The sequence below is a fragment of the Gossypium hirsutum genome, chromosome D10 (assembly GCF_007990345.1).
Source record: "Gossypium hirsutum isolate 1008001.06 chromosome D10, Gossypium_hirsutum_v2.1, whole genome shotgun sequence".
Lineage (NCBI taxonomy): Eukaryota > Viridiplantae > Streptophyta > Magnoliopsida > Malvales > Malvaceae > Gossypium > Gossypium hirsutum.
The window spans coordinates 55,117,892-55,189,980 of record NC_053446.1 but is presented as its reverse complement, the minus strand read 5'-3'; the positions used below and the strand labels follow the sequence as shown (position 1 = coordinate 55,189,980).

Genomic DNA, 72,089 nt, shown 5'->3' with positions numbered 1-72,089 from the left:
AATACACGTGTGTGGGAAACATTTAATGCTCGTTCAAGCTAGTCGGGTACAGAAATACATGTCGCAGGTTACTCGTTCGGGCTAAACCATTGACAACACAGAAAAATAGCCTGGCCAAAGCCATATATAGATGTAAAGTTACCAATCTAGGCTAAACCTTTAAAACGAAAATAAATTACCAGTCCATGCTAAATCTATGTCATGTATATTTGAGTCTGCAACAAATGCTGGAGCTCAGTCCAGAATGAGAATCATTCAAAAATCTCATGTATGAGACTTTTACTCAGTCCATCAAAATTATCTAAGAATTTGATTTATTACCACATAGTCTGATTTCCATTTCAACAATTTATAGACAAATAATTAACAACATTTAATAACAAATTGTAACCACGAAAGATAGTATGAACTTACTTGTCAAAGTATAGTTTAATTTAATTAATCAATTCTAACCACACAAACAATCAAATATATGCATTTAAGCTCTTTTAATCATATTTTATAAAATTTCCCTTAAACTTTATCTCTAATGCAATTTAATCCTTAAACCCCGAAACTTTCAAATTGAACATATTCAAGCTTAAACTAAGCTAGCCGAATTTCTTGTAGTCCTTGAACAGCCCATATATTTCACAATTTCACCATATTTTAATGAGATTTTACTACTTTAACAATTAAATCCTTAAACATCAAAAGCACTAAAAATTACTTTACAAAATAGTTATATTTAACAACCAAGCGTAATAATCTATTATCAAACTTCAAAAATACTTCAAGCTCATCAATGGCATAATCTAAAATATTTAACAGTTTTACAAGTTAACCCCTGGGTTAACTAGATTAAGCTAAAATGAACTCAAAAATATAAAAGTCACTAAAAACTGACTAAATCTCATACCATGCAATTGAAAGTGCCTTGGCCGAAAGGTTGCTCTCCCTTAGCTATAGTGTTTCGGTCTTTCACAAGAAAAGATGAAGAAGATTTTGGTTCATCTTTTGTTTGTTTTAATTTTCTTTATTTATCAAATTACAACTATACCCATTAAAAACTAATTAAATTTCATGTTAACAGCCACCAAAATTGTCCACTAATAATGAAATAGATAGATTTACCACCTAAGGCCTCAAGTCAAATTTCTAAAGCCATTTAACACCTTTAATTAATAGAAATTAACTTTTGTAGCATTTACAATTTAATCTTTTTTACTTAATTAATTAACTAAACGTTAAAATTTTTTAATCAAATTTTTATATGACACTAATAAATACTTGTAAATATTAAATAAATAATATTTACTAACCCACTGGTCAGAATTGTGGTCCCGATGCAAAAGAAGAAGAAGAATATATATAAAAGTCCATGTAAATTAAACAAAGTATGAAAGCAGTTATATATCCCTATTTTCTTTTACAGTCAGCATATAAATTAAACTTAAAGTTTAGAGATTTTACATGGAGTTATCCCTTTTCCTCAACACCCAGCTTCTCAAGTAGTCCAGCTGCAGGAGATGCCTCTTTATTTTATTAGGTCGATTTTTGTGATTAAGCAACTTCTCGAAATATGTCCATGAAGCTTTTACAATTTTCCACTCATGCAAAACGAATGGAGGAGCTGGTACTGTGAAGCTTTTTGGAATCAATTGATTCTCGTCTTTATCAAATCGGTATAACAATATTTTGTTGAAATTGCAAAAAGAAAAAAGAAATACCGTCGATATTTCTTGTATTACATGCATGTTATATAGATAGTTAAGAATAATATTTATTTATCACTTTTATTTAAATTTATTTCAATTTTTATCACTTTAAAGAAGTGTTATAAATACTGATTTATTAATAACTTGGTTAAAAAACCAAAAAAATCATAATGGAAATAGCTGCAACTAAAAGTACATTTATCATATATATATTTTTAATTTTATGGTTTATCTGATTTTTGAATTATTTATATATTTTTTTAAATTTACGGTTTATCTTAATTTGTTTAAAAAAGAAATATTTACCATACGGGAATATTTATATATATATTTTATGGTTTATTAAAATGTATTTTTTATACACTACGGGGATTGTTTATGATTGAATTTCAATTTTTAGATTTGTATACAGGGAAATTTCGGTTAAAAACAAAAATTATAATATGATTTATGAAAATCATAGTTGATTTAAAATCATATATATGATTTTTAAATTCATGCTTTTATCTTATTTTATATTAAAATATAAGAAAAATAACATGCGTCATCAAAGAAAATGTTACGTGCCATTAAAATAGGTCGTCCACACTAATAGGGACCTAAGGCCTTATAATACTATATATATATGTGTGAGATATATGGGAGTATAACATCAATATATGAGAACAAAATTTCAAGGAAAATCATTCATTAACGCATAAAAGAACTTATCATCTAACATTCACTTTTGAGTTCCTATTTATTTTGCTTAAAATTAATATTATTTGAATTGGATTGAATTGGTCAGTTAGATTGAGAATCGATCAAGATATTAGTTTGAAAAGTTGATTTGAACTGATTAAATTTAAAACTGGTACGAATTAATTGAATCTGACATTTTATTTTTATCTTTTATTAATTTTTTAATTAGATCACTTGAACCAATCAAATCAACAACAATAAACTGATTGATTCGACTACCGATCCGATTTAAAAAAATGAAATCCGAAAAAACCATATCTGTTGAGCAATGACGATAACATTTGAGCTATCAATTCTATGGTTTCCGAAATTCATGGATGCCTAATGGCTTCAGTGTGATTACAATTGACCTAATGCCTGTATTTTTCAATTCCATTCATGTTTACCAAGAAGATAAAGATTCCCAAGTTATCCATTTAGAATGTTGGTCTCCTTCTGTATCTATAGCTACATTAATTATTTGTAATTGACAGAACATTTGAATGTCGATCTCCTCTCTTTTTATTTTTCTTTCATGAGGAGAATATAAACACACAAACGTCGGAATCCAAAAGTCTAACCTATTACAGATCTTAAATCGTATACTCTAATTTTTTTGGGGATAATTCTAATTAATTGCCACCTTTCTTGCCACTTGCAATGTAGACAATTAAAGACAATTCAGTCTCAGCTAGAATGTAATAGTTCAATAGCAGTCTGTAGGCCAAAGGCGGTGAAGCATTATGAGCTAAGGAATCTTTATTATTTCAAATTTAAATGAGAGATAATATAATTTTTAGTTTTTAAATTTAATAATTAGGTTAATTTTAGTATTTATACCTTTTTTTAATCTATTTTGATCTTTAAATTTTGTAATTAGATCCATTTTGGTTCTAAAATTAGGATTTTGTCAAGATTTGATTATGTGACCGGTGTTACTGGAACAAGACCAGATCGCATGGACCGGGAACTAGTCGATATAACAGTTGAACAAAGAGATTGAAATGACTGACTTGACATTTCCTTAGAATTTGTAAAAATTGAAAATCGAGACAAAAATCAATAGTTCAACAAGTAGTTGAACCAATTTTTTTTTTATGAATTTTTAGTTACTTATTTAATTATTGTTGGTTTGATGGTCAAACGAATTGAACTGGTTACATCAAGAACCAGTGGTGTGACCTATTCAACCACCGGTCTAATTATTAAAACATTGAATGTGATATTATGCGATTGTACCATATCATCACCTGAAAACTTTTATATATATATATTTTAAAATTTATGTTATGATGTGGCACAATCTCAAAGTGCCACATCATCAAATTTATATATTTTTTCAAGTTCAAATATTAAAATGGACCTAATTGTCAAATTCAAATGTCAAAATAGATCAAAAAAAAGTACAAATACCAAAACGAATCTAATTGCCAAATTTAAGGGCCAAGAATTTATATTATCCCTTTAAATAAAAAAAACACAGTTGAAGGTCATAGAAGATGAATATAACATCTGCCTTCGATCATCATAGATCATGACAGCCTTTACAACTTGTTTGGCACAGGCCATTTACGAAGCTTTGAAATGATTCTTCTTTGGACTTTCACCATAGGAATTTCAGTGCTGTTGGATATACGAATGGCTGATATAAAATGGTGGACATTTTGCGGATATATTTTTCTCTCCAATCGAGTAATAAAGGCTATTGCTTTCAATCTTTGTCATTGTGAGAATGCGGGAGAGGGCATCCAATATATACATAGCCCTTTCATTTTGTTGCTTTTGAAATCATTTTGCCCTCAATTTTATGGTAGAAATTAGTTATTGTTCCACAAAAGAAAATCCCATATCTTGATGAAAAGGGTTCCCTTGTGAAACACATGAATGAGATGTTTCAAATATGACAATATTAGAAAATTAATTGAAAACGTCTATCACTATGCCTTCATAGATGATAATCGTCTTTCCATTCTTGTTTGTGAAGAGCTACGATCGAATAGTTTACTAACGATGTACAAAATCAATTTCTCCTTAATTAATGTTGGACCTGGTAAGAAAAATAGAGAATAAAACCAAAAATTTGTTCACGAAGTTCAGAAACTTTCTACATCTATGGAGCCTTACTCGAAGAGTTAATTCAATCTAATCAATGAGTATAGGTTGTACTATAAGTTTAAGGGCTAGTTTCTTATTGCTTATGAAAAGTTTGGTTTAAGATGTAACTATTTAGCATTGTCATTAAAAAGTGCTTTTGAGAAATAAAATATCCATTTTAGACAGGATGGTATGAAGTAAAAATATGCATCTAAATTATGTTCAATTCGATAATATTATATATTTCAATAAGAATATAAAAAAATTTTATTGTAACTAATTATTAGTATTTTGATATATGAAATATAAATTTTACATATTTGTAAGCAATTAATATTAATTATTTGTAAAATTTATTAAATATATAATCTATAATTCAAATATTCTTAAAATATAACCGTTACAAATTTAAAATATAATGTCATATATTTGAAATAAATTTCAATGGGAAAGTAATCGTGTACCCAATATAAATATTATATAAGATACATTGGAAGATAAATAATGGTTAAAATGTCATTTGGCTCAAAAAATGATTTTTCCAAAATTGAAACCTAAAAAAAAAGTGTTTTCGCTTTTGGGTTCAAACACACTTTTGTTTTCAAAAGTTGTTTGCTTAACATGGCTTATAACTCCAAAAGCACTTTTTAACCTAAAAGCACTTTTTATAAGCAATGAAAAACAAAGACTAATGGCCAATTTACCATTGAGGTCAAAAAGTATTGTAGAAAAGTGCTATGAAAAAGTGCTTTTAAAAAATTTAACAATGTTTCTCATTGTTGTCAAAAAGTGCTTTTGAAAAGATAAAATGAGTCATTGTTAATATTGTGATTGACTATATGATTGTTTACCATAAGAATTATACGCAAAAAATAAAATATATAATCATTCCCAGGCCTTATACGAACTTACAAAAGCCTTTAAGCTAACCCGAGATTGAATTAGGACTAAATTGTAAAAACTTCAAAATATAGGGTTGACTTTGTGACATCGTCATTCCCATGTCGTGACATTGCCAAACAGTTTGTCACATCACGACGTCAAACCACTCGACGTCATGACGCCACTTACTGTATTGGCCTTATTGAGACGACGAAGTTCCTCATCTCGCTATGACATTATAGGTCATTTCTTGTCATGACATCACCTACTGTTTTTGCAATTATAATTTTCTCAAACTTGAAATTTCAACCAAAACAATTCATATTCAAGCCTCTACTTCATTTTCACCAAATATACAGTACCTATAGGTGTAATATTGAATCATAGCACTTTCTATACTTAAAATATCATCATATTCCTTATTTACTTCTAATCATCTAATCATTTCATTAAACTAATCTAACATTCATGACATAAAAGATACGAATATGTAAATAATCATATCATGTTACCATTTCATATATCATACTTTAACCAAACTATGTTAGATTTAAATTGCATAAATACATACATAACAAACATATACATTTTTACATACCAAAGCCAACATGACTTCTGAGTTTGGGATCATTGATTGGATGCTAAAGTCAATGCTCAAGAATCACAAATTGAACCTAACTTGCGCACGAAAAGCAAATTGTACGTTGAGCAAATTGCTCAGTGGTAAATCTATTATTCAAAAGAAAATTAAAGTCAAATATAAACTAATGCATACTTTTAGTTAAACATATCTTAGAATTAATTCACAATTAATTCCATACCAATAACTTTTCAATGCAATATAGCATGTTTATGTTCATGTTAACAACTCAATTCACTAAACATATATAATAACTACTAATTAGCAACAACTTATTTTATAATAAAAGGTTGAGATTTAGGGTTAGCATCCACATTTTAGCTATGAGAATTTTATCTAAGTTGTCACTACTAGAGCCAAGTTCTTTTATCATAGATTGAACATATACAAGTTCTTTCAAGGAGGCCTCCAATATTGCATAGTTGACATCTAAAAGATAATCTTTTACCTCCATTTGTTTCACCAACTTTTGATCCTCCAACTTGAAAAAGGAGTTTTCATTAGATAACTATTAACCTTACAAACTTGCTCCCATTTTTCCAACCTAATCTTGTAGCTCTCCATAAAATCTCTAATTGACTCAAAGTCAGAGTCACTAGCAAGAATCAGTTGCATCTAATGTAGTTACTTGAGTGGTAAAGCAACATAGTTTCTAATTAAGATGCTCTTCATCCTCCTCTAAATTGATGGATGTGTCCTCATCACTCCAAGTAACACAAAGAGCTTCTTCTTCTTCAAAGTATTGGAACATTCAACTTGAATATTATCAAAATCATGACACTCATGGCATTGAATACCCTTATTTTTATCCTTGGAAGCCTCATCATTGATCATAACTCATTTCCTTTCGCTTTGATTAGAGTTTTACTTAAATCATACCTCTTATTTATCCTTGAAAACTTCTTGAAAGCCCTATTAAAATTTTGAGTTAATGGAGTCCTTTTCTTTCTTTTTATTTTTTTATTTTTTTTTGCGGTTCCCTTATGGTAGTGTCACCGTCAATTACAACTAGGACTATAGTTTGCAAGACAATGTTATTCTTTCCTTTGTTCTTATTTTTCCTTTACTTGTCAAGGTTCATATCGAAGGTTTGCAAGGAACCTATGAGTTTATTAATCATCATGCTATCAATTTCATTCACATCCTTGATATTAGTCACTTTGATAGTGAATTTTTTAGGCAGAAATGGAAGCACTTTCCTCACAAAGCTTCAATTTTGAATACTCTTCTCCCAATGCAAAAGCCTGATTTAAAATATCATAGGGTTCAATATAATAAATTACCAAAGTTTTGTTCTCTTGCATTCTTAGGATCTCAAATTTGGTGATCAACATATGAAGCTTTGATTGCCTCACAGTGTTGGCTCCCTCATATGTAGTCCTAAGAATCAACCAAGCTTCTTTGGCTATAGTTCACTTTGAAATCTTCTTGAACTTCTATGAATCAAGTCTACATAAAATAGAATTAAAAACCTTTAGATTGCCACTAGCAAGCTTCTCTTCTTCACTCGTCCAAGTAACCTCAAGTTTGGGAGTCTTCACTCTTAAACCATCAACAAAATGAGGTTCTTAACCTACCAAGGTTGAATGTCAAGCCTTCTCATCCATGGACATAATGAAAGCCCTCATCTTGGATTTCCAATAGGCATAATTAGATTTGTCCAACATAGGGATATGAATATTGAATATCCATTCATCTTGTACAAAAATTAACACCAAGATTACCACTTACTACGTCAAGTGTCTAGATCTAATACCAATTGAAAGCTTATTGATTTTCCCATTAGGTATTAGTCTAGATATTATTTAAATGACAATTGGACTAAGTGACTACTAGTAGGAGAAATAAAGATGAAAACTAGAAGTTTTTTCACCCAGTTTGGAAATTTCCTATGTTTACGGGATCATACCTAGAGAATTAATCCACTATAATCAATGAGTACAAGTTGTGGTATAAGTCCAACATACCTACCAAGTTGAAACCTCACTATTATACTCAATCTAAATAACTCTCCCTCAAGACTAAACTAATTGACTAATTTAGTTTACTTTCAAATTTTTATACTTAATAAAACAATTCCTAATAGAACATGTATAGTGTTTTCTCAATTCATAACCTAAACAATTCATTCAATATACAAGAGTAAAAAGGCTTGTTAATAAAAACCAATTATCATCACTCAGTTCTTCTAAAATAGCCACATAAAAAGGTTTTAAATATTCCACATAATGATGTAGATCTTTTTTACATCAAACTTCTTGAAGATCAAATATTCTATTTTAAGGAACTTGGATTGTATTGATAGTCTTCGTCTAATTCTTACTTGACTTGATTCATACACATATGGCTTTAATGATAGGCTACTAAAATCTTCAAGATTCATCAAATAAAATCTGAATTGATTTGGTAAAAAAAAAGTCAACCAAATAAGGCAAGTTTTAATACAATGCCTATGACAACTTATTTTTTAGTGGTGTTGAAACCTGTAGTTTCGAAACCCCATTTCTAATATTTGAGTCCTTAAATATTATAATTTACAATTTACAAGGTTATTATAAATTTTAATTAAAGTTGGTCCCTTAATTTTGTCAATCGGATAGTTAATTAAGGTACAAGGACTAAATTGTAAAAGTGGTAAAAATTAATCGCTATGAGTTTCTTAATTAATTGCAGGACCAATTGAGCAATTTGACCCTTTTTTAATAAAGTGAACAGTGGTCGTGGACAACTATTATCCAAAAAATTGGTTAATTAAGATTAGTGTTACTTAATTATTAGTTAATTAAGTTAATTATAATTAATTAAAACTTAATTTAAGTATAAAAGAAAAAAAATCAATAAAAAATATAAGGCATTTCTTATCATCTTCTTCTTCAACCAAAACCAAAAATAAATAAAGGGTTTCAAACTTTCAAAACTTTTGGCTAAGGATTGGTAAGTGATTTTAAGTCTGTTTCTTCTAATTTTTTATGTTTTAGAGGTCCCGGGAGCTTGATTTGGCTATCACGTGTACCAATTTATAAAATTTTTAAAGTTTTCAAAAGTTTCCGTTGTTGGTTTCTTGAAGTTTTTGGTACTAAATTGTTAAATTTTAAGCTTAGAAGTGAAAAGGGACAAGTTTGTAAAGTTTAGTTGCTAGTTTTTGAACATAGGGACTAAAGTTCATGAATTTTAAAATTGGTTTAATATTTCTATAATTTTTTATAATAAAGGGTTATAGAAGGATGAAATTGAGATCAGTTTCGAAACTGAAGCTCAAATTTGAAAGTTATGACAATTTCTATTTTATGGACTAAATTGAATAAACTTTAAAACTTTAGGGGCATTTGAATAATGAAATTGAGTTGACTTATGCATATTATGGAATATTATAAAAATATTGGAATTGGTAAATTAATTGAGTTATTATACAGACCGATTCAAATTGAAGATAATTGGGGAAAAACAAAATTACATATTAGTCCTTAAAGATTCAATTGCTTGTTGTTTGTTAGGTAAGTTCATATGGAAATTATTGTTTTATTTATGTTACAAATTAATTGTATTTGATTTACTTTTGGTATATTTAAATGTATATTGATTGATATTGTCATCAATTGGAATAAATTGCAAAGTATGGAAATTTTGGTTATTATGGATGAATTTAAAGAATTGAATTGGATATAGAATGTTTGTGAAATGTATAAAATGTGTATGTTGTTACAAAGTTTTTAAATGATATAGAAACGGTAACGGTGCCTGTGTGAACTTAATAAACGATTAGGATACCAGTGGTATGCTATTAGGGTCCCCTTAAAAAAGGAAAATTAGTGTTTGATCAGGGATTAATACAATGACTTGAGATCCACTATGTGTTGTGGATTCTCTAAAACTTGCCTGAGCAGCATCAAACTAAGCTTGTGTAAGAAACCCTAGTCTGAAGCTTGTGTGAACAGCCCGAATATGTCAGCTTGTGTGAGCAAATCAGTCCCATGTATCCAAGTTCAATTTACTATAATTCTCCAGGTGAAAATAGAAATGAAAACAGTATTATATGGTAACAAAATGATTGAAAAGAATGCTTATGAATGGAATTATACATGTTTGCAATTTGAATATGATTGAGATAGTATATGTTATATGATAGATTGGTATATATCTATATAATTGTGTTATAAGTTCATATCATGTAAATGAACTAACCTTTGAATGTATTTGTTGATGTGCATATAAGAGTAATAGGATGCCAAAGGATTTCCATGCTTATTTCCAATATGTTTTAATTACTTAATTAGTGAATTATCAAGGTAAGTTAAAGTAAATTTCATATAGACTTACTAAGTATTCAATATGCTTACCCGTTACCTCCCTTTTCCTTGTAGATTACTGACTTGTGGAACATGTTGATTAGATCATTTCGAAGCTTACACTATCGTACTGTAAACTTAGTAATCTTTTGATCATTTTTAGACTCAGTTATGTGGCATGTACATAAGTGTTGTTTTGTTAGACTAAAATGATAGTTTTAGTTGAACTAATGTTTGACCTTTGATAAAGTTAATACCTATATGAAATGTGATTGTTTTGGTATTATGTGGTGACATTTTGAATGGTTTTTGTAACACTCATTACTCGGTCCAGTCATCGAACCTGAGTAATAAAATGCTATAGACAAGCACGAAATATTTACATACAATTCATAGTTCAAAATTTCAACTCAATATCAATTAATCACATATGATCATGTATAATATGCAATACAACCAAATTCATGTTTAAATCGAGCCTATGAGAGCTTTAAATTAACCCGACATTAATCAGGGATTAATTTGAAACAATTACAAAAAGATGGGAAAATTTTGTAAATAAGGGTCATACAGCCGTGTTCCCTAACCGCGTGAAAGGCTGAGGCCATGTGAGGATGGGACACACGATCGTGTGGACAGATCGTGTAACAAATTGAGGCCATGTAAAGCTAGAGTCACACGACCCAGTGAATAAACCATATAACTGGTCGTGTCTATGTAACAAGCTATGGCCGTGTCGCTGGGACATGTAACAGGCTGGGGCTATGTAACAAGCTATGGTCGTGTCTTGGAATTGTGTGTGACACACGGCCGTGTGGCACCAAAAAGTGACCTATAAGTCCCAAAACTTACAAAAGCCAAGTTCCATACATAAGCATGTTTTAAAGCATAACAAAACCTACTTATAACCTACATATAATTCACTAATATCTCAACCAAAATGCCACATTCAAACCATTTCAATATGCCTTAAGTGACACCTCAACACAATCGACATAACATACAACATTTAACCTTTTATAACACCTTATAATGATTCAATATCAACCATACAAACATGCACCAAATTCTTTCAAACTTTGCATATGCATACCATTCATTTTACCAAGCCTATTTTAAGACATATTACCTAATCACCATGTAAGCAATTAAGCATACATACCTAAACAATTCAATAAGATCATCAACTACAAAGATCATTACCAACACTTATATATATACACACATATACACGTAACATTCAAAATGTCAAATTCATCCAAAGCATAACATATATAAATATATAACCCTCCTAGGTACATGCCATTAACAACAAGAAGCATCACCAACACTTCGAACTTGGGATAACTGTTGGATGTTAATGTTGACGGTCAAACCAAAAAGAACCTAACTTGCGTATGGAAAACAAAATCGTGTGCTGACTATAACATAATGGTATTTATATAATCCAAAAAAAAATCATATTTTAAATCATAATAAAACATAGATGAAATTCATAAGATGCATATGTCAATTAATAATAATTGATATTATCTACTACTTGTTCAAACACAATTCGATACATGATAATTATATCTCATAAATTTTATTTTAATGATTATTATCATTGTAATGACATGATAGTTAGGGGTGACAGAAAGTGAGATTCGAGACTCCAAATTCGCAAAACGAACCCGTAAATATTTTCATTAAATGTTTACGAACCTAGTTAAGTAGTTAATTAAATTTTTGACAAGTAATTTCCATAAAATTAGGAGTTGTTAAGGTATACGGACTAAATCATGAAAGGGCCAAAAGTTAAATTATAGATTAAAATTAATTATAGGACTAAAGTAGTAAATATACATTTATATATGTATAGTGGACGGCATTAATGGTGTGTATTATATATATGTGATAATCTAATATATATATATGTTATATGTTATAATAATAAATAAAATGAATTTAATATATATAGGTTATAAAATAATAATAGTTCTAAAAATAAAGGAAAGACATGATAACATGCAAATTAGAAAGAAAAGAACAGAAAGAAAGAAAAGAGAAAGAAGAACGAGCGGCCTAGGGGTTTTGGAGTTCAAATCTAAAATTGGTTAGTGTAATTTAGTCTTTTTCTTGTAAATTTTATGTTTTTGGAATCCCGGTACATAGAGCTACCCGACCCCTATTGGAATTTTTAATATTTTTCAAGTTTGAGAATGTTACAATTATTAGTTAGCAATAGCTTTAAGGATTAAATTGATAGATTTTTAAGTTAGAAGTGGAAAATGATTCAACTGTGTAGTTAATTGTTGATTTTGAGCAATAGGGACTAAATTTAGAAAAATTCAAAATTTAGGGATAGAATTGAAAAATAGAGAGCTAAATTTAGCTTAGAGTTAAATTAGTATAAAAAATAATATAAAGTTAAATGTGGAAGTTAAAATTAGTCTCGGTTTAGGGACTAAATTGAAGTTTAAGCAAATATAGTGTAAAAATTGAAATTTTATGTAGAGATTGAATTGTGTAATATTAATGTATTTTAATTGTTTTAATTCCGTAGCTAACATTGTACCAGAATCCTCGAGTAAAAAGGAGAAGGATAAAATCGATGTCGAATAGCTCGAAATTCACGGTTTGTGTTTCTATAATCCGAACTCTTGTAAATTGTTACATTTTGAACTATTATGCATGGTAAGGCATGAGGAATGTACATATTTGCATATATGGTGAATTGAATATATGTGTTTTGAGAATTGTGATTGTTAATGAATTGAATAAAATGCCTATATGTTACAAAGGTATATATATATATGGAAATGAGACATTGGTTATATTGAAATGTGAAATGAAACCTTACGAACTGTTCGGGCTAAGCCAGATATAGATGGCATGCCATAGGATAGGAAGATTTCGGGGATTCTTTGACCTCAAGTCGATGAGGCATTGGGTGCCAATTTGCTTCAATTTAACCGATGAGACATTAGGTGTCAACTTATATAGCACTGGGCACAATTATTACTTCAGATTTATCCGATGAGGCACTGGATGTCAAACTGTTGTGTTGGTTGGATCCATGTATCCTTCTGAGTCCGAGTAGTGTTAATAGGGAAAATAAACGATAAAATCGGTGTGCTTGATATTGAAATGTCAATGGATGAAAATGGAATCAAGATGGGAAATGGATTATAAAATGATGAAATTGGATGTGTATATTGAAACGAAATCGTGAATTGAATATAGATATGAATCATGCAATTGCATGAGTTGAATCATCAAATGTTATATGAAATGTCAATGTTATGTACTTGAACATGTGAACCATAGTGAATGTAAATAAAGAATGAGAAAATTTGCATTATTGATTTGATACAGGTGTTTATAGCATTACTTGTTACACTTCTTACATTTAATTACTTATATCAAGTTTAAATTGTTCAAATTATAAAAATACAATTGAGTTTTACTCAGCGTGCGGTTTTATTTTCCGTAAGTAGGTTAGGTACTTTTCAACTTATCATCGACTCAGCATTCAACCTTAATCCTGAGCTCAAGTGTGGTGATATTTCATTTTGTAATGGCACATACCTAGGAAGTTTTTGGTTGATAGTTGGTTTGTTAGTGTGATGTTATTTTGGTTTAAAGTGAGATGATGGTTACTTGTATATATTTGATTATGGTTGAGGCTATGTTGGTATGTTAGCCTAGTTGTAGTTTTGGTATGTGTTTAGCTTAAAATTTGGTATGAATGAAAGCTTTGAATGGTTGATGCTTTGTTAATTTGTTTGATAATATAAAATGTGGTACCAATGAGGGTACATTGGTTAGACACTTAAGATAGTTGTTTTGGTATGAATTGAGTATGTTTGATTGTGTTTTGAATAAGTTAAATGACTGGTGAAATGGTTGCTTAGTGCCCAAGTAATCACAATTTGGTAAACTTGAGTTTTAAGGTACATTTAGGTACACGCGGCTTGGGACACGATCTGTCATACGATCGTGTGTCACATACGGGTGTGTGCCCTGAGCGTGTAAAAAAATAGTATGGGTGTAGTTTCCAGACGGGCTGACATACAGCCCGCGACATGGTCGTATGACCCAAGTTAGTGAGTTACACGGGCTGAGAGACGGATAGAGACTCGGGCTGGGACACGGCTGTGTGTCCCAACTTCGAAAGTCAAACGGTCTGGGGCATTCCACGCGGCCGCGTGTCCCCTATTTCTAGGCATTTTGATATTTCACCCTAAACTTCAAGAATTATTTCAAATTAGCCCCTATTTGTTCTTAAATCATTTTTAGGGTCCTGTAAACTCGTATTTAGGGTTGTATGGGTAATTTTTAATGTGATTTGAATGTATTAGCTTGCATTTTAATTATGATTGATTAATTGATTAATTTGATAGTAATGCTCGTGACCCTAATTTGTTGACGAAGAGGGGTTAGAGCTATTACAATCATATTCCTCAAATGAATTCCAAACTTTCTATTTCAATCAACATAGTATATTTTCATATCAAATCTCTTCACAATTTCATTCATTTCACTTTATATTTTAATTCCTTATTAACCTAACTCAAACTCAGACAGATACATGAATCTAACCACCACACCAATTTGGCACCTAGTGCCTATTGGATAAATTCAAAAATAATAAGTTGCGCCCTGCGCTGGTCGGTAAAACTGACAAATAGATGTGCCTAGCACTGGTCGGTATAACCGACAAATGGGGTGCCCAACACTCTTCGACGCGTAGTCGTATAACCTAAACTCTTCCTATCCTATGACATGCCAATTATACTAGATCCTGCCGAATAGTTAATAGGGTAACGATTTCACATTTACATTTATAATTCAATCTCAAAGATTTACTTCACAAATATCATAGCACCATTCATCACTATATATGTCCAATTCATAATTATAACAAAATACATTATTTTCACATAAAAATTCAATTTAGTCCTCATCGAAGCCAATCAACTCAAACCAAATCAATTCAAATTATTTTTCCTAAAAACCAACTCACCTTATGATCTTACCATGCAAACAACTCATAATACAACAAAATTAATTAGTTCAGATTATAGAAACACAAACCATAAACTCCAAGCTATTCATTGACGACTTTTTCTTTTTCTTTCTTTTTTGAGGAATCCGAGTCGACGTTAGCTACGGATTAAGTCAAACATACAAAATTATCAATGCACAAACAATTTCACATTCAATTGCTAATTCAAGCAACTTTTGCAATTTATTTAATTTGTCTCTAAAATTGGGACTTACATAACTTTCAATTCTAACCTCAATTTTTCATGTTGGTTTCATTCGAGTCCTTATTGGACCTCCTATTTCTCATGTCTATCATAAATTTTGAAATTTGTGCATTTTAGTCTCTATTGAACAAAATCATAAATTAACTTCACAATTTAGTCATTTTTCACTCCTAAGCTTAAAATCTATCAATTTAGTATCTAAAACTTCAACTATTCATCAATGGTAACTTCCTAAACTTTTAGCAGTTTCGAAAATCAATACATGAGTGAGCTAACTTAAGCTCCCGAGATTCCAAAAACATAAAAATTACAAGAAAATGACTAAATTGAGCATACCAATTGAAACTTGAAACTTTAGAACCCTAAGGTAGTGCATTGGGTTCTTCCTCTTCCCCAAATTCGGTTGAAACCATGAAAATTTTCATGTTTTCTCTTTCTCCCCACTTTCATATTTTTATTACCTAATGTTTTCTTTATTTTCTTTATAATTTTATAACATTTTCAACAATTAAAACCTTTGTTCCCATCCACTATTATTAGAATAATGTTTTAATTGCCTCATGAATGTTTTAATTGCCTCATGAGTCCCTTAGCTAAGTTATACAGAATGATTCACTAACTATTTAACTTTTGACACTTTTACGATTTAGTCCCTTTACCCTAATTAAGCACTAATTCGACAAAATTACTTGACTGAAATTCAATTCACTTCTAAATTAACTTTGTAAATATTTAATAAAAATATTTACGAGTGTGATTTACGGGAATGGGGTCCCAAAACCATATTTTTCAACACCACTAACTTTCATTTTGTTATAGTTTTTAAATGGCATAATTGTACATGAAATGGAATGGAAAGATATTGGTTTTGAATGGCTAAAAAGCATAACTGTTTAGGTTGAGTTTGATTAAGTTGAATTAGTATATTGTGGCATATTGGTTTGATTGTTTTGAATTGTTTAAAATGAATGTTTTGCTATGTGTTTGAACAAGTTTTACATAGGTTTTAATGTGTACAAATGCACCAAAAGTGCAAATGGTTGAATTGGTTTGAAATAAGTACCAAAATGCCTAATTTGTGCCAAAAACAAAGTCCATGTCACGACAAGACTTGGATTTCAGACCACGGCGTGACGAGGAACCTCCTCACGTCACGACATCGAGCTAAATGGTCCTGGTTCGGTTCCGGGTTAATTTTAAAGCATACGTAGGCTCATATAAGACCCGTGAAAAGTTATGTAATCTGAACATGAATTGAAATGGTTATGTTTGTACGATTTATGTTTTAATTTGATTGTTATTCATCTGTAGTTGCTCTGTAAACAATTGTAGCATTCTGTAACTCAAACCTGACGATCGGGTTGGGCGAGGGGTGTTACAATGCCAACTTTTCCTTAAGCTACAAATGGCTTTGAAACTGATAGATAAAACTAGAACTAACAGATTATCAAAAGTAATGCCCTAAATCACGAGATATCTAAGAAAGATTTTATTCCCTTTATTGTGTGAACACAACATCAATGCCCTAAATCACAAGATATCTAAGAAAGATTCCATTCCCTTTATTGTGTGAACACAACATCAACTAATGAATTGAGCCTCTTGCTCAATTAATAGTATTCCTTGGTTTGATTCAAGGAAACCAAAAGTTTCCTTTATGTTATCCAAACTTGGGAGTGAGCATTCAATGAATCCATGCACATACAAATTAAACACAAACATTGAATATAAATATACAAAAATCAAATTTGGACAACGTAGAATTGATTGCATAAAAAAAATATAAAATTGAAGGATCGTAACATTTGAATCTTTAACTCATTCCTGGTGTTATCTGGGGTAGCTAAAGAAGAGATCTATGAAATATGTATACAAATGTTCCTAAACTTCTTGTTTGTTAATCATACTATACAAATATGTATACAATTTTTTGGATAAAATTTTTGACTTTGGCCTTGCTTTCATACATGTATATTTGTGGTTAATAATTATAAAGATATTTAAAAAGAATAATGAAGGAACACCCACAATGCATTTTGACTTAATTACCATTATGATCATGGAGATGACATTGAAATTGTTTTTATGAGATAATTGGTAAATGGGTTTATTTAAGAACCTATTTATGTGGTGAGTTTAGAATAAAAACAAAATCCCATTATCATAGCTATAAATAAAGCTTTTATATTAGCGACAAATTAGAGTATTCGTGACAAAAGATTTCAACAGCTAAAAGTTGGATAGAAGATTGATCCCTCCTGCCACTTCTTTTTTCAACGAAATTTCGTCAATTAGTGATAGAAGTTCTGATTCGATCCAAAAGGGTTTTCATTTTGTAAGTTTTAACTTTTTTATTATTTAAATTTTATTAGTTGTTAAAAAGTTGAATATATATATTAAAAAGTTTGAATGAAGTTACTTTAAATATGTATTTTAAGATTAATTAATTAAAATATTTAAGATATTAAAGTCATCATTTAAAAATTTAACTACATCAAAAACAACTGTGATATTTTAATTTTAGCAAAGAGAGTACTATATTTAAAGTTAAACCAGCATTGAGTCAATTAGGAAAATAACTAAAAAGAAATGCATTTTACAAAGTTATATTATTACTATGAATTTTCGTTTTCTTTTTTTATATTTTTTTATAAAATTAATAAAAATCCATACATGATGAGATATGATCTTACAACACTAATCCTTAAAGCTTCAATTTTGTCATTTAATAAATATTTTTAACATAATTGGATTTGGGTATCTAGTAAAAAAGACATATATATTATAATAATTAGTAAAGGGAAAGAAGATTAGAAGAAATTTAATATAATTGGCATCAATGCCTTTTCTTCCTATGATATTTAATGAAAGGCTTAGAAACGAGTAGGGTAATTGACCCACATTTTTGTGCAATGGTGGATTTACTTTGATTCAATGAATTTCGAATGAGATAAATCACCTTTTTCTTACCACTACATTTTAGATTTCTAAAAGCTTTATTTCTCTCTTTTTTTTCATTTTTTTTTACTTGCAAATGGTCTATGTACAAAGCTTTATTATCATTAGTCAACATCATGTGAATCAAGGAAAAATATAAAGATGAATGGAATAAGATTTGATAATGAATCTAAATTGTTGTTTTTAATGTGTAACCTATGGAAATCAACCATAAAAGCTGTTTTTGGAATATTGTATTCAAAAGGGGGCTTTAAGTATAAGACAATGATTGGGTAAAATGGGATCCAAGTTACAATAAATAACCGTAGTGCTGATGACTTCATATCTTTAATTTATAGCATGTTTTTGGTGTTGCAAAGAGCCATAACTAGGGCGACGCATGCACATTTTGCTCCTTTCTTTTTTTTTATCTATAAGTACGGATTTAAAAATTTTGAATTGAAAATAAAATATCTTTTATTATTCATTATATTATTAAATTTATATTAAAAAATTAACTATTTTTTCATACAATATTTTGAATTATTTATAACACCTCCCTAATCCTTAAATAGAAAGATTAACGTGTTTCTACACGTTCTAACTCATGTCCTCCTGCAGTAGCAACAATGTTAGTATCATCGAACTAAGGCACTATCGATCATTTTAATCAATTATCAGTTAATGTGAAATTAATTGACTTGATCATATCTTTTAAAATTCCTTCTAAAATAATCACATTATTTATATTATTAATTAATTAATTTTTTAAATCTATAAAATTCTTTAATATATAATTAGATAAATTAAAAAGGATAAAAATTCAAACTTTTTATATAAGTAAATATGATTTTATTTTTAAATATAAAAATAATTAAGTGGTGTTCAAATTGAAACTTTTTTTATAATTCTTAGATATTAAATGCATGGATTAACTTTCAAAAAGATAATATTAATAAATTGGTAATCTAATTGTATTTAAAATTTATATGTCAAAACTTAAAAAAAAATTATAATTTAATTATTTAATAATTTATTTTTTATTGATAAATACTAAATTAAATCGGTTTGATCCTATACACAAATCTTAACTAATAGCTTAACTCAGTTCTCTATTTGATAAATTAAGATAAATAAAATTGCTCAATTAATATTAGTATTTTGTATTACATATGTGTATATATATATATATTAAATTTATAAAGTTGGTGAATATAATCTAAAATAAAAAATAATTATATTTATTTTATTAATTTTCTTTTAGAAAAAAAACACTAAACCTATTTTTTTAGTGTTATGAAAAATAAGACATAAAATCAATTAATATATGGAGTTAAAAAATTTCACCATATACCAAATAATTATAATTTGTTATAAAAAATAAGTATGATTATTTTATAATAATATTTTTATTATCAAATTTTAATTATAAATTTTAAAATATAGGTTTTATAAAGTACAATAATAGTCACCTAACTATTCAGTTTGTTCTATTTTAGTCACCAAATTATTAATTTTTTAGTTATTCAATTTTTCGAAATTAAATATTGAGTCACTCTTCACATTAGTTGCCTAATGGAAGTCTAATGTGGGATTTGTTTTACTGGCCTAATAACAAATTTAGCCCTCCAGTGCTTATACATTCTATCAGTTTGATCCTAAATTTTTTTTAAAAATCAACAAATTTAGCTCTCAATGTTTACAATATTTTTCATTTTAGTCGTAATTATAAAAAATATTATAAAATCTTAAAAATTTAAACATTTAAATATAAATTATAAAAAATTAAAAAGTAAATATAAAATATTTTAAAGATTTTTGTACCCAAATTGACTTTCAAGAGTATCTTCCACTTCGTTATTTCTTTCATTCGATTGACTAAGTTGGAAATATCAAATGTCATGGACTTGACCTGCAATTTCTCTCCAACGCTTGAGCAAGAAATGACAAAGACTCGAGAGCACTAGAGCTTGAAACCGGTACTATCTATATAGCAAAGAGTAATGTCGTCAGAGTTGGTTTCGTCAACCCAACTATTTTCTGGGTTTATAATTTTATTAATTTTGAGCTTCTTTTTGGGCTTTAATAAGGCATTTGAGAGAAACAATGTAGCAAAGGAAAAAAGGAACTAAATCAAAATAGATTGAATAAATAATTAGCATTAATTTCTTGGTTTTTCACATGTTTGGTTGATGAGAAAATGAATATAGTTATTGAGAAAAAATAAATATAAAAATAGTTTTTGATTTAGGATTAAATTGATAGAATGTGCAAACATTGGAGGGATAAATTTGTTATTAGGTCAATGAAAAAAGCCCACGTTAGACTTCCTTTACTAAGTTAACCGCTAGAATAATTAAAATATTTAATTTCGAAAAGTTGAATGACTAAAATGAAAATTTAATAGTTAGATGATCTAAATAGAACAAACTAAATAGTTAGGTGACTATTCTTGTACTTTATTTTCCATAACAAATTATTAATATAAAATAATTATATTTATATTGATTTATTAATAATATTTTTTTATTAGTGTTACAGTTATATGTTAATTAAAATTAAGATTTTATCTATAAAGTCTCTTTAACTCGAGTAGCATCTAAATAATTACAAAAATTTAACTTTTAATATTATTTGATAGATTTTGCTTCCATAAAAAAAAAGTCTGATGTTGATTATTTTTTAATGTGCTCATTAGAGGTGATCATGGGCCGGGTTCGGGCTGGGCCCAGAAAAAAATTTCGGCCCGCGTCTTAGGCCCAGCCCGGGAAAAAGTTCCTAAGCCCAAGCCCGGCCCGGCCCATTTGTTTAATAAACACAAAAAATTTATTTTAAAAATAAAAAATAAAAAATATATTTATTATATATTCGGACCGGGCCTGGCCCGGGTAAAAAAGTGGTGCCCGAGGCTCGGCCCGTTTTCTAAACGGGCCTCATTTTTTTTGCCCAAACCCATATTTCGGGCCTAAATTTTCACCCGAACCCTCCCATATTTCGGGGGCCCGGCCCATGATCACCTCTAGTGCTCACTTTTTATTGTTATTTGATTATTTATACTTTTACTATTATTTGGCTTTTATAATATTTACTTACACAATGGTAAATATGCATTATTTAATAAGTTTTATTTTTATCACCAGAAATGGTATGCAAAATTATTTTCACTTTTTATTTTATATATTAAGTTTCTATTATTATTATTTGATATTTGATGTTTTCATTATTATTTGATTTTAATAATACTTTCTAACATAATTGTGAATGACTTTTTTAACATGGTGTTAGATCCCGAATCAGACGTTGCACTCTCGTGAAATAAATTTTCATGATGCAAGGCTATCTCTATTTAACTAAAATTTCAAGCAAACCAAAATATGTAATATAAAAATCATAGGTTCTATCTTAAGTAAACATAGTTTGTGTTTTGATCTTGAAAACTCTTTACCATACAGTTTAAAATAAAATATTCAAGATATAGATGACCGTTCCAACATAAAAAGCAAAATCAATAACAATCCAAGAAAAGTCCAATTTAAACAATCCTAACATTGTTGATTACCTGAAAAGAAACATACAAAATGTAAGCTTACGAGCTCAATATGTGAAATATCTCAAACAATAAATCAGATGCGTAAATATCATAGGGAGCACATAACAGATCATGCTCTGTTACAGATTTTAGATATTGTTCATGAACATATTAGTTGCAGAATCATTTTCAGAAACAAATACATAGTCAAATGCATATATAGGTCCTACCCCCATTCGTTACACACCATCTCCGTCTATCCCTACACACCACTTAAGGTATCAAGTACCCATCCAAGACCACACACCAATAAGTGAGCATAAGTGTAACACCCTAAACCCAACCTAGACGTCCAGACTAAGTCCAGAAAGTTACATAAATGATATTAAGAACACCACATTTATAACACAGTCAAAATAAACCAGTAACTACATAACATCCAACACAGCGATTACCTAAATATAAAATCCTTCCAAACTTTATAACATCTTAGAAAGCCAAAATTCCTAATAGTAGTATTTAGAAAACGATAAAAAAACTTGACCGAGCTCCCGTGACGCTGACCCGTTCATGTCTAAGAACCACCTAAAATCCAATCAATAACAGAGTGAGTTAAGAACTCAGTGCATAAAAGGGGTTCATTCAAATGAAATACAATTGAAAGATCATTCTCGAATTTTGAGATTCGACTAAGCAACAAAAGTCATTCCAATTCAGATATAGAACGGTTTTGTTACAGAAGCAGAAACAATTTTGGCTTTATTTATAGAACAGATCAGTTTTATATGCAAGTTTTCCTACCCCCAACCTCTACACACCATCTTCGGTCATCCCAACACACCATATAGGGCGTTCAGTGCCCGTCCAACCCAACACACCATATAGTGTTTGTCTGACACGTTTACAGAGTCGCAGCTTAGCTGCCAAATCGGAATGCATCAAAGTGCAAGATTCAGAGTTTTTCATATTGTGTCTTAGTCACTAGTTCGAAGTAGAGTACTTCCTTCTTCACAGTAACCCAACCCATACACATGCAGTGTCCAAATATCCATATTTACAGAGTGTAGTCCAATATTAGAAATAATGATCACAGTATACAAATAATTATGCTATACATATGTCAATCATAAGACAAACAGAGAGCTCTCATACAATCAGATTCAGATCATTCATACATTGAAGAGGTTAGAAGCAGCGTCGGCCAGACACATAGCCTCAGAAAAATGAGATTCAGACTCGATTTATATGCCACACGGCCTAGACACACGCCCGTGCCCTTGGCCGTGTGATTCACACGGCCTGGACACATGCCCGTGTCCTTGGCTGTGTGATTCACACGACCTAGACACATGCACGTGTCCTATGTCGGTGTGGTTCCAAAACACACACATAAGTTACATGGCCTAGACACACGCCCATGTCCATTGCTCGTGTGCCTCACACAGCCTGGGTACACGCCCATGTCCTTGGCCGTATGGTCCTAAATCACAAATAGAAAGTTACATGGCTTGGACACACGCTCGTGTCCTTACCCGTGTGGTTCTAAGATAATGAACAATGAGTTACACGACCTAAACACACGTCCGTGTCCGTTACCCATACGAACCCTGCACTAGTATGGTTACACAGCTTGGACACACGCCTATATGCCTAGCCTATGTAGCCCCAAGTCGATGAACAGTGAGTTACATGGTCGCCCACACGGTCGTGTGGCTCACACGGCTTAGACACACGCCCATGTACCTGGTCGTATGGTATCGACAGCCATGGTTTCCAGTAATCAAATTTCACAAAAGTTAGAGTTTTCGACGCAGACCTGAAGTAACTTTCAAAGTAGCAATAATGTAGGAATTCTCCAACGCCTAAAACGGATAGTTAATAGTCAATTAACGATAAATCATCATCAATTCTAAGTTTTAACACGACATCGACACACTTTGACAAAATCTTAATTCTATTTAACCATTACCTTCACGTCCAAATGAAATTCACGAGTTACGAACGTTAGAGGGATTGTCGTTTCTCGAGGCCTCCTCCTAAGGCTAACAATTAACGTGCAAGTGGAAAAATCCTGTCACTGATCGCGAAACCAACCTATTGCAAAAGAGCAACAACCAATTCATAGAGTTTTCCAAAACAACTTATCGACAACAGTAACAAGCAAAACACGAGTCTAAGCAGATGCTACGAAGTAACAAGGCATATGACCGACAATACGATGAATAAAAAGAATCAGAAGAAGAAAAGGAGAAATAAAGAGAGGAAGAGAAAAAGAAAGAAAAAGAGTGAGAAAAGAAAGAAGAAATGTAAACTTTAATTGATTTAACTTCCAACCAAAAATATAACAGTTAGCAAAAAATTTTCCTAACGTACACAATGGGATTCGAACTCGAGACTAGACATATGCTCGAGACTAGACATATGCTTATCTAGTGAACCAACAGGCTCATTCTTGACATAGGTTCACACGGAATTACACTTAACTATGTAATGCATGAATAGGGGTTATTCTAAAATGATAAAACTCTTAACGACGTCACTCAAACTCCATACCCTAATCACCAAAAGCAGAGCACACAACCACAGAGATAGATACTTAATTACTGCAGATTCTCACAATTAAATTCAAAAAATTTTGGGACGTTACAACTCTCTCCCCCTAAAAGAAATTTCGACCTTAAAATTTACCTGACTCTAACAGATACGAATACTGTCATCGGATTGATTCTTTAGGTTCCCACGTGGCCTCTTCAGAACCATGGTTATGCCACAGAACTTTCACTAGAGGAATAGTTTTCTTTCTCAGTACCTTAACATCATGTTCCAATATTTGAACAGGTTCCTCCTCGAATGTTAAATTCGATCGCAACTCGATCTCATCAACTGGAATAATGTGCGATGGATCAGATTGGTACCACCTCAACATCGAAACATGAAACATATCATAAATTCGTTCTAGCTCCGGTAATTTTTTTATGGCATTTAGAGAACTAGATTATGCAATTGGGTCATCGACTAATATTAGAATAATTGACTATATGAATACATTAATTTATGATTTAACTACTTATAATGAATGGTATAAGTCTGTGAATGATTCTATAGTTGCTAATACAATGTAACTGCTCATGATTGTTTACTTTAATTCGTGAATGATTATAACTATTCATTAATGCTATACATGTCGAATAAATGTCTCATATGTTTTCAATGATCGATTTATGATTTGCTTATTCTTGTAATAAAGATAGAATGTTGACAATGATATTGAATAATTGCATTAAGAATGATTGCATGGCATATGCATGGGATGGGACATTACAGTCGAAGAAAGTATGTGGCGGTATAACTACATTTAATCATGTGTTGTGTATCCACAACAAAAGTAGATTCCAACTACGTCTGTTTTACCGTGTAAGCACAACCATCTGACAGCTTTTATCTGCAAGTATGTTATGTTTCCATAGTCAGTGGCAATGAAAACTGCAAATTATTGGTGGCATTAAGTCCACAACCCGGTGTGACTAGAGGAGAGAGTTCTGGGGAACCCCTAATATGTTTTGTAGCAGTTGGGGGTAAGACTATTAACTGACAAACGAATTGATAGATGCACGACATATTGTGCAAACTCATGAAAAGTGCATAACGAATCGACTAAATTGTTATATGTTAATTGTGCAAACTACATTGATTCGATAATTGAATCCGTCTAACTAATTATGATTGATCGTTAATGGTTGCTTGTAGAAAGTAGCAAACCCACTTAACTGTATTGAATTGATTGATATGCGAGACTGTTTGTTATTATGTTAAATAAATTGATGTGCAAAATTGTTTGTCATTGTTCTAAATTGATTGACATGTGAAATTGTTTGTTATTACTTCACAAATTTGAATATTGAATTGGTTTATTGTAAAGGGACTCACACTGAGCTTCCATAGCTCACTTCCCTTATTTTCCATTTTTTTGGATAATCTCATGGAATAGGACGCAGACTCAACATGCGAAGGGTCTCGGCTTGTTCTCGCCCAGGAATTATTATTTATTAATTATTATTATCGTTTCATTTTGCTAAAAACCGTGATATGGGATAACTATTTTTAATTACATCTCTTAGGTTGAATGTTATTTATTAATATTATTTACTGTCGTTAATTATTTATTTGTTAAGTGAATTAAACATATTAATTATTATATAAGGATTATTGATTTATTTTCCCCTGCTAGAGTTTATGCTAGTCTTAAATTCATAAAATTGGGATAATCGCTTGTATGAAATAGGTTTAAAATTGAATTTTTTTTTGTAAAATGACCGAGCCACCTCAGTGGCAAATGTGACTTCTCCGGCCTAGGTCTACTGTCTAGGCCAGGTTGGGGAGGTTACATTAATGTTAATAGAGCACTTAGGAGAAAAAGGAGCGAAAAATGAGTGAAAACCAGAGTGTCGAAGCAAGTTGCAAGAACTACACGGGCTTAACCATTCCACACGACTGTGTGATCCACACAGGTGTGTGGTAGGCCGTGTCGATTTCACGGAATTACTCAATTGAACTGTGAAAAATCGCAATTTTTAAAATTTTCGGGCATTTTAAGACGTGTATATGACAAAAATAAGAAAATAAGAGTGAATCATCATAGAATATTCAAAAAAACAACTCGAAAAACACAATTGAAGCCAACTCTAAAGTAGATTTCCATTAAGATTGAAGATTCGCAGTTGATTTCTTAGAATATTATCATGAGTTTCTTTATTTCTTTCGATTATACTGTATCTTGGATGTTTCTATTTTCAAGCATGAACTAATTTTCTAAATACCTAGGGAGATGAACCCTATGATGGATTCTATCATTTGATTTTTATTTTTCACAATAAATATTTAGTTTCTTATTCTTAATCATGTGTGCTTAATTCTTGGTTTAATATTTCTAAATTATTGATCCATGTTTGATGTGCTTAGATCAATGGTTGAATAAACCTTGTTTAAGAGTAGATCTTGTAGAGTTGAGTGGAGTTGCATGCAATCCTAGAAATAGGATGACATAAATCTACCGGATTAGAGTCAAATATAATAGGGGAATCCATAGCACGAACTAATGCGATAATAGGGGTTTTAATTAAAAAGAAATTTGAATTAATCAACCTAGAGTCAATTGCTCTTATGCTTGGAAGAGATATTTGCATAATTTAGAAATTTCTACATATCAAGTTACTAAGTAAAGAAATTGTGTAATTTAGATTGATAGTGATAGATGAAATTTAAGTGAATTCTTTCCTGGGTATTGTTTCGCTTCTTGGTTGTTACTCAATTATTTTTGTGATTTGTTCTTTGTTGTGTTCGTTAGTTAATTAATTTAATTAATTTTAGTTAATTACTAGTACTTTTAGTCTTCATGGAAACGATATTTTTGCTCATCGTAGCTATACTATTAATTGATAAGTGCACTTGCCTTAATTAAATTTTTAGTTAATTCTATAGACATCAAAGATGACTGGATGCTCAAGAGAAAAATATGAGCTATAGAGATATTGTTGGATACTAAAGTCAGTGAAAGATTCACGATTCTCATAGTCCTAAACTTAATCTCAAACTTACTTATCATTGCTTGTTGGTATAGTGATCCCACCAAGTAAATTCAGTAATCCTTGATAATTAGTATGTTGACAATTTTTATAAATGGTATGTTATCCAAATTAAAGTCGATGAAGAAAAGATTTCACTATATTATATATAATTGATGTGAGATTATTTTTCTCTAATGCATCTTTTTATTACTTTTCTTCATGTGTAAGGAAAACAAAACTATCCTCTAACATGAATTTCACGAAATAATGTTGAAAGTGGTAAAACGACAATCATATCCGACAAAATGACAGGCCATGAACTGTCCAACATATTCGCCACTATTTCACTCTAAATAAAATGATTTTTTTGTCAAATTCTGTCACTAGTCCTTATACTATGTGTAAATTATAACTTTTGTTTTATTTTTTATTTTAATTGATTAATTTTAATTTAAATGGTAGCAGTTATTTGGCAAAAAATGGTAGCAAATTCATGAGGTTAAGTTATGTTAATAGTTTAATATTATACATAAATTGTGGATTTAATTTTTGTTTTCAATTTGATTATTTTTAGTCTCTATACTATTTGAATTTGAAAATTTCAATATTGATTCAAGCACTAGTCGTTAAATTCATTAACTAAAACAATATAATATTTTTTGTAAATATTGTTTGAAAATAACAAATTAACATAGTATTACATATGTGACAATATATTTACTGTTTAACACATTGCAAATAAAAAAAACTAAATAACTATTATTTGGGTGAAGAGTAAAATTTCATAATTCAGAAATTATAGCAATTAAATGACTAAATTAGCACATAACTAAATCCACAATTTATACATAATATACGGACTAATAACATAACTTTTTATTTTTATTTTTTTGAAAAGAAAAAGCGAAATGGAATGGACGATTTGAAAGATTTATCTCTCAAATTTTTTATATTTCTCACTTTTAATAAATGCTAATTTTTAATGTGGCATGTGTTATAAGTACTTTTATGCATTTTTTCATTTAATTAGTGTAATAATTCATATTATTGAGTAATTAAAATATATTGACTCTTTCTATAATTAAATTATTATAAGAATAAAAAACCTTAAATCATAATTAAAGAATATAAATAAAATTCATTTTTGTGACTTTTTTAGTTATTAATTGAATAAAAATATCTGTGTTAAATGTTAATACAACTATTTAAATATTAATTAAAATGAAATTTAACATAATTACAAAGTGTAATTTCAGATTTAAGAAAATATTTTTTAATATTCAAGATTTAAAAATAAAAATAGAATATTGTTGTAAACATTAACGTAGTAATATAATAATCAATAATTGATAAATTTGTCATTCCAAAAGGTCCTCCGACCTGGTGTTTTTTTTTTTTTGAAGCTTATACTAATGATGCAATCAAAGTATAAATACGAATTATGAAATAGTAGAATTGAACCATTACAGTAGAATCGAGTATAAAGATGTCCGAATAAGTAAAATCAAATTATTACAACACAAATGAATTAAGAACTAAAAAAATTTAGACAAAATTAACTAAGTCAGATTAAAATCCATATGTGAAACTTTGAAACCCACATATATAATTGGGGATAAATACCAAAACTATACATAAACTATTGTTTAATTTGCAATTGTATACATTAACTTTTGTTTTGTGTAATTTTATATATGAAATATTGATTTGATCTAATTCTTGTAAACTATTAACACAATTATTGATATAACATCATTTTATGTCTATAAATTGCATACATAAATAATTATATTTATCCAATATAAAAATAATTTGATGTATTTATTTATTTAAATGTGCATGATCAAAACAAATTTAAAGTTTCAAATATGCATTTGAACCACAATTAAAGTTTCTTGTGTATAATTGCACCAAATTAATCGAATCGAGTTATTCGAATTAATCGAATTATTCGAGTCAACTCGAATTTTTTTCGAATTTTGAGTTCGAATCGAGTTTGGTTTTTGAATTCGAATAAACCGAATACCAAACTATAATATTTTACATTTTCACTCCAAATTCCTAAACCTCTTTTACTTTCCCCCAAATTCCCAAATTTCACATTTTGTACTATTTATATTTTTGAATTGTTTAATCATATTGAATCTTTATAAATTTTTGTTAAAATTGAATTATTTATGATGTTATAAAATATTCGTGTGAAAATTTTACGTTGATATCAATTTCACATTTTATCTTTAAGATAACTTTTTATTAAAAAATCACATTTTTTACATTTAATATTTTTCTTTGTAATTTCAAAATACAAAGTAACAAGAATAAGCAAATAAACTAACCCGTATATAAAATATTAATAAATAAATTATAAGGGGATGAAAGTTACTAACAAATTTGATTATAGTGGACAAATTTGATTACATTAGGTAGCAGTGATTACAAGGATCCAAAATCATTTTTAAAAAAAAATTTAACTCGAACAAATATATTCGATTCGATCCAATTTGAATTTCATCTCACTCGACTCGATTTAAGAAAATTTCAAATCGAGTTAGGATAATAAAATAGGATTCGTCAACTTGATTAACTCAAAAAAATTTTATTCGATTTGATTCGGTCGAACATTCACCCTTAAATATAGATATACATATATGTACAGTACTTTTTTTAACCTAGAAATATTTTTAATTTTTAAAAAAATTTCTTTTTTAATTTCTTTTAAAATTTATGCTCTCATAAAAAACAATTACTCAAGGCTTGTCACTTATTTTAAAAAATAAACTATGATCTCAATTCTATAAAGTAACTAATAGTAAACTATTATTATATTAATTGAACTTGAAAGTTTGTTTAAATTAATTTCAGATTTACTTTAATTTCGTTTCAATCAATTAAAATATTAAAATATTAAATAAGGATCGTATTTTAACTTTAAAAATTTTCGATTTCAACCAACTCATAATTCTTTAATTTTTAATTTGTATTTAAATTAATCAAACTCGAAAGTGTTTAAATTAAAAATAATTAAAATTCAAATATATAAACAAAACTCAGAATTCAAAAAACCCAAAATTTAACACAACTCTTCAAATTTTACTCCACTTTTTCCAAATAATAATAATAACCCCAGCTCCAGAATTTTCCCCTTAAAAGTTACAATCTACAAATCCCTTTTTCCCACTTCAACTCCATTCTCTTTTAATTTCGTCTCTCTCAATGATTTCAAGTGCCCATTTAAGACAAAGATCGACACCAAAGTGGCAGATCAACAAATGGTGTGCAAGTTAATCAGATAAGGTAAATACAAAATCTACAACTTAGAACCATTTATTTTGATCTAATAACTAAATTAATTTTGATTCTTATTTTAAAAATTACCATCATTAAAATGTACTATGTTTGTATTTTTTCTATATTTTTAATGATTTCTTTTCCTTTTTGAACTTTCATTATTGTTTGTATTTTATGTTTTTTTATTAAAAGATAAGTACGTTTTCTAAATTCAAGAAAAGTTTTATAAATTTTATAAATCTTTTAATTTTTCATGATTTTTTTAAAAAATTGAGATTTTTACTAATTCTTTTTTGTTATTTTTATGAATTTTTCACATTTTTTCTAGTTCTTTGCATTTAGTTAAAAAAAAAAGAGAGAGAGAGAAAATTGGGTGATGTGGTGCGCTTCTAGCATGTCACATTTTTTTTTGGTAACGACAACAACAATTGGGGTAACATGCCTGACATTTGAAAATTTCAGATACCAAATTGATAAAAAGAATTCTTTAAGCACCAAAGTAATAATTGGGTGTAATTTTGGGGGCAAATAGTACATTAACATAATCTATAATGTATACTAGAAATTTTATCACATGCGTATGCGTGTGGAAATCATATATTTAAAACACAATGGTGTGTTTAAAAATAATATACAATAAATAATGAAACATATTGTTTGGAGCTAATTAATAATAAGACATAAAATATGTACAATATTAAAAAAAATTAGATTAAATTGTAAGTAAAACTAAATTTAAACATAAAAATACATTAGATTAAGAATACTAAATGAATACAATTATTTATCATTGTTTTGTCATCAATCCTGAGTTGGTGTCGTGTTAATTTGTCACACTAAATCAACAACATTATTAATACTAAAAATCTTATCACACGTGTATACATGTGAAAATTACATATTTAGGACACAGACGTGTGTTTAAAAACAACATACAATAAATGATGAAAAGTATGGTTTGGAACTAATTAATAGTAACATATGAAATATGTACGATATTAAAATGAAAAAAATAGGTTAAATTGTGAGTAAAATGAAATTTAAACACAAAAACACATCATATTAGGAATACTAAATGAATACAATTTATTATTGTTTTGTCATTAATCCTGAATTGGTGTCGAGTTAATTTGTGACACTAGATCAACAACATTATTCTTACTAGAAATCATATCACATGTGTATATGTATGAAAATCACGTATTTAAAACACGGACGTTTGTTTAAAAACAACATACAATAAATGATGAAAAGTATTATTTAGAACTAATTAACAGTAACAAGTGAAATATGTACGATGTTAAAATTAAAAATTAGAACCTTAATATATAAAATTTTACATAAAAATACATTTATTAAAGTTTCATATAAAGTTGAAAAATTGTTTCCGTTTAAATGGTAAATAAAAACGTTTAATATGTTGAAAAAAATGTAATTTTTGGAACTTTGAGGTATATTCTCGATTGGTAAATGTAGAGAGTTGAATTATAAAATTATGGTTTTATATTATACTTCATGAGACCTTTACAACAGTATATCATATGCTCAAAATGGTGGAATGATGAATGAGAAATTGATACTCAAAGTAAGCTACTTGTGAATTATGTTGAGGAAAATGAAAAGCATTAGTTCCACATTGATTGGGAATCAAGTGTGGAACTTGTATATATATATATATAAATCAACTTAGTAATTATTGAATGACTAAACTAATGTTCTTCCTCACACACAAGAGGGGTGTGAATTCAATTCCAGTAGGGTTGGGGGTGCACCCAAACAAGTGATGGACAAATGACCAATGTTTCTCAGCATTATTATACAGAATCTGTTTTAAAAGGACAAATATCTTGATTTGATTTTATTCCAATCAGATTGATTTTTTATTTGATTTGATTTGATTCAAATTTATTTAAAGGCTCCTTTAATGCAGATTTATATCTTTATTCATAGAAATTTCTAAAATTCCTCCACATTGAATGCCTATAAAAGCCTGAAGATTACTGCATAATTCTTTAGAGACACACAATGAATTTATTTCACTCTAAAAAATTCATTTCTTTTTCTTTCCAAATTTTCAAACATTTTGGTGATAGAAGAAGGCAATGTTTGTTCGTTGATCACTGTAGATGTACTACTGCCACGATCATTTTGTTGTTGTATCCTGGGAGACAAATGACCAACGTTTCTCCAAGTATCATAGGAGCTGCCGAATCTATCTTAAAGAAACTGTGAAAACAGGTCTCAACATCTAGTAAAACTCGATTTCCTTATTCCATTTCTCGTTTTTTCAAAAAATCTTGTTTATTTAATTGTTTTCAAATTTGATGTTTTAAATAAATATAAATATTTATTTAATTTGTTTTGTTTTGTTTTGTTTTGTTTTAAATATGGCGTTTTACATAAACATAAATATTTGTTTATATTATTTATTCAGATCTTGTATTTAATATAAATATTTCTAATTATATTTGTTTGCTAACATGTTTTGCCCAATATAATATGCATGGAGTCCCTATTTCAAATCTCATTATTGATAAATATTTATTGATTTATAAAAATATATAAAGACAAAAACACCCACATAATCATGTAACTTGCTTTGCAAATTAAATGGTTTTTTGCTAATCCCTAACTGAGTTTAGACCCGATTGGTGAATAACACCAACACAATAAAAAGTTTAAATAAATAGTATAAATACACAAATTTATAAAAATATATATAACAAATATATTTGTTAAAGTTTCATAAAAAAATAAAACTTTGATTTAGTAAAATGGTAAATGAAAAGGTTTTATATGCGTAGTATCTTTGGTTCAAATTTCATTATGGATAATTTTTTATTGATTTATAAAAATATAAAGATACAAAAATACTCAAATAATTGTATAACTTACTGAGCAAATAAAATAGAGTTTTTGACAATTTTCTAACTAGATTGAAGTCTGATTTGATCAATGATGCCAACTGAATAAATATATAAACACAAATTTTAAAAAAAATCCAAGTAACAAAATTAACATTTATTATTAACTTCAAATCATAATTAAAATCTAAATTAAAATAATAATGAAATTTTAAACTTTTTTCTTAGTGAGTTTTTGCTACTGAATAAAAATACCTAATCATTGAATGTTGATGCATCTCCTTTTTATAAGTATTACCTTTATATATTGAAATGTATGATATATATATATATAAGTTTAGAAAAAAAAATTGATTTATTAAAGTATCTACTAGAGTAAGCTCGGTGACTAATTTTTCACGTTTTATAAGTCTATTAAGGGATAGACGCTAGTCACAAGCTTTAAAGCTACTACATACCAAGGGCGAATTCAGAGGGCTGGTAGGGGCCCTGACCCCCCTAAAATAGAAAATTTTCCATTTAGGCCTTTTAATATTTTTAAAATTTTAAATTAATAAAGGTAAAATTGCATGTTGCCCCCTAAAAATGAGAAAATTTTGATTTAATCCTTTAAAAATTATAAAGATATAGACTATTAAAATTGTGAAATTACACATTTACTATCGTAAAAATTACAATTTAATTTCGGCCCTCTAAAAATATTTTCTTGCTTCGTCCCTACTACTTACCAAGAGTGAGGAAAATAATATTTACTATTAAACTTTTGAATAGACAAAAATAATATTTATTATTAAATTGATATTTAAAAATATATTAAATTAACATTAGAACAATAATTTAATAACAACATTAATAAATACAATATAATATCACCAATATAATATTTAATCTATAAAATAAAATAAATATAATTTGAAAAATCAAAAAATCAAAACCTAAACTCTATTTTTCTATATAAATTATCATATATATTACTAATTATTATTATTTTGGATTTTTGGGTTTTTTGGTTTTTACATTAGTCAGTTGGTAAATTAAATAGTTGAGTGACCATTTTGTAACTTTTCATAGTTAGATGACTAAAAAAAATTATTAATAATTGGGTGACAACTGTAAATAATTAGGTGACAAAAAAACCATAGTTTGGTGGCTACTAATATAAATTACCCTAATTTGTTTTAAGTTTCAAAATAATATTATTTAATGCATTGATAATATAAATTTATTTATATCAATTTTATTTACATAAAAAAATTAGCTAAAATAGTAAAAAGTATGGGTTTACAACATCTTCATCTTTTAAAGTTGTGCAAATATTTTTTTTAACATTGTAGAATTACTTTAATGTTGCTTTGTTATTTTTTATTATCATATTTTGTATATTTTAATTATTGTTATAATGATTACTTACATTAAGTACCTAAAATAAAAATATTTATCAAATAATTAATTAAAATGTATATTCACTCGTAACAATTTGTGATCTAAAAATTTAATATGAATCAGTAAGTGTTAAATCTAATGATAAAATACACAGTATTTTTAAGAAGAGATATAGTTCGAATTTTGAAGACGATGTTATTAGAAAGAACAATTATGAATCATGAATATAAACTATAAAATAAATATGAACAGTAAAATTAACTCAAAATTTTAAATGTTAAATTTAATTAGATAAAAATATTTTATATTTTGTAAACCATAACTCAGCATTCTATATAAAGGGCGGGCTTTGACGTTGTGTGTTTAGAAATTAGAGTAAGTGAAAGCTTTTACTATACCTTTTGCTTATAAGCTGAACCAAGTCGTCTTCTTCGTCTTATTATTATTATCTTGCTTCACTGCTTCCACCATTCCCCTATAGCTTCTCTAATCTAATGGAAACCAAAGGTTATACCCAAGATGGCACTGTTGATCTTCGTGGTCGTCCCGTGCTTGCCTCTAAAACTGGAAAATGGAAAGCCTGTGCTTTCCTTGTTGGTAAGAAACCATCACCCTTTTCCCTTCCAACTTAGTTCATTTCATAGTGGATTATCATAAAATCCATTATGTCTGCAAGCACGATAAACCTGATCCTATTTTCAACTAGTATTTGCCCCTAGTTTGCTCATTTGCATTTCCTTGCCAAACAGTTTATCATACAAAAGTAGATTCGTCAATAACTGTTGTCTGGTGACTAAGTTTTATTCTTGACAGAAAATTACCACAAAAATGAAATGTTCTTATGGTGTTTGATTTTATGTTTCTTCAGTCCTCGTGTATTCTGCTTGAAGTCTAATACGTAATGTTTATGTGTGAACAGGATATGAAGCATTTGAAAGGATGGCTTTCTATGGAATAGCTTCAAACTTAGTGAACTACTTGACCACCCAACTTCATGAAGATACAGTTTCATCTGTTAGAAATGTGAATAACTGGTCAGGATCGGTCTGGATTACACCAATTATCGGAGCATACATTGCAGATACTTACTTGGGTCGATTCTGGACTTTCACCGTTTCATCTCTCATCTATGTCGTGGTAAATCACCAATTATTTCATTTCTTTCCCTCTTCGATATTCATTCCAATTCATCATGATAATATTCCTTACATCTCCAATCATAATAAACACCACTTGAGCCGGTGATGATTAAAATCAGAAAGGCAATCTTCAAAGTCATCACATAAATCCAAAATGTATCTTAGCTAATGATGAGGTTTATATTCACTATATCTTCATCCACCAAGGAGGTCGTACCATTTGTTTGGACCATATTTCTAGATACCTACTATCAGAAGGCAAATTGGGTTCAGTCATCTTTTTGTTGGTTATTGTGGGTCCAATGAATACTAAGTTTTTTATTTATTAGCCTTAACTAACATTCATATTAGCCACTGCTTTATAATTTGTTCTCCAACAAAGCATATATGATTTTCATTAGAGCCATAATAGAAGATTCCGTCTTGCCTTCTTTTTCTTTTTGCTCTTAATATTAGGGCACTATTCTAGTATTTAAATTCATTGAATAATTGTCCATTAGAATGAGAACCGACATGAATTAATTTGTATTCATTTGATAAGTACAGAAAATTGTTCCTAGTGCTAGAGGGAACTTGATTTGACTTGCATGTACTCATTAAACAATGAATGGTGCATTATTTAAATACGTTGCATTGAAGCATTTAACTCAGTTGATTAATATGTCATGGTGAAATGTGAAACAGGGAATGATACTGCTGACAACAACAGTTTCAATGAAATCACTGAGGCCAACTTGCACAGATGGTATTTGTAACAAGGCCTCAACTCTGCAAATAGTGTTCTTCTATACATCACTTTACACCATAGCCATAGGAGCAGGGGGAACAAAACCCAACATATCAACCTTTGGGGCAGACCAGTTTGATGATTTCAATCCCCAAGAAAAGGAGCTCAAAGTCTCCTTCTTCAATTGGTGGATGTTTAGCTCTTTCTTGGGTGCCTTGGTTGCCACTCTTGCCCTTGTTTACATTCAAGAAAACTTGGGTTGGGGACTTGGCTATGGCATCCCAACAGTTGGTCTCCTCTTCTCACTCTTTGTGTTTTATCTTGGGACCCCAATTTACAGACACAAAGTGAAGAAGACTAAAAGTCCTGCTAGGGACCTTATTCAAGTCCCCATTACCGCCTTTCGGAATCGAAAACTTCAGCTCCCTAACCACCCATGTCAGCTTCATGAACATGAGCCTCAACAGTACATTAACAGTGGGAAAAGGCAAGTCCATTACACTCCTATTTTCAGGTGAGTTTTCCCACTGTAACATTCAACTGTAGTATCAAATTTTCCACTGTTATGAGATAAAACAAATAAGCATGGAATCTGTTTAAGTGCATGGTCAGTTTGAATTAGTACAAGATTCCAAAGTGCGAAGTGCTTTAAATCCATGGTGCTAGAAACAGGTGCAATGGGGCCTGCAAAGTCATGTACATAGCTACCAACATTGTTGGACCCCGTAGTAAGCAACTCGGTATTCCTTAAATAAGATCTCAGTTTCAAATCTTATAAACGGAGAAAATAATTGTCAAAAGAATTTTTTCGCATTTGACTTGATTTTAGAAAAGACCAGGCGTAATGTAACTACTGAATATTTGATAAAAATCTCCAGTGCCAAATGCAAAAGTGGGGCTTATTGTGCAGAATTTGATGGCCATTTGGTTAATAAATTCCTTCCACGTGAAATTGCTTTAGCACTCCTTTTTAGATACCTTTAACGATCAATGGGCATAATCTGTTGAGGGTGGAGGGACCAAGTTGGTTTCTGATGAATATGGGTTGGGGGGTTAACATTACAGTGAAATGGTGCGCCTAGCTGGCCCTACCACATGGATTTATCAACAAAACCAGACAAATGAGTTGTGGAACGTGTGGTGGATTCCGTCATTGCATTGCAATGCAATAAGTTAACATGGCCTATGAAATCATCTTATTTTGATGGCGTTTTCATTCATATTTGTGTTTGCAGATTCTTGGACAAGGCAGCAGTGAAAGATGGCAACTCAAGTAAGCCACCTTGCACTGTAACTCAAGTGGAAGGAACCAAGCTTGTTCTTGGGATGCTTTTAATATGGCTAGTGACCTTAATCCCCAGCACAATATGGGCTCAAATAAACACATTATTTGTGAAACAAGGCACCACCATGGACAGAAGCTTAGGTTCAAGCTTTCAAATCCCAGCAGCTTCACTTGGGAGCTTTGTCACATCCTCCATGCTCCTCTCCGTACCAATGTACGACCGCTATTTTGTACCATTCATGCGTCAAAAAACCGGAAATCCTAGAGGAATAACCCTTCTTCAAAGGCTCGGCATTGGATTTGTCATCCAAATCGCTGCCATCGCTATTGCATACGCAGTCGAGGTTCGAAGAATGCATGTCATAAGAGTGCATCACATCATGGGACCTAAGGAAACTGTCCCAATGAGCATATTCTGCCTGTTGCCTCAGTATGTACTGCTAGGGATTGCTGATGTGTTTAATGCCATTGGACTGCTAGAATTCTTTTATGACCAGTCACCAGAAGACATGCAAAGCCTAGGGACAACATTTTTCACCAGTGGAATTGGTGTTGGGAACTTCTTAAACAGCTTTTTAGTAACAGTGGTGGATAAAATTACAGGCGGAGGAAATGGCAAAAGCTGGATTGGTGACAACTTGAATGACTCTCATTTAGATTACTATTATGGGTTCCTTTTGGTCATATCAACCCTTAACTTAGGGGCCTTTCTTTGGGCATCAAGCAAATATGTCTACAAAAGAGAAACCATAGAATTCAATGAGGGTTGTATTGAACTGGAGAGTAAAGCCTTAGAGATATCTCCACTAGGATTACAAGTATAAATATATATATTGAAAAGATGGTGAGTCGTAAGAAAAGGTATTATGTTCATGATAAATGATATGTGCAGCAATTAATGTTTTCATTTCTACTTTAATGAGGAAGTAATATATTAAATTCTAACAATGCAAACTATATATATCATACATCAAAACAATTAGAGAATTGAAATTGAAGAATGAAGACAATGCCCAAAATGCTACTCTTAATTGATGATTCTCTTCAATACAGTACATTAGGAAGTGAATTCAACTGCTGAAAGAAGAATTATCTATTTGCAAAACTGCGATCATCGGTTTGTAATGACTACTAAATGTACAAAATCTTGTGAAGGTAAGGTGTACAGGTAATCCGTAAAAATTTACTACGCCAGGCAACCTAACTTAGTGCATTTCTTGTTTCATCCTCACCATTTTGTGGGGTACAGTTTTCGGTCTGATTCAATTTTTGCCGTTTAGCTGATTGTCGAGGACTCAACTGCACAGGATGTGAAATGTTAAAACCGCCTCCTAAGCAACTAAAACAAATTAAAGGCTACAGAATTTTAGAACTATCCTGAATTCCTATAATGTCCTATGCAAGAAGTAAGAGTGCTTTGATTCTAGGCTCAAGGCATGTCCGAAGCCATATAAATAATGAATTAATAACACAATTAAATAACAGTTGTCCAAGAAATTTGGTAGAATAAAATCACATTTTATTCCACCCCAAGTTTTTGTTTCACCTATCCAAGCCTTGTTTCTCTGTAAAATACAGATCCTTTGGGCATACATGATCCTAATGTCAAGGACAAAAGCTAACTTGCTGCGGGAGTTTCTTTCTTTTTTCTTCCATTTTCTCTGTGAAAAGAGAACAAATTTGGCATTTCATACAGTTTTTAATATTTGCAGTTCTACAGGGTTTTATGGTGCATATTATGGAGAAACTAAGTTCAACCTACAAAATAAATAAGCAGGGATTTTGAAGGAGTGGCTCTTGAGAGTTATTGTGTGAATTTAGTTCTTATTTCTTAGGCACTAATGATTCAACCTAAAATCAATTAGTAAAAGGTCAAAAGGCTACACCTCAGATATCAGCTACAGCAAGCTTCATATTTGACTAATGTGAGATTACAACACATCATCTAAGAGACAATGATAACGAAGTCAACTAGATGAGGCCTTCCACATAGATAACAGAAACAAGGGGGAAAAAAAAGGAATAGTAACAAACTAGGCAACAAACAACCCGAGATCTAATAACTTGTAAGAATCCAGCCTACAACCAATTACTAATAAATGAAATGGTCCAACTTAAAAATAATAGTTAAGATCAGCAAACTCAAAACTTAACCGATGATGGCATTTATTCTACTAAACCAGTACAACTACTTTCAGTCCAAACTCCCAAACTTGAATAATCTTAAATTGAATCTTTCAACTTGCTAATTATACTTTAGACAAAAGGAAAATTATGAGACTAAAACAGAAGTACAATCCCTTTCAACAAGTAGCCTAGCTTCAGAGGTTCTGTAGTCTCCTTAGAACAACTATTAATTCTAAATCCCCCATATCTAATAGTTTAATTAACATAAATTCCATGCTGTCTGCTAAATGACTCCTCTTGGTTTCTGCAACAAGTAGCCTCAAACCTATGATCTTTACTGCAACCACACTCCACTCTTATCCCTTGGGCTAGCCCCAAGTTGCAAACATAGCTCAAGGCTTCTGTAACCCTCCTTCCAGCATTATTTGATATTCAAATATTGAGTACAACAACAACAAAAAACAAACTGCATTGAGTAATTAGTGAAGTAAATGAGCACAATGGTACATACCAACTCAATATACTTGAGTTGCTTCAAAACTTGATCAGTTTCCAGCTCCTGGTAGAATAAATACAGCAAGTTTGATTAGAGTAAAATGTCATACTTGTAACAATTATGACAGACTAAAATTGAACTTTTTTTCTCGAGTTATATGTTTATGATAAAAGAGCCAGACACAATAGGGAGCATATACCATAGTTGTAAAACCTTGACCAGGGAATCAGTGTAATAAGAAGAGAGGGGTAAAGAAGTGGTTGCAGTCAATATGCCATGCACTTCATATAATACTACCACTTATACGAAAGAGCAGATTCTGTTTCAGACAGATCAATGGACTACAACCAAAGATTTTTTAAGATGGTGAGGCATTATATTTGAGTCTTGTATAGACATCTACATTAAAAAAAAGAGTTGCATTAAAATAGCTGCAAATTGATGACACATCAAACATGATCAAAGTTTGAGCATCCAATGAAACATTTTGGAATGAGTCCCAGACCCAGACTAGTTTTCCTTATCAGGAAGAACCAAATAAAGTTCTAAACTGATTACTGCTCCATGAAGATATCCCATATTAATATAAATTCCCAAGTCAGGTACCATAACCTGAAGGTAGCAATCCAGAGAAAAGGACATAGGAGAAATTAAAGACGCTAAAAGGGTTATCACCTGAGGTACAGAACAATCAGCATGGGATGGATCCCATTGCACAGAGCAGAAGCACTCCCAATCATCAGTTTGGACTTCGAAAAGCGGAGCCCTATAAAGCAAGAACTTAAAATGTTAAAAATCTTGCATGAGTGATACAAGGAGAAAAGAACACCAAGAAAGAGACTTTAAACTTATAAGCATGTTAAGTTACTAGCAATGGAGTAGAAAATACCAATAGCTCATCTATGTAATGCCTAGTATGTAGTTTGAACCGAATTCCTCTAGCTCTTCAGAACAATTTCATCTTCTTTATCCACAATTATCATTATCAACAATATCTTAAGTGTACAGCATTGACCAATCATCTGACAAGAAATGTGCTATGCTGAGCCATCAAAATTCATTCTTAGTAAGTTGGCAGTTTTGAACTGAATTCTTCTGGCTTTTCAGAACAATTTAATCATCTTTATCCAAAATTATCATTATCAACGATATTGAACAAACTTAGAGAAAAAAAATGCTCATTTCTTCTTTTTCTACTAATTAGTTTACAGTTATAAAGAGAGGAATAACACAATCAAGGAAACAATCCTAGTAATCGGTGACTGAGATTAGTTTCTATTTACAAGGGAACTCCTAGTAATAAGGTAAGTTTTCTGTCCTTAATCATAGGGATTCCAACACTCCCCCTCAAGCTGGAGTGTAGATGTTTATCAAACCCAGCTTGCCAATAAGTTCTTCAAACTTTTAGTTAACACGTCTGCAACTTGTTGTCTAGTAGGTAGGTAGGTGATGCACACTTCTCCTGAGTGTATTTTTTCTTTTATAAAGTGGCGATCTATTTCCACATGTTTGGTCCGATCGTGATGCACAAGATTATGTGCTATGCTGACAACTGCCTGGTTGTCACAGTACATCTTCATAGGTCTGGTGTAAGGCACTTTTAGTTCCCCCATAAGTCTTTGTATCCAAACTCCTTCGAATATACCATGAGATAGTGCTCAATACTCTACCTCTGCACTGCTGCGTGCTACCACAAACTGTTTTTTGCTTCTCCACGTCACGACGTTACCCCAAACATAACTACAATAGCCACTTGTAGAGCATCTATCATTAACAGAACCTGCCCAGTCTACATCAGTGTAGACTTCCACATTTTGGTTGGCAGTTTTCTTGAAATACAGGCCTTTACCAGGAGTTCCTTTTAGATACCTTAATATTCTATATGCAGCTTCTAGGTGCTTCTCCCTCGGGGCATGCATGTACTGACTGATAACACTCACACTGAAGGCTATGTCTGGACGGGTGTGAGATAGGTAGATGAGTCTTCCTACTAGTCGTTGATATCTCCCCCTGTCGATTTCTTCTCCATCCTCATCAGTTCCCAATTTAAGGTTAAATTCCATAGGAGTTTCGGCTGGTTTGCAGCCCATCAAACCAACTTCTGACAGTAGATCAAGAACATATTTCTTTTGGGAGATGGAAATACCTATTTGGGACCCTGCTACCTCCATACCAAGAAAGTATTTAAGATTCCCCAAGTCTTTAAGTTCAAACTCTGTACCAAGGAATCCTTTCAACCTCACAATTTCGCTTGAGTCATCTCCTGTTAATATTATATCATCCACATAAACGATGAGGATGCAACATTTTCCCTTTTCCGAGTGCTTGTAGAACATGGTGTGGTCTGCCTGTCCTTGAATGTAATTTCTACTAGTCATAGCTTTTGCAAATCGGTTGATCCACGCCAGTGGAGATTGTTTCAGCCAATACAAGGACTTCTTCAACTTGCACACTTGGCCCTTGCTTTCTTCAAACCCGGGTGGGAAATCCATGTACACCTCTTCATTTAATTCCCCGTTGAGAAAAGCATTTTTTACATCCAATTGAGTCAGTGCCAATCAAGGTTGGCAGCAAGAGATAGGAGGACTCGAATGGAGTTTAGCTTGGCAATCGGTGCAAATGTCTCGTAGTCAAGACCATAAGTTTGAGTGAATCCCTTAGCCACAAGTCGAGCATTGTATCGGTCAAAACGGCCAACGGGTTTAAATTTCGTAGTGAAGATCCATTTGCATCCTACTGTTTTTTTTTCCTTAGGTAGATCCGAGACTTCCCATATTTCATTGTTTTTGAGGGCTTTCATTTCTTCCATCACAGCTTGTCTCCACTCATCTGATTCAAGAGCCTCTTCTATATTTTTTGGAGTTTTTACAGAATCAACATTAGTCACAAAAACTTTGTAAGACTTAGATAAATTTCTATAGGACACAAACCGAGCAATAGGGTGTTGAGTGCAGCTCTTTGTGCCCTTTCGAACTGCAATTGGAAGATAGATGGATGGTGACGGAGGTGAGACTTCTGTTTTAGAACAATCCTCGATTGGGGATGCAATTGGCACTGCTGTATCAGTTTCAGGAGAACGATTCCGTCGGGAGTAAACCTGTATTTCAGGAACCTGTTTTTGTTGTTTTCCATAATCAGGGGGCTATTGCACTTCGGTGGAGGTATTGTTATTGGGAAGGATCGTGCTAACTTCTTGCTGCACAGGGAAAACAGTATCTAAATCTGGGATCGTGCTAACTTCTTGCTGCACAGGGGAAACAGTATCTAAATTTGGGATAGCACCTTGGTTGTTAGGCTTGTTTTTGATAGTAGTGGTAGGATCATGAGGTATAATGAGGAGAGTATTAAGGGTCTCATCTTCATTGAAAGCCTCCCCTGAAGATGAGATGCTGCAAAGTATGGTTTATTTTCAAAGAAGGTAACATCCCGAGAGACAAACACTCGGCGCAAGGTTGGTGAGTAACATTTATAGCCTTTTTTGTGTGGGGGAATATCCAATGAAGATGCAGGTGTGGGCTCGAGGATCAAGTTTGGATTGATTTGGTTAATGGTTATGGACAAAAGCTTTGCAACCGAATATTTTAGCTGGAAGATTAGGAATACGAAATAGAGGAAAGGCCTTTAGAAGAGTATTTAGAGGTGTTTGGAAATTGAGGACCTTTGATGGCATTCGGTTTATGAGATAATAGGCAGTGAGGACAGCCTCTCCCCACAAGTATTTTGGAACATTCATGGTGAACATTATGGCTCGAGCCACAGCAAGGAGATGTCGATTTTTTCTCTTAGAGATCCCGTTTTGTTGAGGAGTGTCAGGACAAGAGCTTTGGTGTATAATGCCTTGGTCAGAAAAGTATGGGCTTTGGACAGAGTTAAAGTATTCTCTCCCATTGTCAGTGTGTAGAGTATGTATGGTAGAGTTGAACTGGGTTTGAACCATTAAATGAAAATTTTGGAATACTTTGGGCGTTTCAAATTTTTCTTTGAGGAGATAAACCCAACAGACCCTAGTGTGATCATTAATGAATGTTATAAACCACCTAGCCCCCGTAATATTTTTCACTCGGCTAGCTCCCCATAGGTCACTGTGGATTAATGAAAATGGTTGGGACTGAATATATGGTTTTAATGGGTATGACACACGGGTATGTTTGGATAATTGGCAAATTTCACACTTGAAGGAATTAACACTTTTATTTCGAAATAACAGCGGAAGATGTTTCTTCAAATACAAAAAATTTGGATGCCCTAACCTACGATGCCATAACATAATAGTGTCCTCTTTTAAAGTGGATAGAGCCAATCCCCCTTTTGTACTGTCTTTATTCCAAACATATAGTCCATCATCAACTTTAGCAGTGCCAATCATCCTCCCCGATTTCTGTTCCTGTATCACACAACCAATTGTAGAAAATTGAACAAGAACTTTTTCATCCTTAGTAAGTTTACTGATTGAAAGTAAATTACAAGACAAGTTTGGGACATGTAGGACTTTATCGAGAAAAAAATTCTCTGTTATTTGTACTTCTCCTACTCCAGCCACAGGTGAGTAAGAACCGTCAGCTATGCGGATTCGGGACTTGTTATGACAAGGATTGTATGTGTGAAACAACGTGGAGTCACCTATCATGTGATCGGAGGCACCCGAATCGAGTATCCAAGAGGATTGATTATTAGATTCAAAGGCAATGTTGAGGGCAGTACCTTGAGTGGCTAGAGATCCATGAGCAGTGGAAGTACCAAGTATCTTATGGGGAGTCTCGGTTGGGTTTTGGTTAGGCGAACATCGAGAACATCATCCGCAGCAGTGGAGGATAACAGGGCAGTCTTATTATCCTTCTGTTTTTTTCAGGATAGCCATGGAGTTTGAAGCATTTTTCCTTTGTATGACCAACACGGTTGCAGTAGTTACACCATGGTCTGGTTGATCTAGAATCATTTCCAGCACGTAGTTTTTGTGGCAGTAGACCTCTGGAGATGAGGGTAGAGGTCTCAGTAGAACGGTTGCCAAGCGGTGTCATAGTTTTAGGTTCCTTTGAATCTCCCATCATGACAAGACGACGCTTTTCTTCTCTTCTAACTTCTGCAAATGCTTCACCGATGGTTAGTAGAGGTGATCTGCCCTGAATTCGGCCACGGACCTCATCTAACTCACGGTTCAGTCCTGCTAGAAACTCATAAAGACGTTCATTGTTGAGATGGGTCATAAACTTGTTGTGTTCTAAGCCTTCACCCCAATCTGCCTCATAGTACATATCCAGTTCCTGCCACAAAATTTTCAGATTGTTGTAGTAGTGAATTACTTCGAGTATCACTTGTCGGATATCCTTTAACTTAAGCTTGATCTCAAATACTTGGGAGGCGTTTCCAAGATCCGAGTAGTTTTTTTTTACTGCATCCCACATGTCTTTTGCAGTTTTGAAAAAAAGATAGGTGCAGCTTATATGGCCTTCCATCGAATTAATTAGCCAAGCCACTACAATTGAGCTGTTGAGTTCCCAAGTGGCATAAGTAGGGTCAACTGTGGTTGGTTGTGGAATTTCTCCATTGATGTACCCTAATTTACCACGACCATGAATCACCATAAGGACCGACTGAGACCATTGCAAGAAGTTCTTCCCATCTAGCCGATGATTGGTGATTATAAGGGAGGAATTAAGTTCACTTTGAGTTATTCCCTGATTGACATTCTGAGTTATTTGAGAAGTCTCAGTTTCAGACAGAGTTTCATTGACATCACCCATGGGGGGACTAAACCGAAGAAATTTTTAGGAAGGGAGATTAGAGACGAAAGAGTAGGATCGAATGAATCCTAAAGCTCTGATACCATGAACAAACTTAGAGAAAAAAAACTCATTTCTTCTTTTTCTACTAATTAGTTTACAATTATAAAGAGAGGAATAACACAATCAAGGAAACAATCCCTAACTTCCTAAGAATCAGTGACTGAGATTGGTTTCTATTTACAAGGGAACTCCTAGTAATAAGATAAGTTTTCTATCCTTAATCATAGGGATTCCAACAAATATATTAGGCATGTACAGTTGACCAGTTAAACTGATATGAAATAAGGTATGCAAAACTTCCATCTCCTTAATTTCAACTTTTACTATGAGAAATAGAATCATCTACTAACCATTAAGCATATGATAATGAAAAGGAGAGTGATATATAGACATATATCCTTGTCTGAATTCTATTTGAGTTAATTCTTTGTACATTGACAATTTTTTGTCGTTTTCTACTAGAGGATCAACGATATCAACATTTATCATAATGTAACAATCATGATATGGCTCCCTTTGTCCAACATTCAAGCTTTCAGACATAAAGAACTGATATCATTCTAAGTTTCATAATAATTCATCTCCAAGTTAATTAGAAATAAACTGATTGTTGTTCCATACAAAAAAAAAAATGCCATGAGTTTTCAAAAATATCAACTTGTGCTAACATAAATGGCAAGAAAGAAAGAACTATTGAAGCGAACAAACTATACCTGCGCCACTTTCCACAGATGGTTCCTTTACTGCCTCCTTTGCCTTCTACAAATTCTTGGCATTGAAGCCAGTTCCCTTTTGAGCTTAATTTAGATGACTTGTTTGAATTCTTTTCCTACAAAGAAAGACATGTCAATTCCCCTCAAACCATATTGTTACTTGTCTGCAAAATGGCAATGCTAACCCAGACATATATCAAAGCCTTACGTGGTAATAAGTATATTCTGAAGGATCCAAGTTTAGGGGTTCGCCAATGGTATCAACATCACTGCATAGTATAACAAGAAACTATTTATGAAGGACAACACTTGTGAATTGAGAAACAACACAATAGCACCTATACTTTTCAAAAAGACTAACTTTCCCTAAGCTGAAAATTATTAATTCTATTTCACCCTCTAATTATGAAATGTATGCAGGATTCCAAAATAAAGCGGTAGCTAAAGCAGTGCGCTTTCTATCAGAATATACTTTTAACTCATAAAAGAGCCTTGGAAAGAACTTATAAAACATCTTAGAGAAGGAAGGTTAATGAGAAGATTAGTATACCTATCTATTATATGGGACATCATAACAGTTCCTAGCTAAATTTCATAAATTGGAATTCTAGATTCTGACTTCTTCAGTAAAGAAAGATACTTAGGCAAGATCACATCAACATAGTGGTGATCTATTTATAATAAAAAGTGGAATTGCTTTTTCCATGTGTGAAATATTCATCAATTAGATGGACAACATGACAAGTGATCAAAGAAAGCCTATCAGTGTAATAGAAAGAAAGATAGTTGGCATTGGTTTCTTCAAGGTCAATGCAATTAGCCTGCTAATAAAGTCAAATTTTATGTCTTGTCTCTAGGTCAAGACAGAATCTATGCCTAGGATTTTTCTTACAAAATAGATAATTGTTTATAATCAATATAACCTATTAGCAAGCTCTCCTTTAAGCTCCTCGTATATTATAAGCATCAAATAATACTTTTGACTACCTTGTGCTTCAGACAGATTTTCATATGTCACAAAGGGCAATGTAGTTATAAACATTTGGGAACATAACATAAATAAAACCTCAAATAGAAACGAGCATCATTCATATCTATGTTTTCCTATGCACCCAATTAGAGAGCCTATAAAGTAATGCATTCCATATAGACAATTAATTAAAAAATAATTAGTTCATGGAACATACATATCAATTGGACCAGACCAGTCAGGAACTTCTGCTTGAAAACCCTTGCCAATTCGAACGCTAGTTGTATAAGGCTCCGCATCTCTCAACATTAATTCTATTGGACTGACTTCCCATTTAGATGATCCATCTCTTTCTTTGCCCATTCCACTAGTGATACTAGAAGACCTTCTTGCAAGAGTCTCCTTGAGCACTATTCGCTTCTGTTTCATACACGAAATACAATACCACTCATCAACCGGTGGTTTCTTTATCTTCGGTCTGCAGCAACGTACATGAAATGCCTCTTCACAATTATCACAAATTAGCATCTTTTGTGTTGTTCCCAAACGGTCACAAATTTTGCATAACCTAGAACACCTACTAACCCCGCTAGTACCAATTTCCTCAATAGCACGAGCCCTAGATGGCCCAACTTCCTCAACATTCTCCGGCTTCCGAAGTACAGGGAGGCACATACCTTTTTCATATAGATCTTCCCTTAAAACTTCAGCACCTATTACACTAGAGGAGGTGCACTCACCATTTTCATCCATCTCACTTTTCGTGGAAGCTAATAAAGTATCCATATTTGACTTCGATGATGAACAACTATCATTTATACTGTCTACATCTATGGATTTCAGCATAACAGTTTTATGTGCATCATCAGAACTACGGTCGTCCATGGCAGAACATCCATTAGCAGATTCATACTTTAAACCGTGAGGCTCTCTATTGCATGCAAGAGGCATCACGGTATCTCCAACAGCTACATTTCTATGTTCACCATGAGAAACTTCAATTCGCTCCAATGTTGCCACTGAAAAAGCATCAGAGCTGACAACAGAAAGACAAGCCCCACTTCTCTTTGAATTCATTGGGGCCTCCGCACAACAGTTGGCAACAGAAGCAGAACCAATGCCGCTGCTGCCTTGCCGTTTCTTCCTCCTACTGAAAACAAAAACAGGCACAGGAATTTCAGACAGAACACTCATCGATGACTGTTGAGAACCAGATCTTGGCAAAGGAGGGCATGAATACTCAGCCTCTTTGCATCCACTCTGACAAGTATCATCCAATTTAGGAGATACCTGCCAATTTCCATTTCCAGGCATCCAGTCACATAAAAAATCTCGTTTCCCAAGTTCAGATACATAAACTAAGCCGGTTTCAATTGAACTAGATATTGAAGTCTCCTTTAGCAATTCACCTGCTATAATTCAACAACAGGTATCTGAGTCTTTTCCCTAGCACTCCCAAATTACGTCCACTAATAAAAAAATTCACTCTTCATTCCAACTCAACCTTCCTAGTAACCAAATATTAGTTCTATTCAATTCCAACCATTTTTTTTCACCAAATATACCCAATAGGAAGAAAGTAAGCACGAGACTTTGTCATACCTTTTTTGCAAGAAAAACAAATAAACTATAAAAGTTCATCTTCGTTTTGGCATTAACCAGCCTTGATCATCCTTTTCTTCAAAAGAAATACAAGGAGGCATGTTGGGTTTTGCAGTTTGTAGCAAGTAACAAAAGAGTGAAGGAAATTCAAGGGCGCAAACCTGGCATAATTGTTGAAATATGAAAACGAAATCGTCGAGGCAGAATCTGAAGAGAACAATGGGGCGCAAACTGGTGGGAAATGGACGGTGGGCTCAAGGTGTTTCCCCTACACGCAATTCCTTTTGGGCCTTTGATTTTGAATTTTCCACGCTTTTGTCAAATTCAATTTTTTCGAAAGTTCTAAACCTTTTACTTTTTCCTTTTTGGGATATTGAAAAGTTTAACGTTAAACTATATTATTTATCCCTAAATTTTATTTAAAATTATATTTCGATCACTCAACTTTTAAAAGTTACGTAATAGTCATTAATGTTATTAAATTGTTACATGCTTGTCACTCGGCTGTTAACTTCAGTTTAAAAAATAACACTGCACTTTAATTCAAAAGGTTAATAGCTAATTTGATCCCTAAACTATAATTAAAAAATTATTTTTGATATTTTAAAATTTTTCTTAACAATTATTGTAAAAAAATTTAAAAAGTCTTAAAAATAAATAAAATAATTCGTATTAAAAATCAGTTGCCACATGGAAAAATAAAAAAATTTGCAGCTAAATTTTCCATATGCAATATCATCAAAAATCATAGTTTATGAACTTTTACAAAAGAAAAAAGAAAACATTAAATACCCATTCACTTTGATTACTTTTTTTTATTTGCTTTGTTTGTTTTATGCTTTCTTCATTTTCATCTTTGTTACATTTTTTATCTCTTTTTTCATGTGGATCAGCATCAGCTCCGCTCTTTCCAAATCATTAAAAATAATATATATATGTGTGTGTCTGTTTATTTACAACTGAAAGTTAACTATTGACTTGAAATTTGACAAAGAAAATGATGAGTTTGGAGAAGAAGAAGAATATTTTATATTATAAATTTTAAAAATCCAAAATTACAATACTGAAATAGTAACTAGAAAAGAAATTATGAATTTAGAAAAGAAGTAGGGTATTGCGTATTATAAATTAAAAGAAAAAATCTCAAATTCTAAAAAATTGAAATTTACCAAAGAACCAAACAATATAATAGAATATTTTGCTCTTCTCTCTCTCTCTCTTTTCTTAATTTTTTTCTTTCTTTCTTTTTTCATAATTATTAGGAAAATCTTACAAATAGGTCGTTGATGGTTGAAGTTTTTACAATTCTCAAAAATGAAAACAATGTTGCAAGCCTAGATTTTGTATCTTGAAAACTCAGAACAGCAACAATCGATCTAATAGTGGAATCCAAATCTTGCATTGAGATATATTTTGCTAGGGATCTTAGGACTTTGAGAACAAAATAAAATAAAATAAAATTGGCAAATCAATTTCTGGGTTAAACAATGTGAACTTGTTGACTTGATTGAAGGTGTTCATCAACGATGGAAAGCAAATGGAATTTAGTTTGAAAGTTTTTGTAAAAGTTTGAAGGCTATGATTTTTTATGAGTTTGGATATGAAAAATTAGATGCAAATTTTTTTTTGTTTTTTCATGTTGTAACTGATTTTTTATATGAATTATTTATTTTAAATATTTTAAAAAAAATTACAATTATTGTTAAAAAATTTTAATATCAAAATAATTTTTTAACTATAGCTCAAGGACCAATTTAGCTATTAACCATTTGAATTAAGGTTCAACATTACTTTTTTTTAATGCAAGTTAATAATTGAGTGACAAAAATGTAACAATTTAATAACATTAGTGACTATTACATAGCTTTTGAAAATCGAATGACCAAAATGTAATATTAAATAAAGCTTAAAGACAACTGATGTAGTTTGCCCAAAATTTAAACTACGTTCAAAGACGAAGTGTTATTTGTACAAGTTTGAATATCAAACCGATATTTAAGAGGAAAGCTTAATTATGATCTCAAATAAGCCTTTTTATGGAGCTTGTGTAATGACTTATTAAACACCAATTTAATTAGGCACTAATTCTTTTTGGGGGAATCAATTGTGAAAAGATGGACGAGTCCGGCAGCAAAACCTAACATTTTTCCATCATTTGATTATTACTAACTGTACTAATTGAATACTCTGCTAACTAAGTTGTTAATGTATTACAAGTGGGTTAAAGACAGGTTTAACAAAGCGCTTGAAGCATCCTGAAGATCGAAAATTTGATAAACAAGTTCAACGTCGCGACACAGACAATTCTGTGTCGCAACATCGTGGGCAGTAACAAAGAAATTCAAAAATCAACTTGATATCGCGACATCATTAATCTGTCGCAACACAGAAGACAGTTTCTCAAGAATTCTAAAACTACAGGGTGTGTCGCTGTAACACCCTATACCCGACCTGGTCACCAAGCTCGAATACGGAATGTCACACCACAGTCTCATGTCATATACAATGAGTGAAAGTCCAATCTAAAAGAATCATCTTTCTTATTATCATTCGTATAGGTTTTATGTCAATAATATTTGTTAGTTATCAAATTTACATGCTAACTATTCCTCAAATAGTCGTATAATAATACTTAAACATGCGTAAGGTCCATTTAACAAAATTTCCAAAACTTGTCCATAGGTATCGATACTGACACTTGGATATCGATATTTTCCCTAGGTGGTACCAATACCACTTAGAAAATTGATACCAAACTTGCATTCTGTTTCTCGACTAAAATCCCAAAGTCTCAAAAATTATCGGTACTTGTCTTGAAATATCAATATTTTAACCTCGAGTATCGATACTCAAGCAAAGGTATCAATATCAAATCTCTAATCTAACTTCCCCCACGTTTCAAAACACAGTGGTATCAATTTTACAATACGAATATTGATACCCCTACTTCAGACCTAAAAAATGCAGCATACATAAGCAAATAATCCATTCCCATTTAATTTCTAAACATCATGCATCATATACTTAGACAAATAATTAACCAACAGCTAAAATTCGATAGTTCAAAACGTCAAAATTGTGTCCAAGCTAGAAACGCCATGACATCATCAATGTTTATAACCTAAGCATAATCATAACTCTTAAACCTTATAAACAAAAGTTATAACCAGCAAAATATCTAGAAGATAACATGTTCATAAACAAGCTTACCACAGTGCCTTTTCCCCAAAACGTAAGTAAATAAAGAACACCTACAACACAAAACTGGCTTGAATCGCCTCTCAAAAAACCACACCACTCACACCGGTACACAACTAATCTGCAATGGGTAAAAAAGGGAGTAGGTGAGCTTAACAAGTTCAATGAATGATTAGAATAACCATATCGCAAACATATCATCATGCATCCTCAAGACAACCATTTAAGTACAATTACAATAGTCCTAGGTCCAGTGTTATAGAGTACCTAACCATGCTTTATCTACTGGTTCTTCTACATAGTATTTACATATTCATGCAAACATATATCATGTAACACACATACTTAAACAAGCATATATCACAGTTCTCTTAAATCACATATAATGATAAATTTGCAATATAGTACATACTCCATTAAGCATAAAACATGTTCCACACAGTTACATATAATATGATAGATTGGTGATATAGCGCATACTCCATTAAGCATAAAACATGTTCCACATAGTTACATATAATATGATAGATTGGCGCTTGAGTTATGAAACATATAGTGAGCTTTATCATTACTCATCGGATACACGAAGTGAGCTTTACCATCACTCATCGGATACACAAATCTCTAACACACCAAACATAGACTCATAGAGTCAAACATGTTCCATACAGTTACATATAATATGATAGATTGGCGCTTGAGTTATGAAGCATATAGTGAGCTTTATCATCCCTCATCGGATACACGGATCTCCAACACACCAAACATAGACTTATAATAGAGTTAAACATATCCCAAAAGTGTAGCATAAAGCTAACACTCTCCTTATTTCCCCTCACATGTCCCATTGAATGGAGCTTAGCTCACATTCTCTTATCCCTCCAACATATCCCAGAGCCTCAACACCCTAAAATCACTATACGTATAGGTGAGTACTCGCAATTCTATGGCATGCCAACTATATCCAACAGTTTTAAGATCACAAGGCCAAAATATCTGAAAAACAATCACATATCACTTATCGATTATCCGTGCACTATCACTGCATGTTAGCATCTTTTGCAAAACACTATCACTATCATTTAACATATTTATATATCATGTATACATTTGCACTTTTCACAACAATCACCATATCCACATATCACATGTTTGAGCTTTTCATTACCATGCACAATTTCATAATCACATAAGCACAAAACCACAAAACGAGTATAGATACAAGAAAAATTACACTCGAAATTTAGAGTAGTGGTTTAGACTACTACTAAGTTCCCAATTAACACATGAATCATGTCTATGAGTAGTGATTCCAACACTCACCAATTACGTTTTCATCGAAAAGTCGAAAGGTCAAATTAGCTTTTCCTTGCCTTTATCTCTACTTGTAGAAGGTCCTATCAAATTCGAAACTTCAATACAACAATTCATTCAATAATCAGCTAAGAACTCACCACAATCAATCCAAAAATATAAGCCAAAACTAAGTTCTCATGTAACCAAAACCTTTAACAAAGCAAACTTAAAACTCAAATATCTCGGTCTATACTCTATCTTTTTGCCTAAAACCAATTTCGTTCATCTTATAATTCACCTACGACTAATTCCCAAGCTTTAAACTACAATAAAATACTCACTTCATAGTATCGACTTTTTCGACATGTTTTATGGCTATTTTCTGAAAATTCATTAAAACTCAAGAATTATTTAACGAAACGTAAAGTATGTTTAGAAACCTTCTAATCATGTTAAAACAAGTTGAAAAATACTTTAAAACCATGTTTTTTATGCAAAATCTCAAAATTCACCATTAACGATCCAATTTTCGGCTTTTATTTAAAATATGCGATTTAATGGCTAAAAAATTAGTTTTAAAGACTAAATAACATTTAAAACTAATGAGAAGATGAATCGTTACATTAATTGATGAAAAATCGAGAGTTTAATCGGAAACCTAAAAAACTCACAAGCTTGACAAAGGAGGAATCTATAGTGTTTTTGGGTGTTTTTCTTGAAGTATTATGGAGGTTTAATGTTGTAAGGATGATGGAAATCAAAAGACTAGATTTTGGAATGGGAAAACAAAGGGTTGTCAACAAGAATGGGAGGAGAAGAAACTAACGTGAAATATATGTAGGTGGGGGAAGTATTAGGTTGAATTTTAAAATTTGGTTTAATTGTCAATTAAAAACTCATAATTTTGACTCTTTTACAAATCAGTCCAATTTTCAAAATTGAAGGTCTTTAAAACTCTTTTTCAAAAATTGATTTAATTTTCTAAAAATCATAGTAACAAACATTAATGATAAATCATGTCGCAAAATTCCGAACACTTTAAGGTCAAAATTCCTAAATTACCCAAAAGACTTCTAAGCCCTCTTTTGGGGTGTTACAGTCGCGACAACGAACCTCAATGTCGTGACAACGAACCCCGATGTCGCGACATACGTAGTCAGCCAAGGATGTCACGACATGGAACCCATGTGTCGCAATATCACTTCAATTTTTTACAAGGTCGACCCGACCCAATCGTGCAACCCGGTAAAATAATCCTTATTTCACCCGATTTTTAACCCTAAAAACACCCTTTCAAACATAAAAATACCTTTCTAACTTAAACCAACATCATTCTAAACACTTAAACTCCTTCAAAACCTCTCCAAAACCCTTAGCCTCCAAAACCCTTCTTCTTTTCAAAACCTAAGTTTCTAATCTCTTATTTCTAATTCAAGAAGCTCCGTTAGAAGGAGTCAACATCAACAAACAGCAAGAGGAAATGCAAACGAGTTCAACAAGAGTTGAGGTTTAAATATTATCAATCTTCTCTTACTGCTCTATTGGATATCTTGATTATTTTGCTTATAGACTCTAATAAGAATGCCTCCACGTAAGAACACAAGAACTCCTTTTTAGGAAACCCCTCGTGATTCCAGCCCCATTGGATTTCATAATGTCAATATGGATAGATATTTTCTAGGGTCACAAGGGAAACCTCTATTTCAGGAATGAGGGCTCAAACCCTCGATGATTCACTATAAAAAATTTGGACTTTGGTCCGTTATCATCAATGGGAGCAGTTTTGCGTTACTCCTATGAATAATGCAAACATACCAGTGGTCCAGGAACATGTTATGGACACCATTCCATTAACCTAGATTCCCTCTTTATATTTAGTTTCATTTTATTTCTTTTTTAGGTTTTTCGAAGTTTAGTTTATTTGTTCGTTGCATTCCTTCAAGAGATCTAATTTGTAAAGACGATCAACTTCTATAGATTCGTATTATTATTTATATAAATTAGGCTTTTCTTAAACTCTACACTTCAATCCATTCATCATGTTTTATTTTTCCATCTATTCCAATTTTTTTTATAAAAGCTATGAGGAACTAATCCTTCAATGGGGAATTAACGAATGGAGGCATGATCTATTAACTGTTTTGTAATGTTACTCAACATATTAGTTGTTTGGGAAAGGAATATTGTGAAACAAACCCTAGGCCTAACAAGACTGGGAAGTGATCAAGGTGGGAATTAACTCAAAATTGGTCTTGCCCATTCGTGAACAACTTCACCCCAAGTCAGTCTAGACTGTGAGGTCGGAAGTTAAGTAATCCTTGCTGACTCGTTATGTTAATGGAAGATCGAAAGATCCTGCTAGGGTAACGACTAGTTGGTTGACAAGGAACCCGAAACGATAATTGATCAGGATTGTCGAAGCAAGCTAATCACCCATCATCATATTTGATTCATTCTACTTTTTCTATCTCTTGAAATTTAGTTTTATTTATTGTTATTTTGTTTAATTATTAGTACTATAAAAATCCACACGAATCTTTTATTTACATTTTCGTACTATAACTTAATTAAAGTCTTAATTACATCTTTTAGTGTGTAGGTTAAAATTGATCCAGTCTTAGCCTCCTTTGGGTACAATCCTTGGAGCACTCACCCGCTCCATTATAAAACTATATTACAACTAGACCCGTATACCTGCGGATACCACCTCGTAATTCTATATTTTAAATCAGTATTCACACAATACGTCCAAAGGCAGTCACATTGTTAACACCATTGTCGAAAAGGTAATGTCACTAGGTTAATTTTAATTTTTGCACGTAAAAGAATAATTAGGAAATTTTTAGGTTATAGTTACAGCTTTCAATTTATTAATTAACACTTCTAACATTTTTTTTTCAAGAATCCTATACACCGTCAATCAAATAATCAGACAGCACAAGTGGAAGGCCATTCGACTCAACTTAGATCTCATCAATGAAGTCAAAGAGACAGCAGAGGTCAGAAATGCTGTAAAAGCTCAACAAATTGCACGATACTATAATTCCAGAGTAAAGAATAAGCAGTTCTAAGTAGGAGATCTTGTTTTAAGAAATACTGAAGCCAGTCTTTTAGTATTGTAACAAGGAAAAATAACCCCAAATTGAGAGGGACCCTACAAAGTTGTAGAAAAAATAGGCTGTGAAGCTTTTAAAATAGCAAATATAGATGGCTCTATTTTGCCTCGTACATAGAATGCAGGCCATCTAAAAATATATTATGTACGAATGATATGTCCCTCTTTTTAATAAAGATACACTATTTCCAAATATTGTTTACTTTATAAATCATGAACAATCTTATTTGAGATAGATGATTTAATATCGCTTCTCCAAATAGCTCCTTGATTTAATATCGCAGCTGACATTATTAAGGTTTACTAATTTAATATCTCAATCTATGTTCATTCGATTTAAGAGCATGATCAATCTTATTTGAGATGGCTGATTTAATATCACTTCTTTAAATAGCTCGTTGATTTCAGATCGCAACCTATGTTCGTTCGATTTAAAATCATGAACAGTCTTATTTGATATAGTTGATTTAATATCGCTTCTTCAAACAACTCGTTGATATAAGATCGCACCCCAAGTTCATTTTATTCAACATTATGAACAATCTTATCTATGTTAGCCATCTCTAAATTATATTTGTTGACTCATTTGTGGTGATAAGTTGATTATGCAGTTTGCTCAAACAAGTTCGCAATTAAACACCACATCGTTACAATACAAAATAAACATAGTTTTTTCATTTCAAATTAAAAAGAGACAAGAACAATGAAAACAATAAAATTAAGAATTAGCGTTGGTATCTTCAGGTTTAGTGAACTCTCCATCCTCTCATTCACCCTCTCCTTCATTTTCATCCTCTTCACGTCCAGCAGTGGGAGCTACACTTGTCTCAGCAGGATTTTCAGCGAAGTAAAGTTTGCTAGAATTCTTCCATTCTTATGCAAATTCCTTCCAAGTTGCTCCAGAAGAAAAGTGAACATCAAAATCCAACGGGGCACCTATGATATGACTAAGAGCATCAAAGTTTACCTTGCGAGCATCGAAGGGGTCGTCAACAACCTGAGCTTGCAAGAGGAAGTTACACTTTAAAACTGGTAAGTATTCCTGAAAGCTTTGCATGGTATCATTTTTATACTTCTCCAAAGCCTCTTTATGCTCCTTCACCACATTAGCCATATTAAGTTTATGTTACTCGCCCATCCTTTTCATGGTTGCTTCTAGGACACCCTTATCAGCTCTCTCAACTATGATCTCTCCATGTAAATTTTCAATATCTTTTTTAGCAAGGTAAAGAAGCTCTCGTAGCCTCCTATTCAGCTGCAATAATTTTTTGTTTTCTTTATCCAAGCTATTATGTAATTTGCAAGCCCTTTCTAGTGCCCCCATGGTATACTAGTAAGAATTTTTAGTCTATTTCTTTTTCACCTCTACGTCGTCAATACCCTCAGCGAGCCCCACACTAACCATGCCAGCTTCAGCTAAGACAACTTGAAGAGAAAGTATAAGCTCTTGTAAGGAAGGTTTCCTTATACAACTAGATGATCCAGGCGGACATATATGCTCTTTTGCCTCTTCAGGCATGTAATTTTTCCATTGTTTGCTCACTTCACTAGGACTATAAGAAAATTTTTGCATGCTAAGATGCTCGCGCCATAGGAATATTGTTCATGTTTCATGACCAAAAGCAGTAAACTTCATGGAAACACCAAGAGGGCCATAATCAACAATTACCCCGAATGTATCTACAGTTGGTGGTCTTGGTGGTGTTTGAAGATCAAAAAGAGAGTTAGAGGGAGAATGAACTATAGTAGGGATTGTACCAATAGAGGTCACATCGCCAGATGTTGCAACACGATCTTTTCCTTTCTTTTAACGAAGCTCCATTGCTAGACTACCCTCATCTTCACTACTCAATACAAGGTTAGTAGTTCCTGCAGTAGTCTTCTGTTTCTTTCTACTGCTCGCACTCCCTTCCCCAACTACAGTAATATAGGGACCACCTCGCACATTTTGCATAAAGGATCACACATCCACGTAATCGTCGATCTCTCTAGATAAATTAGTGGATTCTTCTGAACTCTCTTCAATACCGCGAACCGTGACTGCATCACCAACAAATGTATTATCAACACTAGCAATTAGCATAAGGGGGTTCGCACCACTTTTTGGATCCCCTGAAGGTTTTGAGAACCACGAACAAGGCTTTAGTTTACAAAAACTATAAAAATAATTCTTAGGTTCCTTTTTCCTCCATAAGAGTATGATCCTTAAATCATCAGTGCCTCCATGTGGCCACGCAAACTACGCAGACAGTACTCTCACGGTGTTCGTACCATTACCATTATCAATAGGCCGCCATCCATTAGGGCTCAAATTTAGGAGGAAATGCTGGAACACATTCCTAACAGTTAGCACCTCCTCCAAATTTAGGATGCAACCCTTGCGAAGTCTATAATATTGACCCCACCCAATTTCAGAAATAATTTCTTACTTTTTCAAGCACATACTCTTGCTAGGTTTCGACCATCCAGTCGAAAAATCAAAACCACTTTTAAGCTTATACTTAACCCATATGTACTTGCAGTAGTTTAAACAAAGGTTAGAAGAGCAATTCGAGATGATTGATTCTACATCTTGAAGAGATAAATAAAATAAACCCATCGAACCACCCATTGCACGCTTTTAGCTGGTACAAATTCTGGAAAACGAAAATCAATGGCACTTCCTCCCGTCGACTATATCCAATGAAATATGTCATTTTGACCCACCATAAAAAGCCAGATAACTATCTTGGAGCTATCCTATTTTCATTAAGAAGGTGGCAGAATAAGAGGTGGAGTGGTAAATGGAAACCTACCTCTATCACGTACAGTGGAAGTAGGAAACTCCCATCGGTGGTATCACTCAGTCAGTTTAATCCTTCGGGGATTGAAAAATTGTAAGCAGGTATTTGAATTCCCCGAGTAGCCAAAATACGACTCATTTCTTCCTCTGTGGTTGTGCAAACATAAGCTTTTACCTCCACAGAAGTGCTCATTTTACGATGTCATGAAGAGATGTCCTGAATAACATGAACATTACCTCTTCTCCTAACCATTATGTTCTAATAAACCCAGAAAAAATCACAAGAACGATGGAAATTTTAAGAAAATTACCTCTGATGTTGTTCTTCTCAACAACGGCTTATTCTCCAAAATCTCAATTTCAAACAGTTTAATTTTTAAGGCTCAAGCAACCTCTTTTTAAAAGGGTATTGTGCTTTAACGATTCATGTCTTCGAGAATAGGGGCACAATCAACTGTGTACAACTATACCACTCCTTAACACATGGCAAAGTGTACGTTACAAGTTAAAACATAATGTGTACATAATAAGCTTTTCCTTACGTGACCTCTCATCTCGTAAAATCAAGTTCAAAGAAAAGTCACTTTATAACTCTTCTTTAAACCAGGTGGCAGACAAATTGCTATAACCATCTACCCGAGTACCCAATTGGGTCTTGACCCGTACTCTATACAATTCAAACCTAGGGTTCGCATGTAAGGAGCTCACATCCTTCTATGATAAGATTGCATGATATGGGTTCGCTCTATTAAATAGGCAAGCCCACACCATACAAACACGTGTTAACCCTAGTATAGGGTACGTGTCGACATGTATGGGAACCTACCTACGATGTAATATTTATTAACAGTAACCATATCATATAAATGCACAGTTTAACCTACCTGAAGAGGACACTCTCTCTAAAATACTTAACAAAACTTTTGTTGAATGGTAAAGTACAAATGTTGAAAACTATAGTGGCTTGGGTTCAAATCCTATTATGTGTATTTATATTTCTATTTTTTATATAAAAGATATAAAATAACAAAAGCACCTTCAAAATAATATGATTTACTTTATAAAGTAAAGATATTTAATCATTGTCCAACTGAATTAGTGTCTGATAGACTCAAAACAATAAACACAAATAAAATATTTAATATTAATAGAGATGATATGATGCTATACTTAAATTCAATTCATCCCAATCTTAATGTCTCTAGTTTAAGATTTGAAAATTTCTGACTAAAACTAACTTAAACAATTAAAAATGACACAAATTTCATACTTAATTTCAATCCAGTTCAACTCAATCTAATAATATCTCTAATCTACGGTAACCTAACCAAGTGGCTAAAAAGGAAGTTACATTAGTCTGAAAACGCATACACCCAAGACAAAGGCTAGAGTGAATTAATGCGTCCCACATGGTTATTTATTGCCACAATTATAAAGCATGCATCTTCATGTGCACATACATGAAAGTTATGAAGAGGATTATTGATTTTCTTTTAAAAGAATTTTTAAAAATAAAATAGAATTAATTAAAGAGAAAAATAACTAAAAATTATTAAACTTGGGTTTCCTTTGTTTTTACAATTGAATGCACTTAATTAGAGATAAACTATACACCAAATGCTAGTATAAATTACAACAACACCATGACTTTTTTATTGGTTTTTTGTTGAGTTTGATGGTTGAATAATGTAAATTTAATAGCTCAAATTATAAACTAAGTTAGGAGGATTATTATTATTTTAAGTATTCATGTTTAATATATATTTGTTATTAATATATAATATATGAAATATATAAAAAAAATTATAGAAGATCAAATATCACTTATATCGGAATATGCCCGCATCTAACATTCATCTCGAGTCTAGATAACATATGATGTTTACTATACACCTAAAAGCAAAATGATAAAAACGAAATACCATGAAATTAATTACTTAACTTGTGTCTAGGCAATAGTACCTTGACCTGATCAGTCATAGCTAACAAATGATAGCAATGCTTTCTTCATTTTTATCATTGACCGACCACCTCTACTTTCATTCAGAGTCTTTGGTTTAATCCCAAAACACAACGTCGAAGCTGATGATCTGAGTCGTTCACCAGCATGATCATCATCATCCATGCAATTATGAACGGGTGATATTGAACATGAACATGAAAAATAGCCCCTTAGTCTATGAGATAACTTTCTATTCATGGAAGCATTAGACCGTGATGATAAAGACAATAAAGAACATCGTGAAGGAGAAGCATGGTTTATCCTTGGAGCAGCGCTGATCAGCTTCCGAACGATGGAGCTGAAAAGGGTCGATTTCGAGTTCTTTTTTGGCACCGGTTTCGAGTTTGAATTCAACGGTGAATGATACGGAGGGGGAGTTAAAGGAGGAAGAGAAGTGTGAGGGGAAGGATGTTTAGGGGTTCCAGGGTGTGATTCCCACATGAATGGAATAGCACCCGAAGCTGATCCATAGTAGACCATTGAAGAAGAATTAGACATGGAAGTTTCCTTGGACATTAGCCTGCAGAAGAACTTGTCATCTAGCTTGATTTGGAGACCTTTGTGTGGCTGAATCTCATGGCTACTGCTGTCACTCCACATTTGGGAAACTGAATTCGTGGGAGTGGGTGATAATTATTTGATATTTTTATTTTAAGAGTGTGTGCTCAAGATCCGAAGTTGAAGCCTGGTAAAGATCGGAATAGAATATTTCAAGGCCAAATAACCTGTTTATGTCTAAGTTTGGTGGGTATGTAATTTAGGCTCATGCAATTTTCTTACATTAATTCATATCTTTTCTTTTCTTTGATGTAAAATAATAATAATAATAATAATAATAATAATAATAATAATAATAATAATAAACTCTTCCAAAATGAAATAGATAATATCTTTTGATTATTCATTCATTCGGTTGAATTGAATTTTTAATTAATTTTTTAATAATTAAAAATATTAAATATTAGCTAATTACGTATAAAACACTTAATCAAATTAAAGGGTATGCATTTTTTTTTTGACAAAATAAAGGGTATGATTTTTAATATAATTCCATTGGGTTAAAAAGTTGGAATCTCGTTTCAAGATAAATCTCAAAATTATACATAAATTTTGATTCAATGTGTAATTTGATACATGAACTTTGATTTGGTGTAAGTATACATATGAAACTTTTATTGTGGTTCAAATATATACATGAAACTTTAATTTTGATTCAGTTTTACACATTTAAAGAAATAAATATATCAAATTATTTTTATATTATATAAATATAATTATTTGTGTATACAACATATAAACATAAAACGATGGTATTATATCAATAATTGTGTTAATAATTTGTCAGAATTTGATCAAATCAAAATTTCATGTACAAAATTACACAAAATCAAAGTTCATGTACAGAATTGCACATTAGGCCAAAATTCATGTATAATTTTGAGATTTATCCCTAATATATAATCACTAAAATATTAAAAATAAGGTTAAATTGACTTAAATTTTGATTTGATCCAATTCTTACAAATTATTAACACAATATTAAAATATCAAACCATAAATAGTTTTAATATTTGTCCTTAATATTAAAATATTAAAAATAAGATTGAACTGAATCAAATCAAAATTTTATTTATAAAATAAAGAGTAAATCATGCTAAGGTAAGGTAGAAGATGCCAAAAGTCAATCTAAGGGCTTTTTAACGGAGAAAGCAAGGAAAATAAGAATATAAAGAGGCTCCTTGTGCAAGGAAAATTCATGTGGGCTTGCACCCTTATGCCAAGGCTGGCCCTTTATTTATTTTTAGTCCCCAAGTATCTCATTAATGCTTGACAACTAGCATGGCTAGCATCTTGGTATAATAATTTTTCTCTCCCCTCGATCTTTGGCAAGTTATAAAATGGCTTGGGAAAGACCTACATCTATCATAAAATGGCTAATATCTTGTGTAAGATGCGTCATTGGGCATGTCTCATGTATTGAGTACAATTATATATATTATTCAGATTTTTAACCAATTCAATAAGCAATTTTTTTATTTCTAAAATATTATTTATTTAATAAATTTAAATAAATTTAAATAATTCACAAAATTAAATTATTTTCTCAATCCACTTCTAATTCTGTTAGTCATGACAACTTTTTTCTTACTAGAATATATAAGTAAATAAATTTAATTATCTTGTTCAGCAAAACTACGATGACTAATTATTTAATTTTCACTTTGAACTTCAATTATTAATTATAATTAATTAAATAATAATTCAAAGAAATTAATTTAATTTCTAAGTCATATTTTGTTTATAGTGAGAAAATATATTTACTAAGATAGTGCTACATGCGACCTATTTCTCTAATTTGCCGTTGTCATTTATTCATTGTATTGGTTCAAATGCAAATTGTCATGGTAATCATTACATCTTTCTTCATAAAAAAGTCAATTATCAACAAATAATAATTAAATCATTTGTCCTAGACAAATGACTCATGGCCACATTATTTTTCATCTATCATGTAATGCCTATGAAAAGATACCATTTACCATTTATTGAGCTATGAAATCCACTTTAGTAAACGAAGTTATGCATTGCGAAAGTCGTACATCCAACATACTAACTTTTGACTCTATTACCAATTGAACCCAGACTTTCAACACATCAAAGTATACGAGTCACACACACATAGTCGTTTACTCATGAAAAAGTCAATTACTAACAAATAGTAATTAAATCATGTCTTAGAAAAATTACTCATGGCCACAATACTTTTTCACCTATCATGTAATGCCTATGAGAGGATATCATTTACCATTTATTGTGTTATGAAATCCAATTTAGTAAATGAAGCTATGACATGTAAAAGTCGTATATCCAACATACTAGCTTTCAACTTTGTTACCAATTGAACTCAAACTTTCAACACATCAAAGTATACGAGTCACACACACATAGTTAGTCACTTACTCATGATTAAGGTAAGTCATACTATGAATGTCACAAGTGAATAAATCCATAAATGAATCTAAGATTTATTCTACTTGGGTCTTGTCCAATGTATTGCCAATCCAGAGAAGCACACCTATATTTCTATCTTGTAGGAGCCACTCGCTCTAATATACAATACAAGGTATCTCCCCAATTGTATTTGATAAACGACATATATTCCTTGAATCAATTTGCTCAATTTTAATTCATTAGACTATGGATCATTTAGATCACCTACTAATATAATTTGTCTTCTCGCATTATGATCCGATCACATAATGTAACTTAATATTAGTTAAATGTTAAGTAACCAGTGAGTCAATATGTGCTTGTTCATTTTGCTTTGCGTGCAAAAGCCATTGAGAAAAAATACAAATGATATTAATGTATGTTCGAGATGTGACCCAAATTCATGATAAAATAAAATAGAAATGGTAAAATACAAGTGTGCAAGAGAAGTTCGAATAGAAGTATACTTCCTCTGTTTAATGTTGATTTGAATAAGGTGTTTTAACCTTACTTCATTACTTTTATTTTATTTTGATTGGAATATGGTTTTACACATCTATAAATAGACATAGTCTACTCCTCTTGTATTCATTCGAATTCAACATAGTAAATTACCTTCTCCTCTACTCGTAGTTTTTTTCCTGACAGGGTTTCCATGTAAAAATTTGTGTTCTTTATTTTTCTTTCTTTTTCTTTGCGATACACCATTATTATCGACGTTCTATTTTTCACAAATTTGTATAGAGCTTTCCGGGTTGCTTATCTCGATCATGGTAATGACAACACTAAAGTATAAAATTCCACTGTTGGATCGCAACACCAGATTCACATTGTGGTAGATTAAGATCCAGGTGGTTCTTGTAATAGCCCGTTCTCAGTAAAATCAAAATAGTAATTTTGAGACCACAAATCCGATGAGTAAATTATTATTTTATTATTATTTTAATGTCTATAGGACGTTAATAAGGTTGTATTAAATTTCATTAAGAAATTTTAACATTTGCATGATTAATTAAGTGAAAAGGATTAGATCGTAAAAAGTAAAAAAGTAGAGTTCTATTAGTTAAATGCATCAAATAGCTATGAAATTTAATCTAAGCGACCTGGATGGTAAATAGACCAATTGGGTTGATAGTGGATGTTTATGGACATGGTTTTATTGAAGTTATTAATGTTTTTAAAGGGCAAAATGGTAAAATAGTAAATAAAACATAAAACAAAAGTAAAGAAAAGATGTATCATTTTCTTCAAAACTGAAAATCACCATGGGAGAAAGCTAGGGTTTGGCCAAGTTAGTTTCACTTGCATGGTATGTAATTTTGTCCCGTTTTTATGTTTTCGGGATCGTTGTAGCTTAACCTAGCTAGCCCGGGGATCAATTTGTAAAATTGTGAAAGATTGAGGGTTATGCCATGAATGATTTTGTGTGATTCTTGATGTTAAATGGTAGATTATGAATCCTTGTTGTTATAAAGAGATTTTTGATGAAATTTACATATAAGGATTTATTTGTTAAATATTAAAAGTTCATGTTAAATTTGTAAAATATTAGCTTGAAAGGAGGATTAAAATGCTTAGATTTCAATTAATGAGCTTAAGGACTATATTGTGAAAAGTTAAAATGTTAGGCGTAAAATAATAATTTTGCATAAATATGAAAGGTGGATTAAATTGAATACTAGGGATATTAAATGAATTGGATTTGTCTATTTAGATCAAGATAGACTATGCACGGATTTAGATCGGGAAAAAGCTAAAGCCTCATATTAGCTCCATTTCGTTTCTACACTTTATTTGTCGAGGTAAGTTCGTATGTACGGATTAATATATTCATGTTATTTAATTGTATGTTATTTTGTATTTATAATTCTATTGAACAATATATATCCAAGGCAATGTTTTGACGATTATTGAGTCACGGTTGAACCTTAGGAATTCGTAGGATACAAATGATATGTCATTAGGGATTTCATGTTTTGGGTGTTGGTCTTGAATTTCTTACCAATGGTCGAGGTCTTGCATTTGTTGTGGATACTCCACAGCTCATGTGAGCAGTATCGTGTAGCTTACATTCTAACCCACAGCTCATGTGAGTAGGCCCATTTCACAGATCGTGTGAGCAACAATGTAAAGGAAATGTTACGATTATATATTTAAGCACACTTCGTGTGAGCTTTCCCAAGTATCCGATGATATTCTAGATGGTTCAATGAGCATGAAAAGGAATTGAAAAGGTAAGTTTCCAAATGGAATAATGCATATGCTCATGAAAATGATGTATGAATCAATGATGTATTTTTTTATGAAAATGGCTTATCATGTGATTAATCCAAAAGAGTTATGGATAAATGCACTAACTTGTGTATTGATAATGATGTTTAGGATTGTGTCAAGCTTGTGGTTTAGATTACATTATATTATTAATTATTGTTATGCAATGAAATGGTAAGTTATTTTTCATGTTCTACGAACTTACTAAACATTATGTGCTTCCGTAGTTTATTTCCTATGTTTTATAGATTATTGAAAGGTCGATCGGCTTGGAAGCTCGTTGGAGATCTATCACACTATCCAACATAAATATCGGTAGTTTTCAAATGTTTTGGCCAAGGTTATAATAGCATGTATAGGTGGACATGTAATGGTATTTAGTTGAATGATTAGTTGATGTTTTGGTATGTATAAGTTATCTTGGTTGATGCCTCTTAATGCCTTGCTAGTTTGTGACATAGTGACTATATCATGTTGCATGTTTTGAATGGCTCAAATGGCATGTTTTTGTGATGGAATGTTAATGGTCAAATTGAGGCATGTTTGGTAAGTTTTGAAGCTAGTAGTTGACGAATGAAAAGTTGTAAAATGTGCATGTTTAGGAAAGTTTTGGATGTTTGCATTTGAGGTGCCTTGAATGGCATATCGGTTAGTTGATTTTAGGACATTTGAATTGGTCATTATATGTATGTTTTGAGAAGATTTTGATGTATTGATTATGTGCACAAAAGGCCTATAGGTTTATGCATGTTATGGTATTGGAAATGGCTTGATTTCGGGAAAATTTAAGCCCACACGTCCTGAGACACGGGCGTGTGACTCAGCCATATGTGACACATGGCCTGGCGGCACAGCCGTATGTCCCTTGTTGGTTTCTTTGCATGCAAGTCAGTCAGTCACACAGCTTAGCACACGACCTGGCACACGAGCGTGTGACACAACCATGTAGCCCTACCCAGAGAGCTACACGGATGATGACACGGGCTGGGACATGGTCGTGTGTCCCTAGTTCGAAGGTTACACAGCTTGAGACATGGGCGTGTGTCTCAACCTTGTGAGGCATACGGTCGTGTGACCACTGCATTCCAAAATTTGTAACTTCTTCATAAACTTTCCAAATGATTTCAAATTGGTCTCGAATCATTTCTAAGGTATTTTTTAGGGCCTCGAGGGCTCGATTTAGGGACGATATGTATGTGAATAGTTATTTTATGTTATGTTTATAATAATGTATGAAATGTATGTTTTAATGTTTCGTTTATCCGGTAATGTTTTGTAATCCTAATTCAGCGACGAATATAGGTTAGAGGTGTTACAGTTCTTGCGCAGATGGATCTGGAGGATGTCTTGATAGTGATAAATAAGATGTCTTTGACATTTACGGATGAAGAGAAGAAGTGTAAGGATCGAAAGGCTTTGACGCAATTACATCTACATTTTTCTAACAAAATTTTATAGGATGTGATAAAGGAGGAGACCATCGCTGCATTATGGAAGAAGCTAAAGCAACTATGTATGTCAAAAACTCTAACTATCAAGCTGCATATGAAGCAACGTCTTTATGCTCATCATTTAGAGGAAGGTATGTCTGTGCACGAACACTTAACTGTGTTTAAAAGAATTCTCTTTGACCTTGAAGCCATGGAGGTTCAGTATGATAAAGAAGCTCTAGGGTTGATTCTACTTTGTTCGTTGCCCCTATCTTATTCAACCTTTAGAGACACAATTTTGTATAGCCAAAGTCTCTCACAGTTGATGAGGTTTATGATTCTTTGACCTCGTATGATCAGATGAAGCATCTTGTAGTTAAACCCGACTCTCAAAGAGAGGGTCTCATTGTTCATGGGAGACAAGATCGGAATGTTAACGATGATAATGAATGGATACAGGAACAGAATCCTCACGATAAATATAAGGGAAGATCGAAGTCTTCAAACTGAGGTAAAAATTGTAACTTTTATAAAAAGAACGGGCATATTAAATCTGAGTGTTTTAAGCTGTAGAAAAAGATCAAAAGGGAGGCTGCGAATCAAAAAAGCAAACAACCAAAAAAATCCAATGAAGCTGATATTGTAGAAAACTACAATGACGGTGAACTTCTAGTCTCTTCTGTCAATAATTCTAAAGTAAGAGGGGAGTGGATCCTTAATTCGGGCTGCACCTTCCACATGAGTCCCAATCGGGATTGGTTTACAACTTACAAAATAGTGTCTGAAGGTGCTGTTTTGATGGGAAATAATACTTTGTCTAAAATCGCAAGTGTTGGAACGATTAAAGTTAAGATGTTTGACGGAGTTGTCAGAACACTTAGTGACGTGCGACATGTTCCAAAATTGAAGAGAAATTTGATTTCGTTGAGTACTTTTGATTCAAAAGCGTACAAATACACAACTGAAAGTGGGGTTTTGAAGATTTTCAAAGGTTCCCTCGTTGTGATGAAAAGGCAGAGAAAGACTGTCAAGTTATATATTTTGCAAGGTTCTACGGTTACTAGTGATGCAACTGTCGCTTCCTCTTCCTTTTCAGATTATGATATTACTAGACTTTTACATATACGCCTAGGGCATATGAGTGAGAATGGAATGGAAGAATTGAGCAAAATAGGAATTCTTGATGGGCAAGGAAATTGCAAACTGAAGTTTTGTGAACACTGTGTTTTTGATAAGTAAAAGAGTGTTCGATTCACTAGAGGAATTCATAACACGAAGGGAACATTAGAGTATATTTATTTTGATCTATGGGGGTCATCCAGAGTACCTTCGAGAGGTGGAGCTAATTATATGCTAACACTTATTGATGAATTTTTTAGAAAATTTTGGGTGTTTTTCCTGAAGCAAAAAACCGATGTGTTTTTCGCATTTAAGTCTTGAAAAACTATGATTGAAAAATAGACGGGAAAACAAACAAAAAACCTCCACATAAACAATGTCTTAGAGTTCTGTTCTAATGAGTTTAATGAACTTTGCAAGTCAGAAGGGATTGTGAGACACTTGACAATTCATCATATTCCACAGCAAAACGGCGTTGCAGAACAAATGAACAGAACTATCATGGAAAAGGTTCAATGTATGTTGTTGAATGCTAACTTACCGAACTCGTTTTGGATCAACAAGAGGTATGATTTGGTAATCTTGCTGATTATTCTAATTTAAAAATCTTTGGGTATCCTGCATATGCTCATATTGATAATGGAAAATTGGAATCGAGATCCATTAAATGTGTTTTTCTTGGTTATAAAGCTGGTGTAAAAGGGTATTAAGTTATGGTGTCCTGAAAATAGAAAAGTTGTGATTAGCAAAGATGTTTTTGATGAAACTACTATGCTACCTAACTTATCTCTTAAAGACTCTTCCAATAAAGAACAAAAAAAGCATGTGGAGCATCACATTAATCCAGAATCTACAATAGAGTTGACTCCTTAAAACAGTACAAAAATTCAAAATAGAGTTGCTTATTCACCACAATGCTTTACCGTCAAAAAAAGAACTAAAAGAGAGATTAAAGCTCCAAAGAAGTATGACGAGGCTGATTTAGCTCCTTATGTGGCTGAAAATATAGATGTAAACTAAGAGTCATATAATTATTCTAAGACAGTTAGCTGTGAAGACTCAGAAAAATAGATGTTTTCTACGCAAGAGAAGATGGAATCACTCCACAAAAATAGAACATGGGATCTTGTGAAACTTCCTAAAGGCAAAAAGGTTGTTCGTTGTAAATGGGTGTCTAAAAAGAAATAAGGGACTCCAGGAGTTAAAAAACTCAGATATAAAGCAAGGCTTTTTGGACAGGGTTACAGTCAAATTCAAGGTGTGGACTTCATAGATACGTTCTCCCCAGTTGTGAAGCATAGTTTGATTTGAGCTTTGCTTGGTATTGTAGCCATGCATGATTTGGAGCTTGAACAGTTAGATGTAAAAAATGCATTTTTGCATGGAAAACTTAAGGAGGATATTGACATGCAACAACCAGAGGGTTTTATAGTCTCAAAAAAAAGAGGACTATGTCTACTTGCTGAAAAAATCTCTTTACGGTTTGAAACAATCACCAAGACAGTGGTACAAGAGGTTTGATTCCTTTATGACTTCTCATGATTTCAAAAGAAGTAGCTTTGACAATTGTGTTTACTTTAAAAAAACTGTGATGGGTCTTTTGTCTATCTACTCCTCTATGTTGATGACATGTTGATAGCAACAAAAAATAATGAGAGATAAGAAAGGTCAAAGCCCAACTTAGTAAAGAATTTGAGATGAAAGATTTGGGGCCAGCAAAGAAGATACTTGGTATGGAGATTCTCAGAGATAGAAAAGAAAGTAAATTGTACCTAAGTCAGAAGGGGTACATTGAGAAAGTTCTTTGCAGGTTCAATATCCAGAGTGCTAAGCCTGTCAGTACTCCTTTTGCAGTCCATTTCAGACTTTCATTGGATTTGTCTCTACAAACAGATAATCAAATT

At 31.8% G+C, this 72,089-nt stretch overlaps 3 protein-coding genes across 11 annotated transcripts; 1 reads left to right on the top strand and 2 right to left on the bottom strand.

Moving 5' to 3' along the window:
• The first annotated feature begins 35,504 nt into the window (after positions 1 to 35,504).
• LOC107916301 (protein NRT1/ PTR FAMILY 5.1) lies at positions 35,505 to 39,201 on the top strand. The gene is made up of 4 exons (XM_016845490.2): positions 35,505 to 35,736; positions 36,059 to 36,276; positions 36,963 to 37,519; positions 38,241 to 39,201. The coding sequence occupies exons 1-4, from the start codon at positions 35,634 to 35,636 to the stop codon at positions 39,112 to 39,114; spliced, it is 1,752 nt and encodes a 583-aa protein (XP_016700979.2). The 5' UTR covers positions 35,505 to 35,633; the 3' UTR covers positions 39,115 to 39,201.
• A 90-nt stretch (positions 39,202 to 39,291) lies between these two features.
• LOC107916302 (uncharacterized) lies at positions 39,292 to 50,277 on the bottom strand. Of its 8 annotated transcripts, none has more exons than XM_016845495.2 (8): positions 50,143 to 50,276; positions 49,982 to 50,052; positions 48,597 to 49,529; positions 47,618 to 47,678; positions 47,410 to 47,525; positions 41,589 to 41,679; positions 40,929 to 40,976; positions 39,292 to 39,589 (listed from the first exon to the last, which is right to left on the bottom strand). In XM_016845495.2, the coding sequence occupies exons 3-8, from the start codon at positions 49,454 to 49,456 to the stop codon at positions 39,491 to 39,493; spliced, it is 1,275 nt and encodes a 424-aa protein (XP_016700984.1). In that variant the 5' UTR covers positions 49,457 to 49,529; positions 49,982 to 50,052; positions 50,143 to 50,276; the 3' UTR covers positions 39,292 to 39,490. The 8 variants fall into 8 exon arrangements, 7 of the variants coding, with proteins under 7 accessions (XP_016700984.1, XP_016700985.1, XP_016700982.1 ...); XM_016845496.2 differs by having other exon boundaries at positions 49,982 to 50,057; positions 50,143 to 50,264; XM_016845493.2 differs by having other exon boundaries at positions 48,597 to 50,052; positions 50,143 to 50,277.
• A 2,698-nt stretch (positions 50,278 to 52,975) lies between these two features.
• On the bottom strand, positions 52,976 to 63,155 carry LOC107916300 (uncharacterized). 2 transcript variants are annotated; one of them, XM_041103311.1, is made up of 2 exons: positions 62,341 to 63,155; positions 52,976 to 53,300 (listed from the first exon to the last, which is right to left on the bottom strand). In XM_041103311.1, the coding sequence occupies exon 1, from the start codon at positions 62,972 to 62,974 to the stop codon at positions 62,345 to 62,347; it is 630 nt and encodes a 209-aa protein (XP_040959245.1). In that variant the 5' UTR covers positions 62,975 to 63,155; the 3' UTR covers positions 52,976 to 53,300; positions 62,341 to 62,344. The 2 variants fall into 2 exon arrangements, with proteins under 2 accessions (XP_040959245.1, XP_016700977.1); XM_016845488.2 differs by having other exon boundaries at positions 52,977 to 53,300; positions 62,335 to 63,155.
• Between the last annotated feature and the right edge of the window lie 8,934 nt (positions 63,156 to 72,089).

Excerpts from the sequence above, each read along its gene's own strand:
- LOC107916301 (XM_016845490.2), top strand. The coding sequence starts at position 35,634 with ATGGAAACCAAAGGTTATACCCAAGATGGCACTGTTGATCTTCGTGGT. Across the intron at positions 35,737-36,058 it reads AGCCTGTGCTTTCCTTGTTG|GATATGAAGCATTTGAAAGG; the intron begins GTAAGAAACCAT and ends ATGTGTGAACAG. Across the intron at positions 36,277-36,962 it reads CATCTCTCATCTATGTCGTG|GGAATGATACTGCTGACAAC; the intron begins GTAAATCACCAA and ends AATGTGAAACAG.
- LOC107916302 (XM_016845493.2), bottom strand. The coding sequence starts at position 49,693 with ATGCCTGGAAATGGAAATTGGCAGGTATCTCCTAAATTGGATGATACT. Across the intron at positions 40,977-41,588 it reads CTGATTGTTCTGTACCTCAG|GAGCTGGAAACTGATCAAGT; the intron begins GTGATAACCCTT and ends TTATTCTACCAG. Across the intron at positions 39,590-40,928 it reads AACTCAAGTATATTGAGTTG|TTGAGTCCTCGACAATCAGC; the intron begins GTATGTACCATT and ends CATCCTGTGCAG.
- LOC107916300 (XM_041103311.1), bottom strand. The coding sequence starts at position 62,974 with ATGTGGAGTGACAGCAGTAGCCATGAGATTCAGCCACACAAAGGTCTC.